Here is a 72,089-nt window from a genome sequence, read left to right on the forward strand (position 1 = left end):
TAGAATGACTCACAGAACTCAGGAAAGTGTTATACTTAGGATTACAGTTTTATTATAAAGGATATTAATCAGGAACAGCTGAATGAAGAGTCACACTGAATGAGGTCTGGGAGAGTTCTGAACACAGAGCTTCCATGCCCTCTCCTTGTGGAATCAGGGTAAGTGGACCTCCTGGCACATTAATGTGTTCGCTAACCAGGGAGCTCCACCAAGCTTTGGTGTCCAAAATTTTAATATGGGTTATATTACCTATTTCTTGACCACATCAAATAGGGAACGTCTTACTTATGATGTGTAACCATAAGTAAGCTAAATAAGCTTGTGCATAAGCTAAATGCAACGTTGCCTTTACTGTGGACTTTCCTTCTATGCATACATTTATTTAAGATTCTTTCCCTTAATGCATCTATTGTATTAGGTACTGTGGTGTGCTGCCCAGGTCCCCATTTCAGGGCTGAGCAACACACTTCTCCAGATGCTAGGACTGTTGGCTGCTGATGACAAGAACTACTTCTCTTTCAGAGAATTGTTGTCTGCTCAAGGTTCCTGCCTCACTTAAGATAAAAAATCTCCCTGTGGGCAGCGCTCATCCAATGACTGGTGATGTTTGAACACAAAGGTCTAGACTTTTTGTTCAACTGAAAACAATTTTATTCTTCAATTTCATTTATTTTTATTTATATTTTGTATTAAGATATAATTGATATATAATGTGCAAGTTTAAGATGTAGAACATGTTGATTTGATACATTTATATATTGCAATATGATTACCACCATAGCATTAGCTAACACCTCTGTCACGTCACATAATTATTATTTCTTTTTTGTGGTGTGAACATTTAAGATTTAGTCTCTTAGCAACTTTGAATTATATAAGACAGTATTTTTTACTGTAATCACTATGATTACTTAGATCTCCAGAACCTATCCATCTTGTAACTGCAAATTTGTACCTTTTGACCAACATCTCCCCAATTTCTCCATCCCCCAGCCCTGGTAACCACCATTCTGCTCTCTCTGTCTGTGAGTGCAGCTTTTTTAGATTCCACATATAAATGACATCATACAGTATTTGCCTTTCTCTATCTGACCTCTCACTTAGCATAATGCCCTCAAGTTCCATTCATGTTGTCACAAATGGCAGGATGTCCTTATTTCTCTTGGCTGAATAATATTCCATTGTATATATATATATATATATATACATATATATATATATATATATATATACACCACATCTTATCTATTCATTCATCTATTGACATATATATATATGACATATATATATATATATACCACATCTTATCTATTCATTCATCTATTGACAGACACTTAGGTTGTTTCCATATCTTGACTATCGTGAATAATGCTACAATAAACATGGGCGTGAGGATATCTTTTTGACACCCTGTTTTCATTTCCTTTGGATATATACCCAGAAGTAGAATGCTGGATCATATGATAGATAATTTTAAAGGAACATTCCAGCTCTAGAGGGATCAGCTGAGCCCTCTGTTGAAACTACATTACAGTTTAACTTTTCTGTGTGTGCTCAATTTTTCTTCCTTACAGGTGTTATTCTTGAATTCATTCCCCAATAATCCTCTTGCACAAAAATTACCTCAAAGTCTATTTCCAAATACCAAATATCTAAGATATTTCTTGCCAGCATACCTCTTTGCTTGTGATAGGTACAACATTGATAGCCCATGGTGTGGCTGAAGTAAAGCAATTATTAAAATATTTCTGGAAGCGACCAAGATGGCCTTCTGAAGTGAATGGATAAATAAACTGTGGTACACTCAGACAATGGATTATTATTCAGTGCTAAAAAGAAGTGAGATATCAAACCATAAAAACACATGGAGGAAACTCAAATGCACATTACGAAGTGAAAGAAGCCTATCTGAAAAGGCTACATACTGTATGATTCTTGCTATATGACATTCTGGAAAAGGCAAAACTGTAGAGACAGTAAATATATCAGTGGTTCCCAGGGGTTAGGGAGTAGTTATGGATGAATAGGTGGAGCACAGAGGATTTTTAGGACAATGAAACTACTCTGTATGATAATATAATGATGGATACGTGTCATTATATCGTTACACATTTGTCCAAACCCATGCATTGTACAACACAAAGAGTGAATCGTAATGTAGACTGTGATAATAATTGTGAATGATAATAATTGTCAGTGTACGTTTATCAATTGTAACAAATGCACCACTCTGGTGGGGGATGGTGATGATGTAGTATCTATCATGTATGTATGTGTAGAGACAGGAGGTATATGGGAAATCTCTGTACCTTCCTCTCAATTTTGTTGTGTTTCTAAACCTGCTTTAAAAAATAAAGCCTATTTTTTAAAAAATGTTTGTGGTAATGAACTAGGATGTGGTATCAGTTGAGTGTGCACTGGCTGGTATAATATCTCAGCAATTTGAGAACTACAGGATAAGTAGTAAGCATAAGGACTATGAATGGGGATGGATATTGGTAGGTGCTATTGATGCCTCAGAGAAAGACAATGAAGGCTAAGGGTTATTAATAAATGTAAAGCAAAATGTTAAATTTAGAGGGCTATTTGACATCTTAAAAAACACTATTATCTGCAGATAAAGCTGAACATCAGGTCAAAACTTAATTATAGAAGTAGTGAAGCATCAGATCAATCTGGGATGTTTACTCTGAAGACTATCTTACTCCAAAAGTGGGATCCTTAATACGAAAAGAGTGGAATATTAAGACTTGTTTTTTTTTTTTAAGTGTTTGCATACTGCATTTTTTTTTTTAAGGAAGATTGGCCCTGAGCTAACATCTACTGCCAATCTTCCTCCTTTTTTCCTTTTTTCTCCCACAAAGCCCCAGTAGATAGTTGCATGTCATAGTTGTACATCCTTCTAGTTGCTCTATGTGGCATGCCACCTCAGCATGGCTTGATGAGGGGTGTGTAGGTCCACGCCCAGGATCCAAACTGGTGAACCCCAGGTTCGGAGCACACAAACTTAACTGCTACTCAGCCACTGGGCAACCCCACGACTTGGATTCTAAGACTAGGGACTGAGTTATCTGGGTCGACTCATTTCAGATCCTTGAAATTCTAGAACACCCAGAACTCTTTGAGTCTTCCACTAACAGTGTGCCATTATTCCCAATTAACAACTAGTGCTTCCTTCCTGTGACTTAAAGATTCTACAAATGTTAATGCCTTGCAAAGAAACAAAGTGCTGTTCTCAGGATTTACTCACAACTCCCCTCCTGGTTACCGAAAACACATGCTTAGAGTTAAATCTCAGCAAAAATCACTGAGAGGAATTTGTGGTTCTGCTAAGGGTGGAACGAACCTGAACATCAAGGGAACTGCAGGGCCAAACCAACATATATTAATAAAAATAACACTGAGGGTGCTGAGTCAAGCAGGAAAGGCATAAAGGCGGATAAGGATGAGCTTCTTGGTATGAAAATCCCAGGACACAGGAATAAGAAACCCGCCAAGGACCCAGGATGACTGTGCTAATATGCTACTAGAATGACTCTTGAAAACATAATAAACCATGCTGAATGAAATAGAAAAGCTGGAATCTCCATGGTAGATGATGAAGGAAGGCTCATAACAGTGACAGTACTAGAATGGATATACTACATGAGGCCTAAAAACCCACTATGTTCCATGGGCAGGCTGGATGGCACCCCATTTACCAAGGCAATAAGGAGCGTGGTGAGGTAGCATTAGCATCACTGAGAACTCAGGGGTGGCTGTCCTCCATGCAGTACGGCTGAAGGTCAGTAACACTGTGAAAGAACAGAGCTCCTAGTAGCAGCGTGGATTCTAGGATCTCAAAATAATAGAAGTCAGGTTGCAGTGCTTAATCGCCAGCGGAAAAGGAGTCATAATTATTGAAAAGAAGTAGCAAGCAGCCAGAGAAGTCTGACCTCTAGACAACTGCAGGGGTGGCACCCAGAAGTACATTAGATGGGCAGCCAACTAGGGTACTACTTAATCTATACAATAAAAAAAAGATCCACAGTGGATGATCAGAACATATGGCCATTTATTTGGGCAACCATATACCGGAGAATGCAGACTACCTAAACATTTTGAGGACTCCTGTGCTGTAGATGTTTTTGAGAAAGGCCTCTGGGGTAGCAACTTCAGCACTGGGTGAGTTCTGAACCGGCAGAAATAAGGGCAAGCTGTTTGAGCTGGTCTTCCCAGGAGCCACCAGACAGGTCAACACAAATAACTACAATTCTTTGCAAATCGGGTCCATTCTGTTCCCTCAAGTCCTGATACTAGAAATGTGGGCTATTATTTTTAAGGCTAAAGCTGAGCCGGGGGGAGCTGCTTAGGAGGGGATGGGAGTCGGGTAAGTAATAACGCCAGAAAACTTCTTGTTCTGACTGAGATTCTGCTAGGTTTCTAGAGTAAGCACTCTCCTGATTTTTGCAAACTTTTCGTTAGTTTTGAGTTCTATAAAATTTGACTAACAGTTTTCTGAATGCTTTTATGAAGGGGTAGATTTTGGAGTTCCTTACTCCACCATTTTCACTAACGTCATTCTGATTAAAGCTTATTTATTACAGACCCTACAGTAAACACGAATCACCATGGCCATAAGAAAATGAATATTAGACTATTTCCTAAAAAGAAACACATAACTCGTTCACATTTTTAAACAATATAGATTTTTTTAAATTAGTAAAATTTAAAGGGGTAAAGAAAGAAAATGCTTTATAAAATGTGGTACACTTCAGATAGTTTAATGGGGGAGATGGACAGTATGTTGCATTAGATTTTCATCAAAAATATTTGCCTTTTCTCGCGTGGATGTCAGTAAAGGAGAGTGCAGAACAGACAGTTCCACAGGAGGTTTGTGTTAGGTGAATCATGGGTTTTAAAAATGATAGCTATTTAACTTTTAGCTTAACAGTAAATTGTTACTGATTCAGAAATGTAATCTTTCCATTTAAAAAATATGAATTCAAGACCATATTTTAAAGGAGAATGCTGTGAGAATAGCAGCTAATAGAAAACAGTAAATAAGATATTTAATCTCTATATTTAGTTCTTCCACGCCTCAGGAAGGTAGCTTTGGCTTGGGTGAAGCATCTCTAAAAGAAAGGTTATTTTAGCCACCGGCCAGAATATAGCAAAAAAGGTCCTGAATCACTGTAAAGAGTCTGGCTGGAAACCAAATTTTTGTTCTCCCCGTTTCATATATTTTATTCTTGTGAATGAAGCAATTTCAGTGGCATACTCAAAGGGATATTTCATTAAGAGGATAAAAGGCTGTGCCAGACATTTGCCCGTCTGCTTGCCTATATATCCCCAGACTCCATCCCTGGGAACAGTATTGCCCAAGCTCCCTTGCAAGTGGCCTATCTTTCACCTATTGAAAAATTATCTCCAAGTTTCCACAATTACTATTTCAGGTAACTTTTAGAATCACATTGTCAATTTCCAACAAAATTCCATTTGGGGCCTTGACTTGGTGAGTTGAATTTATTGACTATTTTTTGGGAAAATTGATGTCTTTACAATGTTAAGTCACCCTATTCACACATCCTGTTTATCTTTTCATTTTTTTCCATCATCTTTTATGTCTTTTAGCAAGTTTGATGGTTTTCTCCACCACTTTCTTACACGTATTTGTTTGATACTTTGTAGTTATTTTTCCTCTCTCCCTCCCTCCTTTCTTTCGGTCTTTCTTTCTTTCTTTTTTTCTTTGCTTTTGTGAATAGGATCTCTTTTTTCTTACATTTTCTAAATGTATAGACAGCAATTGATCGTTGTATATTTAATTGTATCTGGTAGCTTGTTGCTCTGTTAGTTTTAATACTTTTATTAAATACTTTTATTATACTTTAATACCTACATTTTCTAGGAAGATGATAATATCATCTACAAATAACAGTTTTACCCCATCTTTCTCATCTCTACAGTCACCACTTCCTCATTGTATTATTTGTATTCAACATTCAATACATAATTGAATGAAATAGTGATACTATGCTGAGCATTCTGGTCTCATTTCTGATTTTATAGAGAATGTATCTAAATTTCAAACTACAGTATAATGTTTGCTGGAGTTTTCTCATATATATATTTTTCTCAGACAAACATTTTTTCAGTGAAGATAAAGAATTCCACTCCTACTTTTGGGTTTTAAATTACCGTAAACATAAATTTGTGTCAGATTTTGAAAATGGTTTCCACTATCTAATTAAATAATTATATACTTCTTTTTACATTTAATCCTCACATTTACTGAAATATATTAATAGATATTCTATTGTTGAATAACTCCTATTCTCTTAAATGAATCTTAATTGGTTATGAAATTATATTCTTTTAATATATTTCTGCACTTAATCTGTTTTATTTTTTGTTTGTGAATCTTCACTCATAGGTGAGGTTGGTCTATAATTTCTTATTCTCTTGTGTCCTTGCCCAGTTTGAGTATCAGGGTTATATGAGCTCTAAAAAATAAGTTGAATTTGCTGGAGAGAAGATGAGGAGACATTTGCAGCAACATTCTCCCTTGGCACCTAGGCTGCAGTACCCCAATTAATTGCCCTGTTGGTTGCTCCTGAGTTCCTTCTTCCTCCTATTTACAGTTTCCTGGTATGAAGTAACTTTGTTTTTGCTCCCATATTTTGCAACAGTCTACACCATGTGCATTTTGGTGCAATTTCTACTACTTTATTTTTCAGGAAACCAACACATCTTTTGCTACTTCATGTTTTCCCATTTTTGTTTTCAGAAAGTTTTACAGCCATTCATTAAAGAATATGTTTTCCACCATTTATGGCAGTCACTTGTAAATGGATTCTCATCACATTGAACAAACAGAATCCTCCAAGTGGCCTTCGGGGCCATACGTCATCTGGTTCTGTCTATATTTCCAACCTCATTTCTTCTCCTTCCTTATTCAGCTACAACTACACTGTCTTCCTTTCTCTCTCTCAACATGCTGAATATGGTCCATTTTAGAGCATTTGCATTTGTGAATGCCTCCACTTGGAATGTTGTTTACCCAACCTCTTTTCGGTCTAGGTTTTAAGGTTACCTCCTCAGAGAGAACTACTCCCAAATAGTTGTCTAAAATAGCACCCTTATCACTCTCTATTTTCTGTTTTTCTTTATCGCACTTTTCATCAGCTGACATTCTGAAATATAAATATATTCATTTGCTTATTTTCTGTCTACTTAACTAAAAGGTGCAGATGAAGGCACAGAATAATCTGTCTTGTTCATTTACTGGTGTTTTTTCTACTCATTTCACCATGTCCATACACACGAACTTAACTACTTTACAAAACTATCAAAGCACTCAAAACAGACTACCTGAAGTCAGGAAAGATGTGGTGAAACAATAGAAGAAGATAAAGGAAATACAATGGATTAGTATATAGTGTATATACTATATAGCAGGGACTACATTTTTCTAAATTAATAAATAAATGGAGGAAAAGCTTTAGTTTATGCCTGGGATACATCTTACAGCAGAATGTTAAAATAGCCAGGTTGTAAAAGTTAACAATGAAATAACTCAAAGAGCAAGTTACATTTCAAAATGAGTGGGCACAGGAGGTAAAAGAATACATCAATATCAAATGGCTCTAGAAGTCCAATAGTTACCTTAGACACATAGCTTGGGGGAAAACTGAAATGTATCTGTCGTATAAAAGCATTAATATTATTTATTAAATTAAAATATTTAAACTTTCTGCTGATTCCAATAATATTTGGTGTAGATTTGACTTCCAGGCTGCTAGTCTGCAGCACTTATTGAGTTCTTTGGGGGACACCTCTACCATCCATGCTATTATTACCATTATCACTCCTATCGCTTGCCAATCCTGCTATTACTATTAATATTAGTGCTTTTGCATGTCTGCGATTATATAAAGGTTATGCAAGAAATAATTGCCTTCTATTACTTATTTTCTATCACTTATTTCTATTATGCTAACATTCATGACATAGTCATGGAAAAATTATAGTATAATATGAAAACAAATAAAGTTGGTGGAAAAACAACAAAAATATTTGCAACCAGACTTACTTATCTGATTATCTAGTGACAATTCTTTGTGACTTTTCAAGATTCTGTCAAAAGAATATTTTCTAAAAGTGTGATTTAGAATATATTGTATAGCTCCAAGATTGTAAAAGATACTGTTCTGATGGCATTTAACTTTTCAATCAGAAAAGGAAGGAAGAATGTTGAAAAGATATAAAAAATGCAATTTTGCAACAATGCAAAAGCTGGAAGCTGCTGTGCTGAGTGCAATCATCACTGGCCAGGGTGGGCCTCACAGAGGAGACACATACATAACAGCTCTCCATTTGTTATCCCGACAAATTGGCTTCAATTTAACAAGCATTTATTAAACACTTACTCTGTGCTCAGCACTTTGTTCCAATACCCAGTGATCCAAAGAGACATTGAAGAATTGTTCTTTAGTGCCTCAATATGCTCATTTTGGGGCCCAATCAATTATAAATTCTTGCCGAATATGTGCCATACACACTTCAGACCGTTTTGTCTTTAACCCACCATCATTGTCTCTGCTCTAATTTAGGTCCTTCTCATCTCTAGCCTGATGTGGATTCACAGCAACCGGTCCTGCTGCTTCTAGTCTGCTGCCTCCAGGACAAAGTCACCTCCTCACCAGATCTACGTCTTTTTGTTTACCTTAGAATTGGAAGATAACATGGAACCATTCTAGGTTCTCTCTCTATTTTTCCTAAACGCTATACGATTCTATTCAATGAATAATACTACTCAGCTAAGATGATGATTTTCTTATTTATTACAATATTAGTGAAACATTTGTCTAATGTAGTGTTTCTCAAACTTGAACATGCATCCAAATCTCTGAGAAGGGTTTGATAAACCACAGATTGTGGGGCCCTCCCACCACAGTGTCTGATTCAGTAGGTCTGGGTAGAGTAACCCTCCACTGTATTCCCCAAATGTTACAAAGAAAGTTGTACATAGTACAAGTAAAAGAGTTCTTGGCTAGGTTAATTATAAATTAGCTGTAATTACTTAATTATATGTTCGATACTTTTTCTTCTCTCTATTCCCAACTTCTATGCATCTGGCAGAAACTTCTATTTTCTGGCACTTTGAAATTACCTTCTTTAGTGCCTAATATTGATACAGTTTTCCTTTTTATGACTTTTGGTCATTTCAGATCACCTTGGTTGCTAGGGAGAAGAGTTTCTATGGTTAAATACTGATTTTTTAACAAAGGCTTATAATATATCCATCTTGGTATAGTTTTTCACTGTGTTTATTTTATTATATTAAGTGATTATTTTCAATTAAAAACAGTATTGTTCAAAAGTTAGATATAATAGTTTACAAAGATTCTAGTGTGGTTAATGCTGCCATTTTCAGTATGTACAACCAGTCTGCATCAAAATACAGTGTGCATAGATTCCAAGGTTAATTATCACCAGCTGTTTTCCTTTACCTTTCAAAGGAAGAAATCTCTTATCAATGAGTATATAATATCTTTAAATGTGCTGTCTGTTAATTTACTTACGCTTTTAAAGTAACGTAGTAAAAAAATGAGCATGGGGCGTTGATACAAAGTTTAACGCAAAATGTGTAAAAATGCTGAAGCAAAATGGCATCTAGTTATATGAGTTGTACTAAATGCCCTGCTGCTTATCGTCAGCTGGTATTGTTTATTTAGGAATTGTGATATGCAATACATTTTAAGAAGCTCTTAAAGCTTACTTTGGCTTATAAATATGGGATTTGTATAAATTTGATTATTGTAAATAGCTATTGAATGTCATTCTCTACTGCAGTGACAGTATTTCTAGACTGAATTAATTTGAAGGATATTGAACAAAATTGAATTTTGATGAATTACTCATGAAATAACTTGAAAAATTTCATAAGAGAGATGACTGACCTCGGTCAAGGTGGGAAATATTTCTCAGTGTTCAGTTCATAAGGTTCATAAAGTTAAGAGGGCAAAGTTAGAAAAACTAAATGACAAGCCACTGCATAAAATGTTGAATATTTGAAAAAATTTAAAATATAAAATGTTTTAAATAATTGAGCAAATTATTCTTTGGCTTTTCCTTTTGATAAGTAAATTATTGTTTTTACTTTTGTATTAACTAATAGATAATGAGATGATGGAATCAATAAATCTACCTTCAAATATTAAAAATTAGTTCTCACAAAAGCAACAAAAGCAAAAATGAACAAGTAGGACTATATTAAAATAAAAAGCTTCTGTACAGCAAAGGAAACCATTAACAAAGTGAAAAGGGAACCTACCAAATGGGAGAAAATATTTGCAAATCATGTATCTGATAAAGGAATAATATACAAAATATGTAAAGAACCCATACAAATCAATAGCATAAAAACAAGCATCCAATTAATAAATGGGCAAAAGATTTGAATAGACATTTTTCCAGAGAAGACATACAGATAGCCAACAGGTAATTGAAAAGGTTCTCAACATCACTAATCATCAGAGAAATGCAAATCAAAACCACAATGAGATACCACCTCATACCTGTTAGAATGGCTATTATCAAAAAAACAAGAAACCACAAGTGTTGGCAAGGATATGGAGAAAAGGGAACACTCGTGCACTATTCGTGTAAATGTAAATCAGTGCAGCCACTGTGGAAAACAGTATGGAGGTTCCCCCCAAAATTAAAAATGGAACTACCATGTGATCCAGCAATTCTACTTCTGGGTATGTATCTAAATTAAACAAAAACACTAACTCAAAAAGACATATGCACCCCATATTCATTCCAGCATTATTTACAATAGCCAAGATGAAGGAACCTAAGGGTCCATCAATGGATAAATGGACAAAGAAAATGTGGTATACATACAATGGAATATTATTCAGCCTTATAAAAGATGGAAATCTTGCCATTTGTCACACATAGATGAACCTTGAGGACATTTTGTTAAGTAAAATAAGTCAAACAGAGAAAGATAGATATAGTATGATTTCACCTACATGTGTAATTAAAGAAAAAAAAAAAAAACTCATAGATGCAGAGAACAGATAGGTGGTTACCAGAGGTGGGAGATGGGGGTGAGTGAAATAGGTGATGAGGGTCAAAAAGTACAAACTTCCACTTGTAAAATAAGTAAGTTATGGGGATGTAATGTAAAGCATGGTGACTGTAGTTAGTAATACTGTATTGTATATATGAAAGTTGCTAAAAGAGTAGTTCTTAAAAGTGCTCATCAGAAGAAAAAAAAATTGTAACCATATATGGCGATGGATGTTAACTAGACTTATTGTGGTGATCATTTTGCAACATATACAAATACCAAATCATTATGTTGTACACCTGAAACTAATATAATGTCATGTCAATTATACCTCAATGAAATTTTTTTTTAATTTTTAAAAGAAATTAAACAACTCCGTCAAATATTGGTTCACCATAATTTTAGCAAGTATTTCCATATCATTTCAAAAAAAGATTATAGCAGTTTTTTTTTTTCCTGGCAACAATATATGAGAGTATGCCTTATCCCATATTCTCATAAACAGTTCTTTTTTTAATCTATTCAAACATAACTAGTGAGTATTTTCTGTAGTCCAAACAGTATGCTAAGCCCTGAGAAATAGCTAGTGGAGAGACAAACATTAATTATAGTATTCTTTATAAAGTTGCTACTTCAATAATAGTGCAATGTGAATATTCAAGATTCCACTAGGGTACAAATTAGGAGAACTAGACCCAGTCAGATAGGATAGTTAAGGTGTCCCTGAAATGGTATACTGTGCATATTTTTTAATTGCTAATCGGATGAGCAAAACAATATTTCATTTAATTTTTAATTCTCATTTTCTTGGTTACCAATAAGATTAATATCCTTTCATAAATTTATAAGCCACTTCTATTTCCTACTGTGAATTGTCTGTTAATATGTTTGACTCATTCTAATCCGCCATGTAAGATTTTAATATATTTTTAATTTTTGTAATTATAGGCTATATTTTATATTAATTATTTTTGTAAGTTGCAAGCTAATCCTGGTTAGCTTTGGATTGTATAACTTTATTTATGGTAATTGTTAAAAAGGTTAAGATTTTATAAAGTAAATTATGTCCCTCTAAGTCATCTTACATACTAAAAATATTTGCTTTACCTTCTTCTAATATATTTTATTTTTAAGCTTTATTTTTTGTGGTATAAAATAGAGAGCTAAATATATTTTGAATAATACATAAAATTGATCCAAAAGTTGACTGAATAACTTATTATTTTACTCCAGAATTAATTTCTTGCCTTTTTTAAAATAGAAAATTAAACTCTTAAACTTAAAATTTTAACATCTGAGCTCCAACTATATTCCCCACAGGAAAAAATATCTTCAGCCACTTCTCCTTGGAGTTTCTAGAAGTGAATTTTGTAGTAAGCAGAATTTCTAGGAGTGGCCCCAAGGCTCCACACCCTCTGGTCCCTGGAACCTGTGAGTGCCCTGAGACACCACCCCTGTGACCGGGTTGTCTGATATTCCGGAGTTGACCTGAAAACACAGGAACCTAATTTAACCACGAAATTCTTTAAAATCAGAGAACTATCTCTGACTAGCAGCAGAAAAGGAAAATGAAAAGGAAGGCACGAAAGAAAAACAGAAGAGGAAGACAGAAGAGGAAGTTAGAGAAATTCTTAAAGCAGGATGGACTTGAAGCGCCATTGCTGGTTTGCAGATGGGAATGGTCCTGTGAGAAGGAACACAAGGGGCCTCTAGGAGCGCAGAGCACCCCCTGACCAACAGCCAGCACGGAAATCAGGCTTCAGTTCTACAATGACACAAAGTGGATTCTTCCACCAAGCTTCCAGTCTTGTGAAATCCTGAGCACAGAACACAGAGGAGGCGGTCGAACTTCTGACATACAGAACAGGAAGAGAATAGATAGACGTGGTTTTATGCCTCTAATTTGTGGCAAATTATGAGATAAATTGTTATGCAGATATAGAAAATTAATATGAAGTTTCTATTTCTAATTGATGCATTTTTATTAATATCTACTCACTTATGTATTTTAGCTATTTTTGGTTAACATTCTACTATCATGATGATAAGATTTAATATATTTAGACCACTCTCAACATATAGTCTTCATCTTACCAATTTAGTTAAATATTATTCTCCTTATCCCTACTGGTCAACACTTGTTAACAGCATGTATAGAAACACTCATTCTTTGTACCATCAGTCATGGGGAAAATGTGATTCAAAGGGTTTATCTCTATTATTTCTTTCCAGCTTTCTTTTCTTCCTCATCTCTCTCCTCTCCAAAATTAGGATGTGGAAATTTACTTTCTATTTTGTAGCCTTTTGCCTTTTGGATGGTAAAATTTGAAAACCAATAAAGAACATTGTTTATTCCTCTGTAATATCTATTTAGTGTAGAGCCAAGAAGTGTATTTGCAGTATAATTCATTCTTTGAAGATCCATGCCATGATTTCTGGGAACTAAGAGGAGATTATTCCTACATTCAAATATGAATTTAAATTCCTCTTTTGCCATCCACCAGGTGCTTCAATATATGTATTTTTTCATACTTCAAGTTTCTCCCAAGGTCTATCCTGTATGTTCCATTAATTCCTCTTATTTATGAAAAATGTACTCCCTTCCACTCTGCCTGAATCAATCTGAACAGCCTGTTCTCTAAGTATAACTATTTCTGGTTACAGATGATCCCTTAGCTACAGAGATAAATGCACTCTTTCCTGGATATAATGTTTTCATTTTCTGTTAAAATCTTTCTTTTACTGGTATATGTATTAAAGATTTTTAGATAAATATTCTGATGCTTTATATGTTGATAAAGTCTTGGGGCCGGCCCTGTGGCTTAGCGGTTAAGTGTGTGCACTCCGCTACTGGCGGTGCGGGTTCGGATCCCGGGCACACACCAACGCACTGCTTCTCCGGCCATGCTGAGGCCGCGTCCCACATACAGCAACTAGAAGGATGTACAACTATGACATACAACTATCTACTGGGTCTTTGGGGGGGGGAAAAAGGAGGAGGATTGGCAATAGATGTTAGCTCAGAGCTGGTCTTCCTCAGCAAAAAGAGGAGGATTAGTATGGATGTTAGCTCAGGGCTGATCTTCCCCACAAAAAAAAAATAAGAAAAGAAAGAAAAAGTCTTTGTCTTGTCCAAAGACCAAACTGTTGGCTAAATATTGAACATTTTATTTTGAAAATTATTTTTCAAATATCATTTTCTGTCCATTTGATGAAGTAGAAAATTTGAAAAGCCTTTTAGTCACAAAGTAATTAAAATTGCATGATATATAAAGTTATATTACCAGGCTGGAAGGGAGGGGACTATCAAAGAGACTACAGCCATTGATCTGAAAACAGAGCTGAATAATTACAAGAGAAATTTCTCCAGTGGAAACCCAGTGACTGATTGTGAGACTCAGGGTATTTCTGGATATTGTAAGAGGCCGATAGGAACACTAGTTTATTGGTGCACCTGGTTCCAGGTATAAGCAAATTAAAATCCTCTCAGAATGATAATTCCCCAATTAAGGCTTGAGTTAGGAAAGTAATTTTAGAAATGAAAACAAATTATTGAAATTTAAAAATCAACCAATGGATTTCAGCTACTAGTCAGGATATAGAAGGCTGCAAAGGACATTCACTCACATGGAAACAATCAGAAAACTTAGAAGAAATAAAATATTACCTACTTTTGTATTCCATTTTATCTCTTTTTACAGATTTTTTTTTGACAAAAATAAATGTACTTTTCTGCAATATCATAACACTTTTCTCTTGTGGGAAGGAGCCAGAGCTGGTTGAGTGTGGGCTCCATCTTCATTAGGAGGGCAACTCTGCCTGTCTTGCAGACAGCAGAACAACAATAACATGGGACTGCTATCTCATATCCCAAGATGGCAACCTTCTGACTACACTCCAGCAGCAAAGAGAAGGAGGGAATGAAGGACTCTTCCTAGATTCTTCTATCCCATTGGCCATACCTAATGGCAAGAAATGTTGAGAAATATAGTTTTTATCCCACAAAGGCATCAAGGCAATTCAATAAGAGGAAGAATCTTTCTCACAAATGAGGCTTAAAGAATGTCATAAATAGCTTTAACTCCTTCCTTGTAGCATAGACAAAAATTAATTTGTGATGGATCACAAACTTAAATATAAAATCTAAACTATAAACATTCTGAAAGGCAACATAGGAGAATTTCTTCAAGACCTTTGATTGTTAAAGGTTTCATAGATGACACTAAGATGGTTCTCTTAGTGACATAAATCACTAAGCATAAAATAAAACAAAAAGATAAACTAGATTTCATTCAAATTAAAAAGCCCTGCTCATCAAAATATACCGTTAAGAAAATGAATAGGCAAGATGTAGATGGGAAGAAAATATTTGCAATACATGTTTCCACTGACAAAATAATAAATCATATCGAAACAAACAAAAAATGAAATACAGTGGACTAAATTGTTGAGCTCATGAATGGATCTACACGTAAGTGGAAAATAGGTATAAATAATTTGTATTTATGGGTCAGTCAACATGCTTGGAACATACAATAAATTATTCAGGGATAAATTGCGTCTATATAGTTAGACGCAGATCTTCTATTAGACATTTGATCTTCTATTCCTCCTGAAATAAAAGTTGCTGTTTGTCTTTACCCCACTCTTTTTATTGCTGGTGAGTTATTACTACTATTTCAGGTTAGAGAGAAGGTTAATGTGTAAACTCCACCTACAGTTTAAACTAAATGTTTTAGTTTATGATTTTTGTGGATTCATAAAATTCTGTGAAATTGACAGGTTAATTTTCAGCTAAGCTGTTTTTATAAACAGGTAGTAGTCAGGCTTTGTCTGTTATAAGTAATACTTCCATGAACATGCTTGTAGTGTTTATGCTATGTCTAATAGATATGTAGAAAAAATTCCTACAGACAAAATAGCAGAATCAAATGGATTTACCTTTAAATGTTGGACAAAAATTACCTTCTTTTCCAACAATATTGCCAAAATTTTGTATTATCAGTTTATGATGCTGACCAATCTATGACCTAATAATTGGATTCTAATTGAAATTTTTTTGAATTTTAAAAGTTAGAATTTACTTCTTTTTCTTTTATTTTGTGAACTGTGGTTACATGAGTTGTGCTGGGGATTTTCTCTCTGTCCCTCCAAATTAACTTTCCATCATTTTCCTCCACATTCTATTGCCTGACAGTTGAGTCTCATCCAAAGGAGACAATATTAGGAGATTAGAAGATAAATGGTTCAGGTGTTTATTGTCCCAGCTCCCACCATGAGGGAATGACTGGGGCTAGCTGAATCTCTGCCAAAGACTAAAGCTACTGTCAGAGTACTGTCTCCCTATGGTTTCTCTCTGGATTTCAGTTGCTGTACCTTCCTCTCGCCCATGCAGTCCTGGAGGTGTTAACAAATTCAAGCTGTTGCTAGCTGAATTGTTTTTGGTTCCCATAATGCTGCCACACCTTTGTAAATAGTCTGTTTAAAAAATTACAAATTGTGAGGATTTCTTTTCTTTCCTACCAAGTTGCTCATATATTTGAAGAACATAGAGTCAACCCCTTTGTTGGGAGGTCTCATTGGTTATACTGTGTCCATAAAAAGATATGCTGCAATCCTAACCCCTGGTATCTGTGAATATCACCTTATTAGGAAATAATGTCCTTGCAGATGTAATCAAGTTAAGATAAGGTCATTAGAGTGGGCCCTAATCCAATATGACTGTGACTGGGTCCTTATAAGATGAGGAAGTCACCACCTCAAGACACAGACACGCAGGGGAAATGCTGTGAGATGACAGAGGCAGAGACTAGAGCGATGCAGCTGCAAAGCCAACAAATGCCAAGGATTGATGGCCACCACCAGGAGCTGTGAGAGGCAAGGAAGGCTCCTCACCAGAATCCCAGAGGAAGCATGACAATGCTGACACCTTGGTTCTGGACTTACAGCCTTCAGAACTGTGAGAGAATAAACGTCTGTTGATTTAAGCCACCTAGTGGTGGTACTTTGCTACAACAGCCTTAAGAAACATACAGGGTGAGAAGGGCACAGGATGGCACTGTGGCGCCATGTGGTGACATCATGATTATATAAATTATTATAACATTGGCATAGGGCAAAGTGAATATGATGTGGAAGTCTTTGGGAAATCATGAAACTGTGGCACTTAGACAGTAATAGCCATAGTTTTTCTACAACAATGTGCAATCCTATAGAAGGAGAAGTAGATGGCTCTGACTGCTACACTTAGAACAAAAGTGGAAACTGCTTTTTGGAAGTTTTAAAGGAGTTACCCGTTTCCTGTACTCATAGGGAAAAATGCCCAGCAGCCCTGAACTTGATGACAAGGTTTGGAGAGTTGCAGTGTTAAGTGCCTGACTTTGCCAAGACTCTTCTAGGTAACAGAAGTGGTGGGGAAATAGTGGGGCTCTGAAATATGAGATGGGATATTCGACCTGGTGGATGAAGCTGAACCTCCCTGCAGGGAGAGTCATGTGCAGGGTCGGGACTTGAGTGATGCAAGTCAGGCACCTAGGATACAAAATTTAAGGAGGCACTTACTCTCAGGTGTCAACTCCACACTTGTGCGATACTGAAAGTGAGTGAGTGCTTCCCTAAATTTTAGTGTATTATAAAATTTGGAGGAAAAAATATAAATCTTGGCCAAATTTATGAACCGTAGCCAAATTTAACACATAATCATAAACAACATAGGTCTCTGTGATCAAAAGACTAATTGCCACTCTAACCCGGCTGCTTGTTGGGATATTTGTAACTGTATTTCTTATGGTTAAGTACAACCCTTGACTTCTACCACTCTGAGATCTCATTACTCTCATCAATGTCAGGGAAAGAGATTCTACTGCAGCATTGCCCATAGTAATCTTCAACTGAAAGAGAACAATTACCACAGGCAGCCTGAAGGTATTTTGTCTTATAAAATCCCACCAAAAGGCATCCCTGTGGGTAAGACACTCAATAATCAGGTAGACAAGTTCCATTGATCAAGCAGATCCACAGCAGATGCAACTCCTGTGGTTGCTAATTTGGTTTGCCACACGTCCATAGATCTGACCAGTAAGGAGACCACAAGCTCAAATGGAATTAGACAGTTTACTTCTTATGGCACAGCACATAGCATGAGCTTTACGTTTGCATTGGTTCTCCTTGACCTCCTCCAATTCTCACTGAGATGATGCAGAACCAGGCACAGATGGACGCTGTGCACACAGTGGATCTACGCCACAACTGAAGTACAACAACCTTAGAAAACCCTTCATCTTTTAATGGCACTTCTGGCAAATTTGCCCAGTCTTTGTCCTCAAAAGAAGACATTACCTTTATTATCTTGACCAGGAAACAAATTTTCCCTTGGACCCAGAGGGAGACACTATCTCTAGCTTCCAAGTATGTTTGCGTATAAACATACTTGAAAAGACAACCCTAGAAATGTAGACACATTATGGAGAATTGTCCCCCGGCAGACACTATCACCTACCCTGTGGATGTAAGTAGGAATTTTTTCCCTCAGCCATTGCAAATGCGTTCTTAATGAGAAAATGTCCAAGGTGGCAAGGGTGTTAGCTGTGTGTTGACTCTACAACTTGGATTTCCCCTTATAAAGGCTGATATGATTATGAAACCTACTTATTGCCCAACCTATGAAAGCAGAGACCAATGATGAGCATCCCATGGGAGAACATTTCCTGGGGAAATAAGCTGGTAGGTTGATGACGTTAACCCCCTTCCATTACGGAGATGGCAGTGATGTTTCCTCACAGGGACAGATGTATTCTAGGTATGAATATGTCTTCCCTGACTGAAGGGCTTTTGCAGCACCCCATCATGGATTTCCAGAATGCCTTACTTATCGCCATGGTAATCTATGCAACATTGCCTCCATGAGATGCAAGGTTAGACTCATCCACGTGGAATTCCACGTATCCCATTGCAAAGAAGCAGCTGGACTGATACAACTCAGTTATAGCTCTAGTTGGGAGGTAAAACCCTGCAATGTTGGAATCCTTTCTGGAAGAACAAAGTATATACCTTAAATCCACATCCAATATTCGGAGTCAACTCCCATATAGTCAGGATACATGGGTCCAATTACCAAATAAAAGGTGGTTATTACACTGAACAACCTAGTGAAAGAATTTTTAATTCTTATACAATCGACTATGGGAGCAATGGATTTGGAAGTTTTTAAGTGCCCAGCAGAAGAATGCTTCCACAAGGAAACATAGTTATTGTTATAACTGGAAGTTGAAAGTGCTCCTTAAGCATTTAGGGTTCTTCATGTTGTTCATTCAAAAGGCATGACAGAAAGATTACTCTATGCGTCAGGCTGATTAGCCTTGATTTCCAAAGGTAATCAGTGGGTTCAAGGACGATTCAGTGTGGAGCCCAGGGGATTTACTGCACGTCTCTAATATTCCCTTGCCCGGTAATCTTGATCAATAGTAAACTTCAGCAATCCAATAAATAAGATCCAGAAGATATTCAGATCCAGCAGGAACAAAATTTTGGTTAAGAATCCCAGCCAGCCAGAATGCTGCGAAAAGTAAGGGGATCATTGAATCCCCTTGAAAATGGGGCCACAATTACCAGCCTAGGCCTCATGACTAGCTAGAGAAGTGGAAACAACAGAAGCCACGCCCTATCGTTTCTCTTTTCCTCATTTTACCCCAAGTGTCTTATGTGACGAGCGTAAGGAGCAATATTTTAGGTTCCAAGTAGCGGTATGACAGGTAGATAATGTGGTAACCGATGGTCCGTACGTGTTCCCTGTCTGGAAGACACAAGTTTTTATTCTGGACAAAAGAAGTTAGTGGAAGTTGAGGGACAAATTGGGGAATATTGCTGAATTTCTTCACTTTTCCCCTCTATATTCATGTTCCACCACTGTCTACCTCATTGTGGTCAGGCTGGGAGACTGACTTTCATGGACAACTTTACAAATTCCCTTGCCCTTGATCTTCTAGGTGAGTTTGGCCAGTGGGAGACACTGGCAGTATATCAGAGGGCTGGAGAAGAGAGAGATGGAGATATTTTGATCATGACCGCATCCCTGTGAGGTTGTCTCAAGATTATTTTCGTCTCTCAGTGCAATTTGTTGACTGTTGATTCCCCATGACACCACCAGGAAAACCCTCTGGGTAAAGCTAAGATTATTAGACTTAGTAGAGGAAGGTCAAATGCCCCTCACAGAGGCGTAGAGTCCCAATGAGGAAATCAAGGAGTGTACTACAGGGTTTTAGGGCCTGGGCTGCGTGGCTTTGAGGGGGGTCTTACAAGGCTCCTTGGGCAGTGTGCTTCCTGTGCTGTAGCCAACATCAGCAGAACACAGACTACTGAGGGACAGCTCTAGCGTTTCTGATTCAGTCCATCTGGGGTGGGACTTGAAATCTGAATTTCTAACCAGTTCCACTGGTCAGGAGCTCAGATTTTGAGAACCATAGCCTAGTGCACTGTCAATGTTTGTATGTTTTACCAATTTCCTCAAGCCGGGAGGCAGGCTAGGGTGTTTTAGCGTCTCAGCATAGGTAGGGCTACCCCTGCAGGTCTGTAACTGCCAGGGCTCTACAATCTACATGGAGACATTTTCTTTTGTCTTAAGGAGAGCTGTATTTTGATTTTGGAGGCAAAGGGGAAACCATGGGCTTTGATTCTGATCCCTTGATTTAGTATCTATGTGAAACTCTGTAGATTGTTTAACCTCTGTACTGTTTGTTAAACAATGATAGTAAAATCTATTTTGTACGGCTTTTGTGAAGAGAAAATGAAATCATGCTTGTAAACAGCTTAGTTGATTGCTTGGTGCAGTAAATGCCCAGGAAATGCTTGCTATTTTTATTGTTGTTGATATATATTCTCTTTATATCACAGTTTTCTCATCTGTACAATGTCGGTACAAATAAAGAGGTATTTGTCAGGTTTGAATAACATAAGCGAATTTTGACGTAAGGTTCAAGGTGTGTTGTATTAAATGAGAATTAAATAAATACATTACCCATCCGTCTTCCATTAAGACCTCCAAAGAAATGATAAGCATCTTTCTCCAATCTAGAACTGCCTAAACATGATTGCTAAATTTCTTTCTTTCTTTTTCCTTATTCCTGTTTCTTCCTTATTTTTCTTTATTCCTTGCTTTTTTCATATTCCTGGAACATGTTCAACTTAGCCAAAATATAAATAAAGTGCTTCGGGGAGAGAAATGAGATTAGTTTAGAGGAGTTTAGAAATTGCAGCCCCAGTCACATCTTTCTCATAATTCTTTTCACAGGGTCAGGAATCATTAACTTTTTCTGGCCTGCTTTCTAAGTATGAGTTCTGAAATACTGATTGATTTCTACTGTTCTGCTACAATAAAGACGGCAACTTTGTGGTTCTACACCTTCTTCCAGAAGCCAATCTCTGAATATTTTGCAAGGACAACAAAAAGAAACCACTTTTCTTTTCCCATTATGAACATTTTCAACATCACTGAAATATATCAGATATGACTTTCAACTATGTCTGGTAGTTACCACCTCAGTTAGTAACAGGTTTCAATTACTACAGGAAAAAATATAGTGAAAGATTGTGGATTTTGTACACGAGAAAAATTCAGAATGTTGTGGTTTATCTTTTCTTTTCAGATACAAAAGTTGATGAGGATTTTGTGTAGCTAATTCTACCCATTAACCTTTCTCTTAGCCTTTGTTTTCTAACAATGTTCTAGTTTCTAGGAGGTAAGTCAAATGATTGGGACACTGAGAAAAATAAACATTATTCTAACATTAGATGAACAGATATGGTGAGGAAAATGAAAAGAAAAATAAGATTAATTACTGAGGTGTAAAAATAAAACTGACATGAAGTGGGGGAAATTGTCACTAATTTGTGAGTTAGCACCAGACTTAATCTTGACTTTGTTAATCAACAGTAATAGGATTTTGATTATTTGTTTCAGAAAGAGGAAAAGATGATGACTTAGGAGAAGAGTTAGAAATGGCTTCACATATGAGGCAAAATGTAACCCCCATTGAACAGAAAAGCAGGGAAGGCCTTTCAAGCAGAGAAAGCAGCAAGCCCTGGCCTACGGGGCTGGGAAGGGATATGAGGTGCTTGAAATGGCAGACTGTAGAAGGTGCTCAGTAAAAACCTATGTAATAAATTCTAGAGAATACAGAGAGAGTGTAAGAGGATAAGAACTGAATCTATAAAGGAAGGTATAGGTCTCATCATGAATCCCTCTTTTGCCAGGCTATATATTTTTAGCTTCATCTTGTGGAAAATAGGTGGGAATGACCAGAGAAGTAAACTTGATTGGATTTGGGTTTCAAAGTTTCAATTGGCAGTTATCTGCAGTCTGTTTTGGAGTGGAGTAATATCAGATCAGGTAGGAGAATATTGTAAACTTTTTCAAGCAAAAGTTAAAGAAAAAATTTTAGGATTAAGCGCCACTCCAATAGGAAAAATATACAAAATAATCATATTAATCAAGATAGACAATTATTTTTCTCTCGTGTTCAACAAGTCCCGGGGTTGTCAGTAGAGCGTCAGAACAGCCCTGTATACTGTCAGGGCCACAGGTTTTGTCACTTTCCTTGCTCCACCTTGCCAGACTGCCATTCCCAAGGTCACTCACGTGCCACAAGGTCAGCGGTAGCTTTTACTAGTTGGTCATAGTTTAACTAGCAAGAAGAAGAAAAACAAGGAAAATAGCACACTCCCCTTAAAGATTCTTTCCCAGATTGTCTTCCCCAGGAGACAGAATTTCATCATACGGCCACCAGAAGCCACAAAGAATTCAGGTATATAAAGATTTTCTTCTGAAAGCCATAGGTCAGGCTAATATTAAAGATTCTAGTACGATGGAGGGTAAAAAGTATTCACTGCTGTAAGGTTTGAACTAAGAAAAAATGGCAATGAGATTAGAGAGGAGGCAATATAGTTGACAATTATTTTGAAGAAATGCTTAATAAGACCTGGTAACTTGAATGTGAAGTGTGAGCATGAGGAATTAATGAGGAATTTGTTTATGGTGCCATGTTGCCTGATTGTGTGGTGAGAGGTACTACTACTTGAGCTGAGTTTAGAATGAAGAGTAGGATGAGAGGGGTCTGGTTTTATACTTTGTATGAATATATAGCAATGCATAGTTGCCATGAAGTCATCCTACAAAATAAGAAAGGAAAAGAATTTGAAATGGAGATTAGGAAGAAGATGAGCAAGTAGGCATGGTGTCCGTTTAAGGTGGAAGGCTCAGAGGGAAGTTTTTATCTCCTCCCACTCAGTACAATTGGAGCTGATTTATGCTTCTTGGCATTATTCCCCAACCTTTTCCCACCTACACAGATACAATGCACCCTAGTCATTCCGTGACACATTTGGAGCTTCACTCACTGTGGTCGCTGACAGAGACAGTGGCCATTTTTGGCATCTCGGCATTTTTCTGATATCATCTGTGAACAATTTTGTGTCTTATTTTAAAATGTAGGTTCGTCTTTCTCATGTTCTATATGTTACTTTTGTTTAGTGGAGGTCATTAATTTTTTAATAAAATCCCCTGCTTGTAATGGAGCATTTTTAGTGAAATTGATTTACAAATAAACTAATATGGTCCCCATCTTAGCCCTTTATATATTGCAAATACAACATTCTGTTTAATTCTTTGAGTGTGTGTGTGTGCGTGTGTGTGTTTCTCTTCATGGAATCAACTATAAAATATGCCCTGACTTTTTTAGAAGTCACCACATTAAAATAAATAGGGTTTAAGTGCACAAATTGGAAACACTATTATAATGGTCATTTACATTGGAACATTCACAATTATGCTTGTGATTTCATGTTTATCCACTTTTAAGGGATAAGTATAAGGACTCACAATTTGGTGCTTCAAGTGAGAAAACAATCAAGACAACATATGAGTTTTGGTATGTAGATCTATTGTTCTTTATTATACATCACCTTGACTTGTGGTGGCGGCATTTGTATGCTGTGTTCTCTTCTGGTAAAGTTACTAGTGTGACTTTACGTGGCACTCAATATTTTTCATTTTAGAAGTATAGGAGATAAGGGAAAAAAATAGATATTCTTGTTAATTCATCTAAGCTCCACAATACTTACCCACTGAATGTATTTTGATTCTGTGTGGTTGCAAAAATAAGAAAATTTAGACTGTGTAGGAGGAAAGTTTATAGCACAGGGAGATAGAAAGTAACTTAGAATATAAACCCTGATTAAAAGTCATGAAAAGATATTTCAGCAAACAGAAATTGGAAGGAAGATATGAAATCTCTCCTTGATGCATACAATCTAGTATGCTCAATTATCACAAACTTCCCAAGTTAGACCAGGGCAGCATTTGATAGGTCTGGAAAACAATTTGACGAATTGCCCTGAGCTGGTCTGTGTATGACTATGGCTCTCAGACTGTAGTGTGCATCAGGATCACCCCATTAAAGTCCTCGTTAATATTTGGATTGCTGTGGCCTACGCCCAGAGTGTCTAATTCCGTAAGTCTGGAGTGGGGCCTGAGAATCCGCATCTCTAACAAGTTCCCAGCTGATGCTGATACTGCTGGTCCAGGAACCACATTGAGCAGCACTGCTCTGTCATGAGCCAGATGTAAGAGCGGAAAAAATATATACAACTGCCCTAAAAGAGGGCTAGTTTGCTTTGCTTCTATGAATACCAATTGAAGGTAATATGCCATATTTGATGCTGCATTAATCTTCCTATTAAATTAGATAATGAAAAATCTTCTTTCAATAAATTGTTTAATTTTCTGAGCGGGAGCCTCTGGAGATATTTCTTTTGAACTTGGATGATATAATTTGTACAGTCTACTCTGTGATTAGGGTAAAATAAATTAATGGCATTATATTCCCTAAATACTATGTAGGATTTTAATAATCTTAAGCATTGTTTTAATTTTTTAAATAAATCAGTGCTGGATTTTTAGAGAAAGACAACTTACCTTATTGGATGAATTTATAAATTTTGTTTACAATTTTTTGGCATAAAACTGTAATGCTTAAATGCAAAGGTATCCTTTCTGCCTTATAATCAAGGTGCTCACTCTTTGCTATGAAAAAGGGTTGTTCATAATAGGAGACGCAAAATTGGAAAGGAATTGGAGAAGGTCTTGTGTTTCAGAGAAAGGAGCCTGGCCTATATAAGCCTGACACATCACAGGGCCTCCTGTTATGCACACTACATTAAATTCTGGAACGATGCTTTCTGAAGGATATGTAGACCTTCAAGAAAGATGGAGCTAAGTGAATACTCTAATTTTCTCTCAACCCTAACACCCAATACCATAAAAGTAAATGGAAGATAACGTAAACACCTATGCAGATACTGGGAAAAGCCTGCGTTTACATCCTTCAAAGTATACTAGCTTGCTATAATACAATTTAAACCGAATTAGAAGAGGACTCAAGATATTGATATTGAATTCTATGATAGGTTGCACATACCTTGTTCATATTCAATTATGAAATTATAAAAGTCTCCAGTTAGGGTAGTTTATGTAAACAGTCTTTTTTAAAACTAGGGTGAAAAAATAATGAGTTTAATATCAAGGCCTGGAGTTGTATTCATATAATATTAAGGAGAGGAAATTGACTTAGATTTCATCTTCTTACCTCAATCTGTTAAGCTTTGCAATGCTGAAGGAGAAAGTTTTCACTCATCCAAACAAAATGTGTAACGAATACCTACTGTAGTCTACCACCTGTCCAAGCTCTGGGGATAAAGCAGAGGGCAAAACCTTCAAGGCACAGTCCTCATAGAATTTGTGTTCTAACGAGTTTTGGGAGAGGTATTGAGGGAAGATACACACAAAACTAAAAACAAGAATAACACAAGACCTGCCTACAACAGACACTGGACAATGGGAGAGAAAGTGGTTTTCCAGGTAGGAATATGATTGATACGCCGCCTCTGAGAAGACTCGCACCGTGAGAAGAGGACAATGCAAAGCCATGAGGAAAGCATTCCCGACGCGGGGAAGAACAAATGCAGTCATCTTAAGCATTGAGGTGCTGACACTCACAGAGACATGTAGCAAGTCCGGACCACAATGAACAACATTGATAGTGTGGGAGGTGGGGTTGGGGTGAATTACAAGCAGCAAATCACATAGGGCACTGTGAGCCGTGAAAACGGTTTGGATTTCTTCGGAAATAAAATGAAAATCTATTAGATTTTTCTTTTGAACAGAAAAATGATATGATAAGACTCATGTTGTTAAAAAAGTCATTCTGACCACTGCAGGAGAGGACAAAAGAAGAATCACGCAGCCAGATGAGGAGGCTGATTTTATAATTTTTAAGGCATAATTATCACAATATAGTAGAAAAAAGAAGAAATACATAAAATGTTTAAAAATGAACAGACTTTCAAAGTAAAATAGTATTAGCTGATTTCAGTTATCCAAAATTCAATTTAGGTAATATTTTTTAGTAATTATCATTTTCACAATTGATAAGGACATCTTTCATGGTAGGTACCATGAAATTTGACCAGTAGCAACATTTTTTCTAATATGTGGAGTTAATTATATAAGAATTTACTACCTGATTTAATGATCAATAAGCCAATCTCAGCTTAAAGCAATCTATAACTTTTAGTGACCCTTAACCATATTTCACTGAAACTCTAAAATGAAATAAAGACCTCTATTATGAAGTTGATTTAGGCTTTGTCTATTATAAACTCTCCAATGAAAAATGATGGTGATACACAGTGTTATTCCAGTGTATCTTAGAACCAGGAATAAAAGTGCTTCCTAAACAAGAATGAGTTATGGGACTTAATTCCAGCTCTGGCAATGATTCATTGGATAACCTTTGGAAAGTTACTTCAACACTCTCTTGTGGTTTCCCAGTTGTAAACGGGGATATTAACCATTTGCCACTGAACTCCTAAGCCTGACTTATGGGATAGTAGTTGCTTACTAAGAATTTTAAAATACAATTGCAAACTTTGTGATAAGCTAGATATTCCGTTATAAATACAAGTAAACAAAGTAAAAGATATAGGATAACTGAAAACGTTTTAACAAGATTTTAAGTTCCAGGTACTAGATTAGGTACAGGACAGCAAGATGATCTCAAGGACATCGCTTTCAAGCCAAAGAGAGAGGCTCACATGAAAAGTAAATTTATAAACATTGTCTGTGCTATTGAGAATGGCTGACCACTAGAATCTAAGAGTCATGAGGGAGGAGAACTCATCTGTCTTGTTCAATGTTTTCTGCCTGCCACTTGGAACAGTGCATGGCACTTTGGTCATTCAAAATTCATTTATTAAGTAAATATTTATTGAATTTCTACCATGTACCAGGCACAGTTCCGGAGCTGGGGATATTAGCATGGACAAGATAACAGCTCTGAGCTCAAACACTTTATATTGTAGTGGGAGAGAGAAGCAATAACAAGTTAACAAGATATATGATATCGTATCAAGTAGTGATTAGTGCTCTAAAGAAATATAGTGCACAGGATGAGATAGAGAGTATCGAGGGCTCCATTTTAGCTACTTTGACCAGGGAAGACTCCTCTGAAGAGGCCACAGTTGAATAGTGGCCTGAAAAATATGAGTGACTGAAACATGAGAATGTATGGGGGAATGTGCTCTAGCAAGTGCAAAGATCCTGAGGTGGGAAAGACCTTGGGATATATGAAGAATGGCAAATTCTTTTAGTTTATGGTAAGAGCTGAATTTTGTCAGAGTGCAATGGGAAAATGTCAGAGGCTTTTGAGCAAGGGAGTGACATGATCTGACTTAGGTATTTGAAAAATCACTCTGACATCTGTGTAGAGAACAGACTCTAGGTGAGTAAAAATGGAGCTAGGAGACCTGTCAAGACACTGCTAGAGTGATTCAGACAAGGGGCCCTGGCAGCTCATGTGGGAGCCACTGAGGCAGTGCAAAGTGTTCGGGTTTGTCACTTATATTTGACACTTCCTTAAAGTTAGAGCTCGTAGGATTTGCTGTGGATTGGATGTGAGGTACCCCAGAGATTGAGTCAGATAGATGCCTAGCTTTATGTGCTGAGCAACTAGACGGATGGGTTACCATTTGGGGAGAATCAGATCAGGGTGGAGGCATAAACAAAAGATCAATCATGGAAACACTACGATTCAGAAGCCTTTGAACAATCCAAGTGGAGATTTAGAGTATAGGAGTCTGAGGTACCGTGGTGAGATCGGGGCTAGAGATGTAAAAGTCATGCTCATGGTCATAGGGCTGGTATTTAAATGCACAGGACAGCATGATGTCCCTATAGAGGATTTTAGAGAGAAAAGGAAACATAAAGAGCAGGGAAATTCAAGAAGGGAGACTGCGTGGTCAACATGGCGGGAGGAAGTCAGCAGGGAGCTGTTTCCTGGAAGCCCTGTGTTAACAACGACCTGGAAAGAGTGCAGGCTGGAATTAGACATGGGAAAGAGACGGCCTTGTTTCTTTTTTCAGAAACTCTTCCTTAATGGGAATAAAGACATCAAAAAAAGACATAACGTGGACAAAACAATGACAGAGGAAACAAAGGCAACACAATTTTAGGAGCTGAAAAGCAGAGAGATGAGAGGCAACTTAGCATACCAGAAAGAGAGGCCTGACATACCAGAAAAATCTGAACTCACACGCGCAGTGACGAAGACCACAAGCAGGCTGTTTGCACCACAGAATTCAAAACAATCCACCGCTTACCAGTTGGTGTATTAGCTGGGTTTGATCAAGGGCGTAGAACCACTTGAGTGATGTGAAACAAAGGGCACATTACATATAAGGATCATATCGTAGACAATTGTGGGAGCTGGGAAAGAAATACATGGAGCGCTTTGCTTCTGTGTCTGCTCGGGGGCCTGACGTTCCTGTGTCAACAGGATTGGCAGTTAGGAAGAAAAGCTGGACGTGAAGCAGGGGAGAGTAAGGGAGAAACCGGAACCGACGCTCTGTCTCATTGCCTCCAATCTTGATATAAGTAACCTTCAAAAGATGCTGGCACCCGTCACCTCACAGCGGCACATGCACCTGGCTCGAGACTCTGAGCAGCTGGAGGCGGAGATCAGGTGGGAGCTGGAGGAGCTGCAGGCCTGGCTGCTACTCCACATGAACTAGGTGAGCCACAAGACGAGTGACAAGGTGTGAGCGGCAGTGGCACTCGACGCCCTACACTGAGATGCGGCGTGCAACGGCTACTGCTTCACCATCACGCCCGAATCGTGCACGATTTCTTTTGTGGCCAAACCTAACCTAGAATATGAGGGACAGAAATTCTGATATATATTGTTTCAGTTTAGGTAAATTGTACCAATTAGAAACCACCACAAAGAACATACTGAAGGCACTGTCAGACATTCCAGGCCTTAAAAAATCATTTTCCATGCATCCTATTTCTGGAAACTTCTGGAGAATATACTCTACGCTCTGTTCAAATAAGAGTGTAAATGAGTGTAAAATTCAGGACACAGAAGATCAATACATCAGAGAGATGATGGGAACCCATGGGAAGATGGTGGAGGAATGCTCAAGGTCATCACAGCCTAGAGCATCTAGTCCAGATTGGAGCAAAGAGGATTCTAGGACGGAAGCGTCCAGGAAAAAAGATATTAGAAGTTGCAAATTTTCCCAATATGTTTTGATCTTGTTGAGAGGAGACTCATTAACCTGGCAGAAATTTTAGAAATGAATTAATAATAGGTATGTAGAAAACTGATCAAACAAGCAAAAAAAAAAGAGCAAGAGAGAATATGAAAGACTCCAGAGAAAACACAAAGTTGTATAAGAAAAGAAAGGCAAAGCGGCTCAAGTTCAATGAATATTTTAAATTCCAGGCTAGTGGTAGTGAATGTTAATCAAGCAAACATCATTATTAAATTGCGCAGATAGTGAAGGGGGAATTGTGCTCACGCGTGCGTAACGTGGATAATCACAAAACAGCAAAGGAGCGTGTTATTTGAAAACTTAGTGGCAAATAATTGAAGAAACAGCTAAAAGAGTTAAAAGTGGTCATCAGGGTGGGGCAATTGGTTGCTGCTTTTTGTCAAAAAGCTTGTTGAAAATATTGAGCTTTAAAATTGTATGCATAACATTTTGATTAAAATTGTAAAAAAAAAGTTTCAAAGTTGGTGACTGTGAACGAAGTAGTTTCTGTGGAAATATATGAGCAGAAGGCAGACTTGTCCGGCTGCAAGAGCCACAACAAGAATGTGGGGACAATGTAGGCATTCCTTTTGGCAATTTTTATATAAAGAATGGCAGAGAAGTAGGAGCACTTTCTAGTGTGGAATATTTTATTTTATTTTTACTTTTAAAATTATTTGGCTTAGAAGGGAATATTACAATTTGTCTGTATACTGAAGGAAATAATCCTGAAAAGAGGAAAAGAGCGGTAATGGCCAGAGCAAATTGCTTGGATTGACGAAGCAAGTCAGGATTGTGTTCATTGTGGGGCAGAGGTATTGGCTCCTCTCCTACCTGTATCTGATCCATTAAAATCTCTCACTCAAAGTGCTACAATAATCTCACAATGCATCACCCTACTTCTTCTCTTACTTACCACAGTCTTATCCCAACACAGCAGCCAGAGTGATCATTGTAAAATGTAATTCAGATCTTGTCAGTTGTCTGTCTTAAACTCCACAATACTTTCTCTTCTCACTTAAATTAAATCCAAAACTCTTACAATTACTTACAGGTCTTTTTGAGGTCTAGCTCCCAATTACCTTGTGGATTATTTCTCCTCTCCTTCCTGAACAATTATCCTGTCACTCACTCAGCTCTAGCGTCAATAGTCTTCTTGTGGAACCTTGAACTTGCCAGACGCATCCCTGACTCTCAGCCCTGCTCTAGCTCTTTCCTTGTTCTTTCCTTTCCTGCCGGATGTCCAAATGAGTCCCTCCCCTATCTCCTTCAAGGATCTGCTCAGACGCTACCTTCTTAGTGAAGTCTGTAGAATTATCTTATTTAACTCTGCACTGCTGTTACCCCCTCCATCCCCAATCCCTGTCCCATAGACACTTAGTACCCTTCGAAAGTTGAACCTGACTCTACAGGTTCATTTAAAGTTGGAGGTCATAAATTTTAGGTGAGATTGGCCAGCAAGTTTCTGTGTTTTTCTCCAGCTGCATTCAGGAATGGAGAAATGGATTTAACCAGGAACGAGGTTTGCCAGAAAATAAATAGGGATAAGGGAATGGCAAAGGAGTAAGGCTGAAAACAATGAAGTATTGTAATAGTGGATCATCTAACCCAAACTATGTTAGGAGTGTAAGTATTAGATACTAAAACTGTGGTAGGGTCACTGGAAGTCCTGGTGGGTGGAGGAGTTGTTGGTCCTGGACAGTGAGTAAAATGAAAGAAATGTGGTGGGAGACTGACACGTTTTAAACTGGAGGTCTATATTAATTGATAATGGCAAGCTCCAGGATTTAACGCCATAGCTGAAGTTGGAGTAGAGGACTAGGGAATTATAAGTATGGAGGTCTGAGACAGAGAGGTCAGGGAGTTGGCTGAATTATATGTGTGATATTAAAATAACCAAAAAGATGACAGAAAGTAGTTGTGGCTGGCGAGAGAGTAACCAGGTAAGAAATAGGACGTAGAAAGACAACAGCCACATAGTAAGTGGACTGCAGGGGAAACAGTGTCTTCAGGGACACATGCAGGTTTCTGAGAGAACAAAAAAGTCAAAAGTTGAGAGAAGAGTTTGAGGATAGCGGGAAGGTTTGCTAAAAAACAGACTCATTTCCAGCAAGCACTCGAGAATGGACCGAGCTGAGTCAGGGCGCAGCCACATGGGCGAGTGATCTATGGCGATGAAGGCTGACCTGGGAGGCTGGGCCTCCTTACAGAGCCTGGGGGCTCCAGCAATGTGAGACATGATGGGATTTGTCCTGAGAGCTTCTTAGTGGGAGGCAGATGCTCAGTTCTATTGTAGCCTCTTCTTGGTCCTGACTCTTAGGAAGCTATAAATGATAAGAAAGAGCCTGTTGGGAGAGGCTGAGTTGTAAACTGGCTGGGAGCATGAGTGACTCTTGTAGATCCAACTTTCAATTCTAGCAATACGGAGGATAGTTTTTTGCTCAATCATGTTCCTTTGGGAGAATAAAATCTCCTAACTTCTTATGTGGAGGGAAGGGAAAAGAGAAAATGAAGAGTAAAAAAGAAGAGAAAATAAAATACATTTAAAAATTACAAAATATCTAGTGATAGTGGTTTGCAAATATTCACAATATTCACTACACTGGTAAGATGCAATGGCCATTATTAAAATCCAGGTCTTCTGACTCCCATTTTGTTCGATTATCAGTACCCTTCTGGCTAATCAGATTCTTGAAGTATTCCAAATGATCCAATTAAACTGATATGAGAAAGAGTTAAACATCAGTTGGCAAATGTAAAATATTTCAAGGCTCCTGCAGAAGAGACATGTATAAACACTGAAATTATCTTGAAATGACTTACTTACAGGTATTATTTTCAAAAAGCATGATTATTTATATAGCAACGTTCTGGCAGAGAACCACACACCACCTGTTTTCCTCTCCCGACAAACGGGCAAAATACTGACGTTGGTTTGCAATTAACCACTTGATCTACTTCTGGAAATGCATTCTTCATCCTCTTTGCATTATAATGCAAGTAGCACCTCTGAATTGAAGGCATTTAACTGCAGAAAATAGCATAAACACTCCCACACAGAGGGACCAAGAGCAAGTGAGAGCAAATCAGCAGCCAACAGTGAGAGGCTGCCTCAGGGCCCTGAAACACACCCTGGCTTCAACCAGCTCAACCTAATTTCTCTTACACCACAGTTTAACCCGTACTTGCTTTGGTCTTAATTTCTAACTAATATTAAGTGATTCTCCTCATCACTAGCTGATGCCCCTGATGAATAAAACACGGACACGTTGATGAGTAAACATAATTAATAACCATATGCAATATCTTTGTGAACTAAGAGGAAAATAACATTTAGAAAGGAACAGAATCAGAAATTAGCATACTATTAAGGCAAGAGTAGAGACAAAAGTGAAGTTGGGGTAAAAACCTCTCGTGTTGACTAAAATCAGGTATACTTGGATAAAGTAAGCGAGGCCAGGAAACAAGGTACTTATTATTTCTGTAATAAAGTTCTAAAATGAATTTCAACAATAATCAGATACTATAAGAAAATGGCATCTGAAATCTTGCCTTTCCACTTCACTTTGCTATTATGAATAACAAGAATTATTTGTGCATAATATTTTTTAAATTACGACCACTGAAAAAAAATAGATATATAATATACACAACTCGGTGTGTTTGTGTGTGTGTGTAGAGTATATATAGTATAAGTTGCTAAAGGTGCCATACACACACACACACACACACACACACGCACACACACTCCTAGGGAGAGAGAGGGAGAAAGAGAACCTTATTATGATAGGCAAACAACAAGTAAGAGCAAATCCATGACATAAGACATATTTGTTGGTTTGCAACCTCAGGAGCTTCCCTGAGTGTAATCTGAAACTGGTCCCCTGACACGGAGGGTAACGAAAGTCTGAAGAAAGGGGCAGGCCACTCCAGATTGGTAGGTGGCAGGTTTAATAATACTTGCCTTGGGCAGCCACAAGATGAGTGGATCTCCACATCTGCCCTCCAGAATCTTAATGTTTATATAGCACTGGTTTAGTCACATATACAGTCCAGATGTAGTAACAACACCTTACTCTCTCCAGGCTATGTTCTTGAAAACTGCTCCCACTGTGGGAACGGTGGGCAGTAGGTATATTCCAAGGACAGAGGAGGGGATGAGGAGCCTCTGATTGCCCAGGTCCGGTAAACGTATCAGTTTTGACCACAGTGGAACATCGTTGGAGGAGGTCATAGAGAGGATGTAACTGCTGGTTGATCCAGCAGTTTTGAGGGGCCAGCCCCTCAAAATATGTATCTTTAAACAGACTTTAATATTAATTGCATAGCTAATGACATTTTATCACAAATGTTATTTGGGGAACATACGTAGAGACATTAGTACCTATTAGCATTGGACATAAACAATAGAATGGAAATCATCTGGTGTCATACCCACATGGTAGGTGAGGTCAGAGCATAGTCAGGTTAAATGAATTGTCCATGCTCAGAGAACTTGTAGGAAGAAGATCTAAAGCTAATATCCTGTTCATTACTCTTCTCACTAAATTTTATTATGAAATAGATTTTTAAATAAAATTTGTGAGTGTATAGTCTAGTATGAATATCTAGTCTAATATGAATTGATTCATTGCTGAATTTTTCCCCCTTTTTCAATTTGATTTGCTGCTTTTTGTATAATCTAAAAATATTAAAATCTTCAGAACGATGTAGAAATAATCAAATGAGTGTATTTATATCCCAATGTCATGGAAACGTCCCTGATCCTTTGTATTCTAATTACATTTACATAAGACCTTGTATAATGTGGATGTAACCAGAAGGAGGGATGAGTTTGAATGGTCATACTATAGAGGCAGGCAGTTTATCTCTATGTAAAAATTAAAACTATCTAAAATTATAACTATACATCTAACCCTGATCTAAATACACAATGTGAATTTAATTTTTACCCCACAAAAATACAATAATTATAGGTTAATGATATTAATAATGAGTAAATAATTTAGTAAATAATTTAAATTAAATATTTAGTAAGTTAAAAAATCCTTGAAATCCTCTCACAAAAGGGAGCATTCCTCAACTGGTACATGCCAACAAAGAATTTGTGATTAAATTATGGAGGCAGGTACGTGAGAAGGTTTTTTTTTATTGTGGAATAATGTTATTGATGTAATAGAGAAGCGATGTGACATACAAACACAGGACAGAGAATTGCCGACTGGGGAGATCAAAGGAGATCAGCACAAGAGGTGTCCTTGAAGTAAACCAAGAAGGCTTACATGGCTGGTGATGTATTAGTAAGTGTGTACAAAGTAGGAAGTAGTGTTTGCATGGTATACGGCTTTTTAAAAATTAATAAACTTTTACTTAACTTTACATTTAATTTTTATTTTTAGCAAATAAAGCATAAGTATAATGCAATAGGCGAATACTACTGCATGTTTATAACCCCTAAAATTAGTCCACTCCTCGATTTCCCATCACCTCTGTGTTCCAGTTAGAGGTAACTGTTGAAGCTCTTTTAACTGCTAAATCTGTGCTTATTACCATATTCCTAAATAACATACTTTTTCAATTTACTGATTGTAATTTTGGGTAATATTTATTGATTTCTGTTACGGAAAATGAGGACAAATTCTTATACTATTATTTCTATAACAGAGACAAAAATCATACATACTAGTACATATACATCCCCCACTGTCCCATTCTCTAATATGTTAACCATATTACAAGGTGGGGGTAAGTCAATAATCAAGACTTGCATGTATTATTTACAAATCTACCAAAATCGGACTGAATCAATAGCTAAGTCCAGACTCTAATAAAACATTCTATGCTTGGTACTGAACAAACTGACAAGCTTTGCCTTCAAGCTGTGCCTCTATAGAATTTTCTGTTTTAGGGGATTTTATTTTTCAGGTGATCATGGACAATCTAATTAGATAACTTTACAGTTTCAAAAAAGTTTACAGGCTTAATCATATTTATCACAATAGTCTTGAAGACAAGAGGGACAGGTAGGAAAACTAAAGAGAAGAGAAGGGAAATGTGGATGCGTTCCCAGAGCCAGCTGCTGGCAGAGACAGAGACCACCTGAAGTGAATCCGTGCTATTGGGAAGATGAGCCAATTTAAAGTAATGCTTCACCAGTCCTATCGTTGTCCACGACACACACTGCCCCCACTCACGTGCTCTCCTTTTTAAAACAGTGAACTCTGGCTTGGAGGATTCAGGTAGATTTCTCTGGTCTTCTTGGTTCTGTCTCCTCTATCAGTTTGCAGTCGAGAACTTGCCCATTGATGATAACTCAGGTTTATGTTGTGTTTTTCATAGATTTCAGATCTTTGAGTAGAGCATTTACAGGCTAAGTTTGTATGAACTATTAATGTTTTGTCTTTTGGTTCATTTTCTACCTTGATTAATTTGGGAAATAGCTGTGTGTGAGTTTCGCAGAGACACGTGGAAGACTGCATATCCAGGGAGATCGGGGCTCAGGTAAAACACATTTCAACAGAATTTGTCTCTGCTGAAATGCTTTTCCTTTTCTTTCTCAGGCCTACATCTCAGTTGCCCAGTGTCTTCCTTTTATTTCCCTTGCTATGTGGATCCTACTTTAATATTTCTTTCCCTTTATCTCTTCAAAACTTAATTGATGGATGTGTTATTAAGAAAATGATATATTTCTTTAATTAAAAACAGAGTTAATCTTCTTTCATATATTTAATTACTATTTGCATTTTTTCTTTATGAGTGCATATTCATATATTTCACCTATCTTTTCAAGTAATATATTTCTATCAATACATCAAAGTAAGTAATAAAACTTTAATTTCCAACTTTACGTCACTCTCTAGCCCACACACTTGCAAATATAATCTCTACAATTCTCTAGAGCAAAAATAAGCACTTGTGGGGCCGGCCCGGTGGCGCAAGCGGTTAAGTGCGCGCGCTCCGCTGCGGCGGCCCGGGGTTCGCTGGTTCGGATCCCGGGCGCGCACCGACGCACTGCTTGGTAAGCCATGCTGTGGCGGCGTCCCATATAAAGTGGAGGAAGATAGGCACAGATGTTAGCCCAGGGCCGTCTTCCTCAGCAAAAAAAGAGGAGAATTGGCGGATGTTAGCTCAGGGCTGATCTCCTCACAAAAAAAAAAAAAAAAAATAAGCACTTGTAGGAGTCTGGTGTTTGTCTACAGTGACTTTTCTGTGCAATTATGCCTGTGTACATATACATTTAACATATTTTTATTTTTCTCACATAAATGGAATTGCACACTTCTGTGCATTGCACTTTCCACCTCACAATATGCTTTGGAGCATGGTATCTTTATAATATCGGCACTTCTTATTTCAAAATATGGTTTGTCTCTTGATTTCTTTATGTTTTACTTTATGTCCTTTAGCAAAGTTGTAAAGTTTTCTACTAGTGCATTTCTTGTTCCAATGTTCACTAGCTACTAGAGTTTCGATTGCTCTTTTAGATAGAACTATTTTTATTATATTCTCTTATCGCATATTGTTATTACTTTTCCCTTTTATTCTAATTGATTTTCAAGTGTTCTTTGTACATTAAGATAATAAACTCTTTCAGGAATATTGCAACTAGTTTGCTAAATTGACATAATTAATTTTAACCTTGAACATTATTTATATTTTATATTAGAATTTTTAATTCATTGAATGTTCCAATTTTTCTTTTATGTTTCCTTTATATTTTTCATTAGTATTGAAGTATAACATGCATGCAGCAAAGTGAACAAACTGTGAGGATGCAGCTTTATGAATTTTCACGGTGAACCAACCCCCCCTCCCCCCACCGTGTAACAGCACACAGAACAAGAAACAGAACATTACCAGAATTAGAGAAGATCCTCTAACGTACCCTCCCAGGCACTACTTCCTCTCAAAAACAAATGCTATTCGGAGTTCTAAACCCATAAACCAGTTACATTTGTGTCTGAACATTATTTAAGTGAATTTATGTTACATATACTCTGTTGTGTCATTTATTTATGTTTTTGTTTGTTTTGGTTTTCTGCTCAAATTTTTAACTGTGAGATTCATCCCTGATTATACACATACAAAAGTTTGTTCACTTTTACTACTGTATAATAATCCATTTTAGGAACATAAAAAAATACTTAATATTTTCTATTGACATATGTTGAGTTGCTTCCAGTTAGTTATTATTAAATTTGTACTGCTATGACCATTCTTGCACAGGTACACCTATGGATGCATTTCTCTTGGTAAATACCTAGTGGGGCATTGCTCACTCCTTTGTCAACATTTGCATTGCCTGTCTTTTGCATTTTATCCCATCTATCAGGTGTGTAGTGTTATTTTACTACAATGTTAACTTGCATTTCTTAATGCCTAAGGAGGCTGAACGTCTTTTGGTAGGCTTTTGAAGTACATGTTTAAAGTCTTTTTTTCCTGATTGATTGTTAGGAGGTGTCTTTATAATATGTAGAAAAGTTCTTTGTTTTATATAAGTTTTACAAATAACTTTAATATGTCCTGCCTTTTGACTTCCTTAAGTGTTTTTTTGTTAAATAAAAGGTCTTAATTTTTTTTTCTTTTTTTTTTTTGGTGAGGGAGATTGGCCTTGAGCTAATATCTGTTGCCAATCCTCCTCTTTTTGCTGAGGAAGATTGGCCCTAGGTAACATCTGTGCTTATCTTCCTCTATTTTGTGTGTGGGATGCCACCGTAGCATGGCTTTAGGAGCGGTGCAACGGTCAGGTCCGCACCTGGAACTGGAACCCATGAACCCCATACCACCGAAGAGAAGCACGCGAACTTAACCACTATGCCGCCGGGCTGGCCTCAAAAAGGTCTTAATTTTAGTAAAGTCCTATTTATCAATATTATTTTATTCCTTTACGATTAGCACATTTTCTGTCTTATTTAAGAAAATTTTATCAACCCCAAGTTCATGAAGATATTTTCTTGGGTTTTTTAATTAGTTTTTAAGATATTTTCTTGGGTTTTTTAATGTTTTGATAATTATTTTGCTTTTCACATATAGATTTGCTATCCATATGGAATTGATTTTGATGTGTGTCATGAGATAAAGTGAAGATATTTTCCATATGGATATCCAATTGACCCAACACATTATTGAGAAGATCGACCCCTCTCCACAACAATTCAGTGTCACCATGAATCATGTGACCATCTATATGTTGGCATCTTCCTGAACTCTCAGTTTTATACCATGGACTATTTGTCTATACATACATTAATACCACCCTATCTGAATTACTCTAACTTTATAATAAGCCTTGGCTTCTAGTAATGTAAGTCCACCATTTTGTTCTTCTTCAGAAAGCATTGGCTACTCTTGGCCTTTTATATTTCCATATACATTTTAGATTAAGTGTGTCAGTTTCATTTTTTAAAAGACTGATGGACAATTGACTGGGATTATATTAATTCTGTAAATGTGTTTTGGGATAAGTGACATTTTTACACGTTTGAGTCTTCAGATCATTAATATGTTGTATCTCCCTATTTATTTAGACATTTCTTTAATTTTATCAAAATCTTTAGTAGTTTTCAGTATAAATGCCTTGCAGGTCTTTCATTAGATTTATTCTTTGATAATTTATTATTTGATGCTATCAAACATAGTTTCTTTAAGTTATGTTTTCTATTCATTTGTTGCTGAGACAAAAGCAACAATGGATTTCTTATTATAGTGATGCTCAGGAACATTGCTAAATTCATTTATTAATTCCATATTTTAACTAGATTTTTAAAATATTTTCAAGGAAAACAATTGCATCATCAGCAAATAATGATGGTTTTATTTATTTACCTTTCAATCTTTATACTTATTTGTCTTTCTTTTATTAATAGTTTTTAATTTTATTTTTGGTTTCCCTAGAGATTGTAGTAGACTTCCTTGACTTATTAAAATTTAATAGAAATTATTATTTTTCCCATTTCCTGACAATGCAATGACCTTAGGATTCATTAACTCCATTTACTCCTTTACCATCGCTGTCATATATTTTAATTCTATGTGTACTTTAATCTCATAAAATTACAATTGTTGTTGTTGTTATTATTTTATATAGTTGATATTTGTTTATATTTCTCCAACATTTATCATATATTTTGGTCTTCATTCTACTTTGGATTTTCATGTTTCCTTAGGGATTTTTTTTTTTTTTTTTGGCCTGTATAATTTTCTTTAGCATGTTTCTTTAGGTGCAGATATCCTGTTGATGAATTCTCTCAGTTCTTATTTACTCAAAATGTCTTTACTCATATTTTAGAAAGATATTTCTCCAGTGGGATTTTTTTTTAATTTTAGCACATTAAACACATTATTCAATTCTATTTTTGCTTCCTATTTTTCTGTTGAAAGCCAAACATCAATTGTATTCTATTTTCTATTTCTCTTTGGTTTGTGATAGTTTATATAATGATGCACCTAGGTGTGATTTTTTTCCCATAATCATCTTGCTTGGGGTTCATAGAGCTTCTTGAATATGTGTCTTGCTGCTTTTCATCAATTATAGAAAATACTTCCTATTAACTCTTCAAATATTGCTTCTATCCCATTCCATCCTCTTCTCTTTGGGGGAGCTGTTTATTGTATCCTATATGTGTATTACACTCTTTTCTTCTTTTCTAGATTTTCTATTCTTATGCCTTTCTGTGACTTAGTATGAAAGTTTGTATTGATTTATCTTTCAGTTTTTAAATTATCTTTTGGGTTGTGTATAATCTGTTAATAACCCACCTTTTAAGTTCTTAATTTTAGTTATTGTGATTTGTAGTGTTAGAAGTCCTCTTTTTATCTTTTTTATAGTTTCCTATTTTTCATTAACATTTTACATCTTATTGTTCTATATTTCCTTGAATATATTATTTAAACAGATTTAAAATCCCTGTCAGGGGCCAGCCCCGTGGCATAGTGGTTAAGTGCTCATGCTCTGTTTCTGGCGGCCCGGGTTTGGATCCCGGGCACGTACCAACACACCTCTTGTCAGGCCATGCTGTGGCGGTGTCCCACATAAAGTGGAGGAAGATCGGCATGGATGTTAGCCCAGGGCCAGTATTCCTCAGCAAAAAGGGGAAGATTGGCATGGATGTTAGCTCAGGGCTGATCTTCCTCACAAAAAAACAAAGAACAAAAAAAAAATTCCTTGTCAGATAACTCCAAAATGTTCATCACCTGTGGTTCTGTTTCTATCATCTATTTTCATCATGATCAAACTGTTATTTGGCAACTTTAGTGTCTTTTTAAAAAAAATGTTGAACATTGTGTACTAAAATTGTGGATTTACTAGATTATGTTATCTTCTTCCAAAGAGAGCTTACCTCTCCTTTGATAGACAGATAGAATAGAGGTTAATCATTTTAACCTAGTCAGAGATGAAGATGCTATACGGCTAAGTTTCAGGAAAGTTTGTCTAAGCTCCACTTACCTGTTGTTTTTTCTTTGGCTTCTGGGCCATGGTCCTGAGGTTTTCCAACTGACAGCCTAAGATGATCCCCAGGCCGCTTCCTCCTGGCAGTTTGCAGACTTGAATCTTTGTCTCTGTATCACTATAAGACTCCTCAAACTATATTTGATGCATTTTACAGTTGTGCTATTGAAACATGGGATTTTTAAAAATATATATGAGTAAATTATCTATACTATAAATAGATAAGTAGAATTCTCATTAACAAATCCAAATAGTAATTATAGTAAGATTTTAGTATATAAAATGTAATATTTCAAATAAGATGAAGGACACTATTGTCTCAACGGTGCTAGAATCGTTGGGTACCACCATGTCCCTTTCACAACCCAATTTAGAATGGCATGACATTTAGGAGTTTATGTTGTTCTGATGCATAGTACAGATACCTTTTCTAGTATCCAAGATACCCACAGCTATTTAAAACTACTTCAGTATTTAAATAGATTGAATGTTTCAATATCCTTGGTATTTAGTTTAAAAACTGCTATAGAAGATATTCAAAGGTTAAATGAGTTTAATATAATGTAATAGAAAGAACAAGGACATTTTTCTATTGGTATCAAAAATATAGTTTTTAGTCTGTTATGAAGAGCACATAGGTTCACATAAGTGCCAATCACATTTTGTTAGAAGCCATGTAAACAAGGAGAGTATTTCACGTTATAGGCATTCGTATGTGAAATATTTTAAGTTCAGTGCTAAAATTTCTATGGTCAGCAAAGTAAGGAAGAAGCAGTTACAGAGTATTTGCATTCTGTATCAGTCAATGTCCAGCTGGGAAAATAGAAATCAACTCAGTATATTAACTTAGCACTTAACATGAGGTATTGTTTATACTTGTACGAAGGATTTGAAAGGAAAGAAAAGAAAAGAAATAAAACTTCTGAAATAACAGAGAGGTAGAACTGTAGAAAGCTGCTACCATTAGAGGGCTGTGAAAGAGGTTAGGGTTATTAAAACCCAGAAGTTTGGAAGAGGAAACCCAGAAGATGAGACCTATTTGACTGAGGAGAGATGTGGCTCAGATGATGCTGGCACCTCAGGAGGTCATGGGAGGATCCCTATAGGGCTAAAACACACACCTCTAAAACACACACCCTCTAAGGAGGGTGCACTGTCTGACTGTGCCTCAGACTGTGGAGGAGGGCACCTCACTGAGTGGATATCGGGACCTCTGAGGAAGGGGGCGCTGGTATTTGTACTGATATTTCTAACAGGTTCTGAAACCGTGAAAAAAATCTAGAAACTAGAAGCAACTGAAGCCATAGTTGATGTTTACGACTTTCATCTTCTAACACCAATTGACATTTCCTTTGCCCTCAAGAGGTTCTTTCTTTGGCATAGACTCCAAATGTTTTCTCCTAAAGTTTCTAAATTCTCAATGATTCTGACTTTGACCACTGCTATAGTTTTTAATTAAATTTTCCATAGAACATAGAAATGCTAAGAGATTCACCACAGAATTCCCTGAGTTCCAGATGCATAACTCCCTGTCCTCATTGTGCAGCAGTAACTCACTTCCCTCGGTTATCAGAATATGTTACTTAAGCCAATATGGGAATCTTCTTTGTTATTTCAGTAACCTAAGGAGCCCAAATTTGCCAGGGGCCAGTTTCATCTTCTAATTCAATAAAACCATTGTTTCATCTTCTGAAAGAAGTATTCCTCTCTTGGAGAGAGACCAGCCTTAAGATTACAGTAAATTAGGAACTCATTGAGAATCTGCATAGTTGGACAAAAATGGCTACAAAGGGGAAACTATGCATGCTCTATCCTTGATTGGAATGGTTATAGGATACCATCTAAATAACATTGGAGTTTTAGATAGGTTCTCCTGTGTAAATGGATCCACTAAGAAATTCAGGAGGATTTTTAGGAATTAAAAACAAGTGAGCCTTCTGATCTGGACAAGATTGTATACACCTATTTTTATTTCTCCCTACTAGATACAACTACAAACCCTGGACATAATATAAGAGACAATCAAAGAGGCAATGAAAAGAAGCTCTGAAAAGTGGTAAGATGATGAAGTGGTTTGGGACCCCCAGACTAGAGGAACACACAGCACAAACCATCTTAGGTCATGCTACTCAATAACAGAAGTGACCCAGACCCAGTATTTTCCTACTCTCAACCTTGCCAAACAAGGCAGCTTTTTTTTTCAACTGTTTTTAGAATGACAGCCCACACAAGGACAGATTCTTCTTGCTAAACCTAAATACGGTGACTGCCAGATAAAACAAAAATAGACAAAGAGTCTCCTAACAAAATGGAAAAAATGTCCAGAATACAACAGAAAATCACCTGCCATGCCAAGAACCAAGAAAATCACAACATGAATGAGAAATGACAATCAACTGACAACCTTGAGAGGAGTCTAATGTTGGGATTATCTAACAAAGATTTGTTTTTCCCTACATGTCCTGCTTTTAAATTATTTAATTAATTGATTGATTAATTTATTGTAGTAAAAAACACATAACATAAAATTTACCATCTTAATCATTTTAAAGTGTACAGTTCAGTGATGTTAAGTATATTCACATTGATGTGCAACAGATCTCAAGAACTTTTCATCTTACAAAACTGAAACTCTATATCCATTAAACAATTTCCTTTTTTCCCCTCCCCCTAGCCCCTGGTAACCACCATTTTACTTTCTGTTCCTACGAATTTGACTACTTAGATATCTCATAACTGGAATCATGCAGTGTTTGTCTTTCTGTGATTGGCTTATTTCACTTAGCATAATGTCCTCAAGGTTTGTTCATGTTGTAGCATTTGACAGGTTTTCCTACCTTTTTAAGGCTGAATGATATTCCATTGTACGAATATAACACATTTTGATAGTTCATTCATCCTTTGATGGACCTTTCAATTGCTTCCACCTCTTGGCTATTGTGAATAATGCTGCTGTCAACCAGGTTGTGCAAATATCTCTTCCACACCTTGCTTTCAATCATTTTGGATATATACCCAGAAGTGGGATTGTTGGGTCATATGGTAGGGCTATTTTTAATTTTTTGAGGAACTGCCATACTGCTTTCCACTATCATTGCACCACGTTACAATTCCACCAACAGTGCACAAAGATCCCAATTTCTCCACATTCTCACCAACACTTGTTATTTTCTGGATTTTTTTATTATGATAGCAGCCATCCTAATGGGTGTCGGGTGATATCTCACTGTGGTTTTGATTTTCAATTCTCTGGTGGTTAGGATGTTGAGCATCTTTTCGTGTGCTTGCTGGCCATTTGTGTGTCTTTGGGGAAACGTCTCTTCAAGTCCTTTGTTCATTTTTTATCAGGTTATTTGATTTTTTCTTGTTAAATTGTTTTGTTTTTATTGTTGAGTTTTGAGAGTTCTTTCTATATAATCTACACATTAGACCATTGTCACATATGTGATTTACAAATATTTTCTCCCAGTCTCTTATTTGTCTTTTCATCCTTTAAGAGGATCTTTTGCAGAGCAAAGGTGTTTAATTTTGTAGAAATCCAATTTCAATTTTTTTTTTCCTTTCCTGGACCTTGCTTTTCGTGTCAAGTCTCAGAACCCTTTGCCTAGAATGAAATCTCAAAAATTTTCTTGGATTTTTTCTAAAAGTTTTATAATTTACATTTTATGTGTGTCTATATTAATTTTGAGTTTATTTTTGTATAAAGTATGGGAATCTTGTCAAGTTTCAATTTTTTACCTACCAATTTTCAGTGAATTCAGTACACTTTTTTAAAAGGCAATCCTTTATTGAATTGTTCTGACTCCTTTTTCAAAATCAGATGAACATGTTTCTGCAGGTCTTTTCTGCATCCTGTATTTTGTTCCATTGGTCTACGTGTCTCTCTCTCTGCAAATACCACACTGCTTGTTCCCGTAGCTATACAGTGAGCCTTAGTATTAAGTGGAGTGATTCCTTCCACTTTATTCTTCTCTTTCAAGATTGTTTAATGTATTCAAGGGACTGTGCTTTTCCATATGAACTTTAAAATCTCAATCATTGCACCATGTCATTTATATAACATTTTGAAATGACAAAATTGTAGAAATGAAGACAGAATAGTGGTTGCCCTGGGTTGGGAATGGATTTATAAATGTGTAACACCAGGGATCCTTGTGGTGATGGAATTGTGCGGTATCTTGACTGCAGTGGTGAGTAAACAAACCTACACAGGTGATAAAATTGTATAGAGCTAAATACACTCACACAATGAATAATGGAAACACACACACACAATGACTAATGGAAAACTGAACAAGATTGGTTAATTACATCAATGTCAGTATCCTGTTTGTGATGTTGCCCTATACTTTTGCAAAATGTTACAGTTGGGCAACTGGGTAAGAGGCACACCAAGATTTCTGTGCAGTAGTTCTTATATCTGTGTATGAGTCTACAATTATCTCAATAAAATTTTCAATTAAAAAAATCAAATGCAAGTTCTTCTATTTTTACCTCCTGAACAATTCAGTCCTAACTCTATCAGGTGGGAGAGATCGAGATAGGAGTCTGTAGTTGAGAATGGGTGAGTACAGTGGCCCAGAGCAAAACACCAGAGCTTGATCAGGGTAAGAATTTGCCCTTGGCAGGCAGCCTGGAATGAGATGTCAGAGATTGAGCAGGATGAGGACGGCTTCCACACATGGGAGCAGATGGAGTGTTGTGTCAAAACCCCAGGAAGTAAGGAGAGTGTTCACATGAAGGGCTGGCCTGGTGTGCGGCGGCAGACCACAAAGAGGTTGGTACATATATATTAATGATAATTTCCCGATATCAGTGTTTTATTTTGGTTATGTAGGAGGAAGTTCTTGTTCGTGAAAAAAATACACAAAAATTGGAGATGATGGAGCATCAGGTCAAAAACACATGCTCAAATAGTTCAGAAAAAAGAGTTCTTTGTGCTAGAATTTAAATTTTCAAGCAAGTTTCTATTATTTCAAAAAATTCTGAGGTAATATACAAAAATTAATATGCAAACTAACAAAGTCCACAAATGAGATCATGTAATTGTGGTCTTGGGTTAGATGGTACAGAATCGTTCAATCCTCCGTAACATAGTTAGTCAGTGTAAATGTAAATAAGTCACAAAGTTTATGCACCCACCATGCCTTACTTACTCTGCCTGAGAGGTTGTTGCTTGGAAGTCCCAAGTCTGGATGAAAGTGAAGATCCACTTAGCTGTGTGCTTCTGTGAGCTAGTATGAGTTACTGGCAATCAAGATAGCCTGCTGCCGTGAATAAATATTAGACATTATAATATCATCTTGCTTTTGTGGGTTGATCCACTTTTCTTTGTAAATTTTTCCTGTATATTATTTTACACGCATGCATGCGCCAAAATTTTGTATATATATATAGATGAAAAAATAAATATTTGCAATTGTATATCAATATACCCATAACCATTTCTGGTATTCTGGTAACTTACACTTTCATTTGAACACATAAAATTTATGTTTATACTTTCTCAATATATGAAGGCAGTCAGGATTCATATCATCTACCCAAACAGAAAACAAACAAAAAACTTTACCATATTTTAACTTCCCTCTTCCTGCACATTACTCATCAGGAAATTAATATCTTTTCTTATTCTCAAGAAGATATTAATCATTGCTTTTATAAAACATCTGTGTGTTCCACTAAATCTGTTTCTTTGGATGTTATTATGATTAATGATGTATTTTAACTTATTTCTAACATTGTAATTTTGCTGTGTTTTTGCCCCACTCTTTCATGATAAAATAATTATGTTTTCTTTCTACTTTGTCAAAAATTATTTAGCCAACTAAAATCAATGCTGTTGTTTTTTCTCACTACTGATTTTGTGTCCCAAATATTTATATTTCTGAACATTTTTCATTTAGCAAGCATTTTTTTGACTAAACGTAGCCAAGAGGGTTTCTAGATGTAAAAATAGTATATAAATGTCCAAAAACATCTTTACTTTGGTCTCTAATTTGAACGCTAGCTTAATTGTGTAAAATGCTAGATGATTTATCTATCATCATCAAAATGCAGTATGATTTATCTGTACAAGTTTACTAAAGATTTTTGTTTTAGAACTTTGTTTCTTCCACTATCTTCTAGAATTTCTCCTAGTTTTCTAAATATTGCTAAGAAGTTTAATGCCAAAGTGATTTCAGTTTCTCTATAAATTGTATGTTTTTCTATTTTAAAGATTTTAGAATTTTCTCTTTACCTTTGGAATTCTAAACTATCACTAAACTTTTTCTAGTATTAAATCATTTTCATTCATCTGGCTCAGGAATCAGACTCTTCAATACAAAACACTTTCAGCTCTATTAACGTCCTCTTCAGTTGAGTCTATTATAATGTTTATCAAATATGATGGCTTTAAAATATATAACAATACATTTTAACTTATAAGGCAATATGTACTGTTTTCTTCTTTCATATCAGCATGGTCTTCTTTTATGGCTATGATTTCCTTTATTTTTCCCATGGGTATATTAGTCATCTCTCTTTTAAGTCCCTCTTGTTGCTTCTACTAATTCTAGTTCCTTGGTGTTATTAAGATTATGACATATTCTATCATCTTGTTTTCTTTTAACTTTTTATTTTCAAATAAATTTACATTTACAGAAAAGATGCAAAAATGTTCAAAAGAGTTCCCGTTATCCTCACCCACTAATGTTAATGTCTGATATGGCTACCACACCATTATCAACACTAGAAAATTATTACAATATTGATACAGTGCTATTGATTAATCTCAGACCTTATTCAAATTTTGCTAATTCTCCTACTCTTCCCCTTTTCTGTTCGGAATCCAGTCTGGAATAGCACATTGCACTTGCTGTCATGTTTCCTTAACGTCCTTCAATCTGTAGCAGCTCCTCAGTCTCTCTTTGTCTTTCAGAACCTCAATAGTTTTGAAGAGTTATTTTGTAGACAGTCATTCAGTTTTTGTTTGTCTAAAGTTTTCTCGTATTTACATTAAAGTTATTCATTTTGTCAATATTATAACAGAAGTGATGATTTTCCCTTCTCAGTGCAACATACCGGGGGTCATGAGATCCACATGTCGTTACTGTTGGTGTAAACGTTGATCAGTTGATTAAGGTGGTGGCCTCTGTAAAGTTACAATTTTTTTTCCTTTATGGTTAATAAGTGTCTTGTGGAGAGATTCTTGGAGACTACGTAAATATCCTGTTTCCCGTCATATTTTTGCCCACTAATTTTAGTATCTATTTGTGAATTTTGTCTGAAATAATTGTTACTGTGGCATTTGTCTAATTGTTATTTTGTATTTCCCTCATTCCTTCTACATCTATTTTCTAGAATTCCATTGCAAGGAAGAGCGGGCTGTCTCTTCTCCCCTGTTTGTTCATTCATTCACTTATTTACTTACTTACTTACTATCCCATATCACTGAATTGGTTTTATATTGCGTGAAACAAATTACCTCATATTCAGTGGCTTAAACAACTCACATTATTGTCTCAGTTTCCAAGATCAGGAGAGTTGTCACTGCTCGCCTGGCTCCTCTGCTCAGGTTTTCACAAGGCTACAATGAAGGAATTTTCCAGGCGACGTTTTCATCTGGAGGCTTGACTGCAGAAGAACCCACTTACAATTCCATTCCAGTTGTCAGAAGAGTTAATTTACTTGTATACATGACTAAGGCCCTCAGCTTCTCTCTTGTTGTTGGCTAAAAGCCATCCTTAAGTCCTAAAAACGACTGGATATCACTGCATAATAGTTCAGAGATCTCTCTCATTTTTTTTAAAAGCTTCATAATACTCCAATGTTTAAACTAACCATGTTTTATTAAACCACTATCCTGTGTAGGGACATTTAGGATACTTCCATTGTCCTGCAATTACAAACAGTGTTGCAATGAATAACTGTGCATATATATTTCTTATTATTGGACGTCTAGCTCCAGAGACAATTCTTAGAAGTGGATTGAAAGGTCAAAAGGAAGGAGCATATGCACTTTTGTTACATATTTCCAAATTCCCTTCCAGAAGACATAGAAGTTCAGGAGCCCACCAGGATTTAACGAATGTGTTTTTTTCCTCACAGGTTTGGCGGCAGAATACGACGACATACGTTTAAAACTCTTTGTCAATTGCTAGATGAGACATGGTATCAGAGTTTAATTTGCACTTCTCTAACTGTGACGGAGAGAATTTTTTTTTATATGCTTAAGAATCTTTTTTATACTTTTGTGGGGAATTTCCTGATCATGTTTTTGTCTCCCTTTTTCTGTTGGATATTTGGACCTCTATTTCTCAATTTTAAGAGCATTTTTAATATATTAAGAATATTAGTCCTTTACAGAATATTTTATCTCATTTTGTTAATTGTCTTTTACTTTGTTCATGGCATTTTTTGCCATATATTTTTAAATTTTGTGTATTCTAAAATTATCAGTCTTTTAAAAAATTGCCTCTGAATTTTGCGTCGTCATAGAAAGCTTTTCCCAAACCAAGTTTAAAAAATAGTTAACCCACATTTACTTCTAGTACCTGTGTGAGTGGATGTTTTACATTTAGATCTTTGATTTAGTGAAGTTTATTCTTGTCAATGGCACGAGGTATGGAACTAATGTTATCTTTTTTTCCCAAATTGATACACACTCAATTCAACACTTTTTTATTTAAAAAGTCCATGTATGATCCAGTGATTTAAGAGGCCACTTTATTCATATACTAAATTTAATACATACATGGCTTTATTTCTGGCTTTTCTATTCTATTCCAATAATATATTTTCCATTCCACTGGTGTGAGCCAATATCACATATTTTTAATTATAGAGGCTCTAGAGTAAATTTTAATATCTTGTAGAATTAGTGTATACTCATTTATTTTTCAGAGTTTTCCTCGATTTACTCACATGTTTGTTTTTCCACATGAACTATAGCATCAACTTGTCCAATTCTATAATAAATGTTTTTGGTATTTTTAATAAGATTGTTTTAAATTCATAAATTATCTTAGGGAGAAGTTATAGCTTTATGTTATTCAATTAGTCTCCCCAAGAACAGGAGGTGCCTTTTCATTTATTCAAGTCTACTTTTATATCTTTTAGGATTTTTTTCAAAATTTTTATCATATAGGTTTTACACATTTTTCTTAGGTTTATTGCTAAGTATTTAATGTTCTTTGTTGCTTTTGTAAATAGTGTTCTTCTCTGACAGGTTATTTTTTGTGTATATGAAGGTCATTGATTTTTTTTTAACAGGTACATTGAGATATAATTCACATAATGAAGCTTTCACCAATTTAAAGTGCATGATTCAATGGTTTTTAGTGTATTCACAGATATGTGCAAACACCACCACAATTTTAAAACATTTTCATCATTGTGAGAAGAAACTCCATATCCTATAATCATCACATCCTAACCCCCATAACCTTCTACCCAGCCATAAGCAACCATTAGTCTACTTTCTGTTTCTATGAATTTCCCTATTCTGGATTTTCAAATGAATAGAGTCATATAATATGTGGTCTTTTATGACTGTATTCTTTTACTTAGCATAATGTTTTCAGATTCATTCATGTTGTAAGATGTATCAGTATTTCATTGCTTTTTGTTGCCAAATAAAATTCCATTGTATGGATATATAACATTTGTTTATCCATTTTTCCCAGGATAGAAATTGAGATTGTTTCCATGTTTCAGCTGTTGTGGGTAATGCTGCTACAAACATTGTGTACAAGTTTTTGGGTAGACATATATTTTCAGTTCTCTTGGGTATATACATAGGAGTGGAATTGCTGAGTCACATTGTCTTGACATTTGTACAGCCATGTTTGGCTGCTCCATTGACCTACAGCCACCAGCACAAAAAGAAATATAAAAGCTGCTTTCTGCGTACTGGGTACTGGCCCTTCTCCCGTGGAGATAGTAGCAATGTGTAAAAATTTCAAGGCCCTTTGGGCGCCGCAGCCTGGGGCAGACTGGCCATCTGAGCCGGGCTGGGACAATAAGCAGGGTAAACAATGCACGTACACAACTACTGGACTGGGACGATAGCCAGGGGGCTCAGTGCACGGTAAGCCACTGATAACCATTTGTGCATGGGAACACTAGATGCTTGCTCTGAAAAAAGCTCTGTAACTGCTTACTCTGGGAATTATTGATGCTATAAAAAACTGCTGGAGACTGAGACCTGGTGAGATTTACACCTGTGGAAGGGACGCCTTGCCCAGGACGTGTGATCCTTGCCCAGCCGTGTTGATTGACAGGACTCTCCCGGCGGTAGGGCGTGGATGTTGTGGGTAGTTGATTTATTGTGGAGTAATTGATTTATCGTGGAGTAATTGATTTATTGTGAAGTAATTGATCTGATGTGTTCTCTTTTCGGTCAACCTGGTGTTTCTCTTTCCAGTTGATTTGTGTCATTTCCCTTCAGTCGATCTGGTGTTTCCCTTTCCAATCGATCTGATGTTTTTCCCTCTTATTATATGACCTATTCAAATCTGCTGCTATCTCAGCCGATGTGGATGTTTTCCCTTTCCAGTCGAGCTGGTGTTTTTTCCCTCTTATTATTTGACCTATTCGGATCTGTTTGCGGACTATCGCCTTTACTATCCTCTATATAATAAAATATACCTTCAGTGCATTTGTTTGGAGTGGAAAGTTTCTTTTATGTCTCAGATCGAATGCCCCAAACCTCTCATAACACACGTATAACTGTGTGTAATCATTAGAGAAACTGCCAGACTGTTTTACACAGTTGATGGACCATTTTACATTCCCACCATTATGTATAAAGATTTCAATTTCTCCACATCCTCTCTAGCACTTGTTGCTATCTGACTTTTTGATTCTAGCCATCCTGGTGGATGTGAAGTGATATTTCATTGTGGTTTTTATTTGCCACAATGACTAATCATTTCCTATGCCTATTGGCCATTTGTATATTTTCTTTGGAAAAATTCTAAGGTCCTTTGCCAGTTTTTTAATTATTTGTCTTTTTATTGTTGAGTTATAAGAGTTCATGTATTCTAGAAACAAATCCTTTATCAGATATATAATTTGTGACTATCTTCTCTTATTTTATTGGTTATCTTTTCGCTTTATTGATGTTCTTTTCAAAACATAAATTTTTAAAATTTTGATGAAGTCCAATTTATCTATTTTTTCTTTTGTTGTTTGGGCATTTTGTGTCATATCTGAGAATTTCTTGACAAATCCAAGGTCATGAAGTTTTACCCCTATGCTTTCTTCTAAGAATTTTGTAGTTTTAGCTTTCATATTTAGGTATTTAACCTATTTTGAGTTAATTTTTCTACACTTTATGAGATGAGGGTCCAACTTTATTCTTTAGCATTTTGGCATAGTTGTACCAGTACTATTTTCTGAAATGATGATTCTTTCCCCATTGAATGGTCTTGGAACATTGTCAAAAACCAGTTGATCACAAATGTATGAGTATATTTCTGGACTCTCACTTCTATTCCATTGATATATGTGTCTGTCTTTGTACCATTAACATACTGTCTTCATTATTGTTGTTTTGTGATCAGAAGTGTAAATCATCCTACTTTATTCTTTTTCAGGATTTTTTTTTTCTTTTTTGAGTCCCTTACAATTCCATATGAATTTTAGAAACAACTTTCTACAAAAAGATTAGTTAGGATTCACATAAGGATTGCATTGAATCTGTAGATATTTGGGGGAGTACTGTCATCTCAATAATGTTAAATTTTCTGATCCATGGATGTGGAATGTTTTCCAAGTTATTTACATCTTCTTTAATTTCTTTCAACAATGATTTGTAGTTTTCAAAGTATATTTTTAAAACTTATTTTGTTACATTTATTCCCAAGTATTCTATTCTTTTTGATGATATCTATCATGAACAAAATTTTCTTATTTTCACTTTTGAATTGATAATTCCAAGTACATAGAAATACAATTGATTTTTTGTTTATTGATCTTGTATCCTGCAAACTTTTTGAACTCACTTGTTAATTCTAATAGTGTTTTAGTGGATTCCTTAGGATTTCCTACATACAGGATTATGTCATTTATGAACAGAGATCGTTTTACTTTTTCCTTTCCAATCTGGATGCCTTTTATTTCTTTTTCTTGTCTAACTGTGCTGGCTAAGATTTTCAGTAAAATGTTGAATTGAAGTAGTAAGAGCAGACATCTTTGTCCTGTCCCTGGTCTTAGGAGGAAAGTAGCTAGTATTTCACCATTATGTATAATGTTACCTGTGGGGGGTTTTAAATAGATGCCCTTTATCAGATTGAAGAAATTCCCTTCTGCGATTGTTAACTTTATGTTTCCACCTGGCTGGATCATGGTACCCAGATATTTGGTCAAACGCTAGTCTAGATGTTGCTATAAAGGTATTTTTTAGATGAAATTAACATTTAAATCAGTGGACTTTGAGTAAAACAGATTATCCTTCATAAGGTAGGTGGGCCTCATCCAATCAGCTGAATGTCTTAAGAGAAAGACAGACTGACCTCCTGAAGAACAGGGAATTCTGCCAGCAGAGTGCCTTCAGACTGGCGCTGCAACATCACCTCTTTCCTACGTCTCCAGCCTGTTGGTGTACTCTGCAGAATCTGGATTTGTCAACCTCCACAATCCTGTGCGCCAATTCCTTAAAACCTCTCTCTCTAAATATGTGTGTGTGTATGTGTATGTGTATGTGTGTTTATGTGTGTGTGTGAGTTCTCTTTCTGTAGAGACCTCCAACTAAAACATATTCTATACCTAGTTTATTGAATGTTTTTATCATAAAAGGATGTTGGATGTTATCAAACATTTTTTCTGCATCTATTGAGATGATCATGTGATTTTTTTGTTTATTTTATCGATATGGTGTATCGCATTAATTGATTTTCAGATGTTAAACTGACCTTGCATTCCTGGGATAAATCCTACTTGGTCACGGTGTATAATTCTTGTTATATGTTGCTGGATGTGGCCTACTAGTGTTTTTTTTTTTTATGACTTTTGCATCCATATTTATAAGAGATAAGTTATCTAATTTGTTGACATACAGTTGTTCATAGTATTCCTTTATAATGCTTTTTATTTCTGTAAGGTCAGAGATAATGTCCCATCTTTCATTTCTGATTATAGTAATTTGAGTCTTCTTTTTTTCTTTCTCAAATAGCTAACGGTTCATCATCTTTGTCGATCTTTAAAAAAAAAAAAACAGCTTTTGGGTTTTTCTCTGTTGTTTTTCTATTCTCCATTTCATTGTTATCCACTCTAATCATTATTATTTCCTTTATTCTGTTTGCTTCAGTTTTCATTTTCTGTTCATTTTCCAGTACCTAAGGTGGACAGTTAGCTTACTGATTTGAGACCTTTTCTCTTTCTTAACCCAAGCATTAACAGTTACAATTTCCCCTCAGCATTGCTTTAGCTGCATCCCATAAGTTTTGGTATTTTGACTTTTATTCCTCTTAAAGTATTTTCTGATTTCCTTTTTCTTTTATTCTTTGACCCATTGGTTAATTATGAGTATTTAGTTTAATTTCCACATATTTGTGAATTTCCAAAATTTTTCTTGTTGTTGATTTCTAACTTCATGCCATTGCAGTCACAGAACTTGTTTTGCATTGTTTCTATCCTTTTAAATTTCTTGGACTTTGTTTAATTTCCTAGTACATACTCTATTGTGGAGAATGTTCTATCTATGCCTGAAAAAAATGTATATTCTGTTGTTTATCTAGAATGTAGTGTTCCTTTGATGTCTGTTAGGTTTAGCTGTTTTATAATGTTTAAATCTTCTATTTTGTTGCTGATCTCTTGTCTAGTTGTTCTATCATTATTAAAAGTGGGGTATTGAAGTATCAAACTATCATTGCTGAATTATATATTTCTCTCTTTATTTAGTCCTGTTCCTCCTGGAAAGACAGCCTTCTGCCTGAAAGCTGGGATTAGTGGGAGCCCTTTGTTCTTTGTTTTGTGTATTTTGATGTTCTGTTATTGTGTGTATATATGTTTATAATTGTTATATCTTCCTTATGGATTGAATTTTTATCATTATAAAATATCTTTTTATTCCTAGTAACCTTTTTTGATTAAAGTTTATTTTGTCTGATATTAGTATAGCCACTCCTGATTCCCTGAGATTGATGTTTACCTAGCTATATCTTTTCTCATACTATTGCTTTCAAGGTATTTGTGTCTTTGAATCTAAGTTTTGTTTCCTATAGACAACCTATACTTGTATTCTGGGTGGTTTTTTTTGTTGTTGTTGTTTTTTGGTGAGGAAGATCGGCCCTCAGCTAACATCTGCCAATCCTCCTCTTTTTGCTGAGGAAGACAGGCCCTGGGCTAACATCCATGCCCATCTTCCTCCACTTTATATGGGATGCCACCACAGCATGGCTTAACACGCTGTGCGTAGGTGTGCGCCCGGGATCCAAACCGGCGAACCCAGGGCCACCGCAGTGGAGCAAGCGCACTTAACTGCTTGCGCCACCGGGCCGGCCCTGGATTCTGGGTTTATTTCCCCCAGTCTGACAATCTCTGCTTTTTGATTGGCTTGTTTAATCTATTCGTATTCATTATTGTTATTGATGTAGTTGGATTTACATCTATCTTACATTTCGTTTCTCATGTTTATGTCTGTTTTGTTCCTCTAGTCTTCTTTTGCTGCTTTCTTTTGCATTGAGTGTTTTCTAACATAGTATTTTAATTTCATTAATGATCTTTCACTGCATTTTTTAGTTTTTTTTTTTTGAGTGGTTGCTCCAGAGTTTACCATATACATCTTAACTTATCATAATCAGGTTTAGGTTTATGCTATCTTAATTTCAGTAATATACAAGAACATTACTCCCATGTAACTCCATTCCCTTTCCTCCCTTTTTGTGATATGATTGTTATGCATATTATATCTATTAATGTTACAAACCAAAAAACACATTGTTATAATTATTACTTTATAAAATCTGTGTTCATTTCCTTAACCCATTATAGTTTTCCTCCTATTCACTTTCTTTGTGCTATTGCTGGCAAATACATCACACCTATATTACATTTCTATTTGTTATAGGCCCCAAAATGAATATATACATGTCATTTTCTTCAATTGATTTTTGTATAAGTTAATAAAAGAAAAGATAAAATCTGTATTAATAGTGACTATTATAGCTGACATAATTACCTTTATAAGTGTTTTTTGGTTTTTTGTGTAGATTCATATGACCATCTGTGGCCACTTGCTTTTAGCCTGAAGAACTTCTTTTACTATTTCTTGTGAAGCAGGTTGTCTGCTAGCAAACAAATTCTCCCAGTACTATTTATCTGAGAACATTATTATTTCACCTTTATTTATTAACAACAGCTTTTCTGGAAATAGGATTCTTGATTGATACCTTTTTTTCACTTGTGCACTTTGAATATGATATCCCATTCCGTTCTAGCGTCCATTGTTTCTGTTGAGAAATCAGTCGTCAATCTTATTGGGGCTCCCTTGAAAGTGATGCATAATTTTTTTTTTTTTTGCTATTTTCAAGATTGACTTTCAGCATTTTTACCATGATGTGTCAGTTTTTCTTGTTGTGTTTATCTGACTTGGAGTCTGTTGAGTTACCTGGACTTGTAGGTGATTGTTTTTCAATAAATTTTAAAGTTTTCAGCCATTGTTTCCTTAAATGTTTCTTCTTTCTCTTTCTCCACTCCTCTGGTACTCCCATATGTGTATGCTGGTGTGTTTAATGGTGTCCATTTTTACCATATTTCTCTGAGGATCTGTTCATTTTCTTCATTTTTTTTCCTTCTGTTCTTCAGCTTGCATAATCTCTATCAATCTATCCTCAAGTTTGCTAATTCTTTCTTCTGCTAGTTCAGATCTACTGTTGAGCCTTTCTAGTAATTTTTTTAAATTTCAGTTATTGTACTTTTCAACTCTAGAATTTCCATTTTTTAAATAAATTTCTATCCCTTTATTGATAGTCTCTATTTTATATGGCATTGTCACTATACCTTTCTTTACTTCTTTAATCAAGTTCTCCTTTGCTTCCATGGACATCTATAGTTGCTTCATTGAAATCTTTTTCTATTAAATCCAACATCTGGTTGCTCTCACAGATTCTTTCTGTTGTCTGCTTTTTTACTGGTATATGGGTCATTCTTTCCTATTTCTTTGAACACCTCAAAATTTTTTGTTGGAAATTGGACATTTTAGATAATATTTAGTAGCAACTATGGATACTAGTACCTCCTCCCAGAGCTTGTTACTATCATTTTCTTTTCAATTTTTTAGTGATTGCCTGGGTTATCTTAGTGAAAATATTTCCCCACAGTGTTAAGTCTCTGATGTTGTCCTGAAGGAGATGTAGCTTTGAGTATGGCCAGTTATCCAGCAATAACAGTGGTACTGGTAGGTCTCTCTTCCAGTCTTTCCCTGACCATATCCAGCTGCTAATCTTCATGAATTGTAGGCCAATTTTTCTATTGTTAACAACATTGCCAAGGAGCATAAATTTCTCTGCAAACTAATCTATTCAAATTGTGGCACTTTCCAAGGAATAGTTTCTGAATTTAGTGTTTGATACTTATTCTGACCTCAGAAAAGCTCTTTCCAGCTGTCTTACTCTGTGATTCCTGCAAACTAGCTGGCCTACAATATAGGCTATTTCTCAATCAGATCCATTAAACTCTTCCCATTTTCCTTCACCACAATCTCCAATCTTTTGAGAGGTTTTCTAGATTTAAACTTTTCCACACTCTGTTGCAAATGAAGTCTGTTTCCTTCAGAAAGAGATTAGGAGCTATCTGTTTTACAGTCTGCTTCTCCTCCCACTCCAGGCAACTTTGAACCAGGGCTCTAGAATGGGGACTGGGGATGGAAACAATGACAAGCTTCTTTCTGAGTGACACCTCATTCCAGGAGCTGTGTATTTAGAGGTGTGTTAGAGGACAGAAGCCTTAGGTCCTCTTGGCTTGCTTCCCTTGGCGTGGAAACACTGCCTCATGAGCCATGGGAAGGCCTTTGTGGCCCTGGTATTCTCAGTGTGCCAAGACCAAGGTACAGCCTCTGTTCCATAGTAGGGGTTGGACAGAAGAAGGGAATCCCTCCTTTTGAGCACACTCACCCAGGATTTAGCCTTAGAAACAGGCAGCTAGGAACAGGATAAGAAATGCTGAAGTCCTGTTCCTCCTGGAAAGACAGCCTTCTGCCTGAAAGCTGGGATTAGTGGGAGCCCTTTGTTCTGGGCTGCCATAGTCTGGAATTGTCTTGGCCTTACTGACAGGGAAGGGGGAGAGAGGAGTGGCCTAGGTTCAAATAACCAGAGAGTCTCACCTTTCTTACTAAATTTCCATAGATTTTCTTGAATAGATGTTTCTCCATTTGTTGTTCACCTTTAAGATTATTTCCAAAGGCTTTGAATTTCTTTTTTTTTTTAATAATTTTCACCAGTTTTACTGAGGAGTGTCAAGAGAGCTGATCACACTGGCATGCAGGAAGTTGATCTCTGGCCATTGATTTTTCATGGTATTTTTATATCCTGCCATTTTATATAATTCTTTTTCTTTTAATCATTTGAGTCTATTTTATCATTGCTTCTGTAATGTTTCCCAGGGATACTATTATATTCTTGAAAGAGAGATAGCTTTACTCATTCTTTACCATTCTTATGTCTCTAATTAATTTATCTTGCCTAATTGCATTGGCTAATACCAGTGGTACAATATTGAAGAACAGCAAAGATAGTAGGCTTCCTTGTATTGTTCCCAATGATAGTGGAAATGACTCTAGTGTTTCTCTGTTAAGTAATATACTGAGTTTATGATATATATATAGTTTATCAGCTGTAAAGTATAACGTTTCCCAATGAATTTCCCAAATATTAAAGGTAATGGTGATGATGACTGATTGCTTTCTCATTTAATTCTATTGTGGTCTGATAATATATTCTGTATGATTTGAATGCATTTTCATTTATTGAGGTGTATTTTATGGACTTTCTTATCATACTGCTTGGTAAATGTTCAGTGTGCACTTGAAAAGAATGTGTTTTCTGCTATTGTTAGGTAGAGTGTTTTATCAATATCAGTTTGTGGGGTTGGTTGATAATGTTTTTCAAATTTTCTATATTCTCTCATTTTCTGCTAATTGTCTATGAAGTAACGAGAAAGTTAGAGGTGTTTACGTTTCAGATTACAACAGTGAATTTTTCTGTTTTTCCTTTCCATTTTATCAGTGTTTGCCTCACATTAGCTTTGTTATTAGATTCGTAAAGATTTAGGATTATTGTGTCCACTATTGAATTGACTTCATTATTTTAAAAAATGGCACTCTTCTTTTTCTAATAGTGTTCTTGCTCTGCAATTTACCTTGTCTGATATTAATATAACCATTTCACCTTTCTTTTGATTTGTGTTAGCATAGTACATGTGTCTTTTACATCCATTTACTTTTAATCTGTTTGTTTTTCTGTATTTCACATAACAAATAGTAGTGTGTTGCTTTTTTATACAATCTGACAATGTCTGACTTTTACAAGAGATGTTTAGATCTTAACGTTTGATGTGGTTATTGATATAGTTGGGATTAAATCCACCACCTTGCCATTTATTTTCTGTTTTTCTGTTCTTTGATCCCTTTTCCCTCTTTTTTCTGGCAAATTCTATCATCGCTACCTTCAGAATACATCTATTGTATGAACACATATCCATTGCCACTGTCACCACCCTAGATACAACAAGTGCCATCTTTCACCTATAATTTTTATTAGCCTACTAATATGTATCTTTGCTTCCAATCTTGCATATCAAAACTTTTGCCCTATGCACAGCAATAAATCTTATCACATCATTCACTCATCCAAATCATTGCATACCCTTCCGTTACAACCAAATTGGAAGTCCTGCTCTAGCAAGGCAATACATGTTCTTGACCATTGCTAGCTCTACAACGTAATTTTTCTGCAAATATTCTTATTCATTCTGCTTCAATCACACTGTCTTTCATCAAGCACTACAGAAATATAAATGCTTCAGTTGCAAGTATTTATCGTTATTCCTTCTGCCTCCTCCACGTTTTCCTTGTTTGCTCCCTTATTTTGTTTATGTATTTGCTCAGACGTCCCTTCTTCATGAGGCTTTCCCTGATCATGCTATCCAAGCCTCCTTCCTCCAATTTACATTCCATCCCTCACCTTTATTTTAGTTTAGAAAAACAACGTTTATCTCAAGCTGACCTCACGTTATGTATTTATTGTCTATCTCCCCCACTAGCAAGTTAGCTTCTCAGGAGCATGGACTTCATCTGTTTTATCTATTGTGGTGTCTCCTAGAACTAGAAGAGTGCCTGGTACAGAATCAACACTTAAAAATTTATTCATCAAATGAATAAATAAATAAATGCAGGCTTTCTCCATAACCGGTAAGATGGCTGCCTGCAGGTCTGTAGTCAAATAATTCTAAATCGGCAACCCTAATGTAAAAGTGATATCTGTTTCTTAACATCCCAAGGCTCTGATTGGCCATTTTTGCATCAGGTATCTATTCCCTGAGCTTGTTACTTTGAGCTATGATTCACACATCACGCATCAATTCTCCATTTCCTAACCAAAAGAATTGAGCACGTGTATCACACTGAGTGAGTGAGTGGAGAACCTTACACTGTAGGCCTATTGCCACCACTCCCTCCAGTCACATATAAATGTTCTACTATCTTTATATGTCATATTTCTTCAGTGATTCCATTTTTCTTCTCATGCTTTTTATTGAGTAGAGATTTATATCAAGGATATTTTGCCCCAAATTCAATAAATATATATTCTTTTTATTTTCTCACTCTCAAGATAAAATCTATCAGAATATTTTTCTCAGATTTTAAGCTACAGGAGAGTTTGCTAGAAATTTCAATCATTCATTCAGTGATCCAGCAGGCTCGTATCTGAGCAGCCTCAGCAGTTGAACTATGTATCAGCATAGTTACCTATTTTACTCAGGGAAGCCTCTACATGAAGTACAAGATTTTGTATCTAATTTTCTGTTTACTCTGGTTACTGGCCACCACTCAGTGTGAAGCCTGGGTATATTACAAAGACTTTCTACAACCACCCGAATTTCTGTATGATATACCTCTAATTAATGTTGAGCCTCCAAGGGCAACTGATTCTATAATAAGTTGATACACAGAGAAGAAAAAATTTTCAATTTAAATGAAATGTTCCACATCTGTGGGACCTCATGTTCCTTCCAAACAAGACAGTCATAGTGTAGTATTAAGACATGGACTTGGGATCCTTTTTGTCCAGATTCATATTCAGTTTTATTGTTTATCTCTGTGATCATGGTCAAGCTAGTTAACCTCTCTGTGTCTTAATTTCCTCATCTGCAAGAGGGAATTATAAAATAATAATACCTACCTCATATGATGGAGAAAGTCGTGGAAGAACCACAAACAATCCTTCTTTTTATTCAAAAATTTTGACAGCTTGCCTTATACCAGTTACTGTCCTAAATGCTTTACAAATAAAATAACCTAATCTTCTCATTAATCCTATGAGGTAGTTATTAACAAGCACTTAGAACATTTAGCCTTCTCTATACATTAGAGAATATTGCAAAAAGCAATCCCCAAATTTCGGTACATTCATACAGTAAAGGTTTGTGTCTCACATGTATCATCTGATGCAGGGGCAGAAGGGCTCTGTCCTATGTAGTCATGTAAGCAGCAGGATGCCCCCTACGTAGAGCAAGGTTTCTCGGCCTTGGCACTATTGACATTTTGGGTTAGATAATTCTTTGTTGTGGGCAGCTGTCCAGTGCAATGCAAGATGTTTATGAAAATCCCTCATCTCTATCCACTAGAGTCCAGTAGTAACATCCCAGTTTTGATTAAAATTTCTCCATAAATTGACAGATGTTCCCAGAGGGTCAGGAAGTAGTAAAATGACCCCATTGGAAATCACTGACCTAGAGGCTGCTCTATTCCCCATAGTCTCAAAGGCCTCCACTGAATATTTTTGTCTGGCTGGTAGATCATGAGAGAAGTAAATTATGGAGGATCATACGAGAAATGTTAAGGGCCAAGTTCAGAATTGGTGTGCATCAATAATATCTTCATCCCATTGGCTGGAATTCAGTCAAATACCTACATTTATCCTCCAGGAAATCTAGGAATTATAGTTTTCCCATGTGCTAAAGAGGAAAATAAAACAGAGTTTGACAAATAGCTTTTTTTTTTTTTTAATCTACAATAAGATTTTCTGGTCACCAAATACCGGTTTCACTTTCCACCCCCAGCACACACATTGAACATACTCTCTGTACAAAGGAGGTAATCAAAAGCTTCATTACTAACTGCATCCAGCCCAGGTCCTGGTTTTCCAAGTGATACGCATTGTTTTAATTACATATGGAAGTGTCTTCATTGTCCAGTGGTCTTTGAATTAAAAAAGACATTTCTTGCTCTATGTACCCTGTCCAGCCAATATGCAGTAGTGGAACAGAGCTTGGCTATAATAAATCTTCCATTTGGAAAGGAGAAGAATGGGAAACACAGATCAGTGATTGTTCCACAGAACAAGAACCAAGAGGGAGAAATTCTTTGATTAGACCTAGGTTCTTTCTCTCTTGTCCATTATTCTTCAAGATTCCAGGCTCCAGCTTCCGGGAAACACTTTGCCTATCTTCTTCCACAGTCACGTCTAGAGTGCCGTTGCTCTGTATGCCTTCCTTTGACACTGCCCAGTCTTCCTACCTTGCTTTTTTCCTGATGCTCATCAGTCAGAAGCTTGTTAGACAAGGTTCTTGGTTTCTTTGGCATTGAAATTCCCTCAAAATACTCAGTAAGCTTCTTACCTATTTACTCCCCATTAATCTTACCCACAATTTTTTCAAGAAAAATCCTCAAATTTGCTAAGATCTCTGATATATATTCATAATTGTCAAAAATTATAAACCATGTCAATGTTCTTTAGTGGGTTAATGGATATACAAACATGGTACAGCCATACAGTGGAATACTATTTAGCAACAAATAGGAATGAAATATTGATATACTCAACTAGGATGAATCTCAACTGCATTTTGCTGAGTAAAAAAATCCAGTCCCAAAAGGTTACATATTATGATTCTATTTGTATGACATTTTCAAACAGACAAAATGTAGTGACAGAAAACAGACCAGTGTCTTGCCAGAGGTTGGGGTTTACAGAAGTTGTGACTTCAAAGGGTTCTCACAAGAAAAATTCTTTTGAGTGATGGAAAAGTTCTATCATAATTGTGGCGGTAGTTACACACATCTATGAATGGGCTAAAACTCATAGAATTGTAACTACTTTCACAAAAAAAGAGCATATGTTACCTTAAAAAATAAAATTTTAAAAATGATCTTCAATAATCAAGGCCTGTGTGGTACATCAAAGTCTAACTGGGGTAACTAGAATTCCTGACAAAAGATGGGTAGTATCTGCTACCTTAGAACCACTGCATAACTGAAATATATGAGTCACAGCGTCTTCTGACATTATTAGAGATATTTCAATACAGTCATGTGTCACTTAACAATGGGGACATGTTCTGAGAAATGCATCATTGGGTGATTTTGTCATTGTGCAAACATCATAGAGTGTACATACACAAACCTAGAGGGTACAGCCTCCTAGGCTACAAGCCTATACAGCATGTTACTGTACTGAATACTATAGGAAATTGTAACACAATGGTAAGTATTTGTGTATCTAAACATATCTAAATATAGAAAAGGTACAGCAAAATTACAGTATAAAAGATTAAAAAATGGTACACCTCTATAGGGCACTGGCAGGACTGGAAGTTGCTCTGGGTGAGTCAGGAAGTGAGTGGTGAGTGAATGTGAAGGCCCAGGACATCACTGTACACTCCTGTAGACTTTATAACACTGGACACTTAGGCTACACTCAATTTATTAGGAAACATTTTTCTTTCTTCAATAATAAATTAACTTTAGCTTACTGTAACTTTTTTACTTTATAAAATTTTTCTTTTTCTAACTTTTTGACTCTTTTGTAATAACACTTATCTTAAAATTCAAACACATCGTACAGCTATACAAAAATATTTTCTTTCTTTGTATCCTTATTCTATAAGCTTTTTTCTATTTTAAAATTATTATTATTTTTTTTTACTTTGTAAACTGTTTTGTTAAAAACTAAGACAAAAACACACACATTAGCCTAGGCCTACACAGGGTCAGGATCATCAATATCGCTGTCTTCCACCTCCACAACCTGTCCCACTGGAAGGTCTTCAGGGGCAATAACACACATGGAGCTGTCATCTCCTAAGATAGCCATGACTTCTTCTGTAATACCTCCTGAAGGACTTGCCTGAAGCTCCTCTTGGGGAAGTATGAGTCTTTTCATAAATATGTCTGTGGTAGTTTGCTTGGTTTGTTTCTTTTTTTCACTATATATTTGCTTATAAGCAGATAATGTACCATGAACAATTCTCTCTATTAATGAAAACCTTTCAGTGTTGAGGTCTGTGTTTTCAAACTTTTTAAGGAACTTCTTGGGGTCTGCAAAAGCTTCTGCTAAATCCTTCACTGTGAATTTTCTTGAGAGTTCTTCTTCTATTTCTTCTCCTGTACTTTCCTTTTCTTTTGTCTCTTCTTCAGCTATGCATTCCTGTTCCATTTCCAACAACTCCTCATAAGTTAATTCCTCAGGACTTTAGGAACTCCTCAATGTCATTATTATCCACACCCACTTTAAAGTTGTTTGCTATCTCAAGCCTTGTTGATTTTTGCAAAAATCTTCATCCTTGGAAAAGCCTTTGAAGTCATGGACAAACCTCTTGAGTGTCTTCTTCCAGATGCAATTCATACACTTATTGGTGACATCACCCCAAGCCCAAGCAAGGTTCCTGGTGCAGTCATATATGTTGTAATCCTTCCAGAATTGCATCAGTGTCTTCTCAGTGTCTTCCTCAGTTGCAGCCATAGCCTGGGCAAAGGTCCTCCTCAGGTAATAGGCCTTAAAATCGGCTATAACTCCTTGATCCATTTGTTGGACCAAAGAGGTGGTGTTTGGAGGGAGAAACACGGCTTTGATATTGAGATGAAGATCACCAATAAAAGGAGTATGTCTAGGAGCATTATCAACAGCAAGCAAAATCTTGAAAGGTGTGTTATTCCTCAAACAGTACTTCTCCATATCACGGGCACAGCAATTCAAGAGGGCATCTTGGAAGAGGAGTTGGGTCATCCATGACATCTTATTTCTCCTGTAGTACACTGGCAGTGGTGCTTATTGATATTCATGAGGGCCCTGGTGTTCTCACTGTGCCAGATCACGAAGAGTTTCGATTCCCAGCCTGCAGCACTGCCCCCAAGCAAGACTGCTATCCTGTCCTCAAAAGCCTTGAAACCTGGCATTGACTTGACCTCCTGGTGGATGAAAGTCCTTTCAGGCATTCGTTTCCAGAATAGGGAGGTTTCATCCATATCGAATATTTGCTCTGGCAAGTAATTTTCCTCCAAAATCGGCTTATATAGAGTTTCTAAAAATTCTTCTGCTGCCTTCACATCAGCACTCGCAGACTCACCATTCACTTTCACATTATGTAATGAATAACTATTCTTGAATTGTTTGAACCACCCAGAGCTAGCAGTAAGTCAACATCATAGTCAGGTCAGCCTTTTCTTTCAACATTGTAAACATACTCTTTGCTTTGGTCGTGATTGTCATGTTGCTAGGAGGGACATGCTTCTATGTCTTATCTTCAATCCAGATCATTAGAAGTTTCTTCATGTCTGATATAAGCCTTTCTCAAATTTTTGTGAGCTTGATTACCTTCAGTGAAGTAGATCCTTTAACAGCCTCCATCACTTTGTTCTTGTTCTTCAAGATGGTAGCTATGGTGGAATGGGACATGCCTGACTGTTGAGCAATAACCGTCACTGATTTTCCACCTTTGTAGTCCTTAATCACTTTTAATTTATTTCCCAATCAATCATTTGATGTGCCCTCTTACTGGCAACATTAGCAAAGAATTTTGTATGCTTAGAGGCCATGATGAACAAAACAACATGAGATCAAGCACAAGAGAAAATGATGCAATCAAGAGATGCAATAAACACAAGATGTATGAGATTGCTACCAGCATAACATGGCATACTGTTATACAGTAAACTATTTTTTAAATAATGTTATACAGTAAACTATTTTTTAAATAAGTATAAAGAATGCACTCTAAAATAATGATTAAAGCATAGTATAGTAAATACATAAACCAGTAACATAGTTGTTTATTATCAATATGAATTATTGTGTACTGTACATAATTGTATGTGCTATATTTTTATATGACTGGCAAAGCAGTAGGTTTGTTTACACCAGCCTCATCACAAACACATGAGTAATGCGTTGTGCTACAATGTTACAAGGGCTACGTCACTAAGAGATAGGAATTTTTCAGCTACATTATAATCTTATGGGACCATCATTGTATACGCATTCCATTGTTAACCAAAACATTGTTACGTGGTGCATGACTGTACAGAAAGCCCCTGTGGAAGTCTCGAAGGACTGACAGCATACACATTCTCTTAAGCTTTTAGAGTCTTTCAGAAACAGAGGAGATCTTTGGGCAAATATCTGCTATTTAAGGCCAAAAGATGGGGCAGTTGTGAGCTTGGTGGTGCCTCTGCAGTAATATACAGACCCTAAATTTTTGTGTTAGATAATGCTGATGAGCTTCATCGAGATAATTTGTAATTCAATCCACATCATTGATTTATACTTTGCCTGAAGTCATTTCTTCTGGGAAAAAATTGCTTAAAGTCTTCTGAGGGACTCTAATGTTGAGGATTTAGGGTTTAGATTGGGAAATAGAATCTTGTTCAAGCTGGCCTTTTGGCTTTCTCAAGCCACATTACCTATTTCTCTTACATAACAAATACTGACCTTTCTGACATTGTACAATTGAGCTCATCTAGAAGCATCTTATTAAAAAGGATCAGAATATAATACAGCAGGATTTCACTTCCAAATTACATACTGCATGATTGCTAATTGGTCCAAATGTTAGTCAGCAATTTTTTGAAATAGAAAAGTCTATTCCAGTTTAAAAAATAAAATGCAGTCAACATTTTATTTGTTTATTTTTTAGGAAAATTGGCCCTGCGCTAACATCTGTTGCCAAACTTTCTCTTTTTCTTTTTTCTCCCCAAAGCCCCAGTACATAGTTGTGTATCTTAGTTTTAGAGTTGTAGCTCTTCTACGTGGGATGCCGCCTCAACATGGCTTGATGAGTGATGAGTAGGTCAGCGCCCAGGGTCTGAACCAGCGAACCCCAGGGTGCCGAAGCAGAATGTGAGAACTTAACCACTATGCCACTAGGCCGGCCCCACAGTCAACATTTTTTAAGTCCTTATTTTAGAAGATTTAATTTAAAAAGTTCTAACTACATATCATTTCAAAGGAAAAATTCCCATTGTTTTTAAGAAACACTAACTCATTACTGTTGTAAAATTAACACGTGTTTATTATAAAATAATTCCTACACTATAGAAAACTTCAAAGGAAAATAATAACCTCATCCAAGCTACCAGAATACTACAAATCTGTACCAGACCTCTATCTACCTATCTACCTACCTATGTATGTATCTAATTTCCAGAAAGTATATTGAAAGAACTACCCAGAATAGTCCTCACAGAAGACTAAAACCCACCTTAATCTAAGACTTGATTCAGGTGATCTGACCACACACTAATTGCCTGCTTACATCAGATAGGGATTCTTATAAAATCTAGAAACATTGACGAAGATAAAAAGAAAGAAGACACAGCTCACTAATACGAGGAATATCAGGAATATCAAAATGAATCCTGCAACAATTAAAAAGATAATAAAAGAATACTACATACAAAATGAATTTTTTAAATTCAACAAGTTAGAAGTATTAAATTCCTTGAAAAAAATAAAGTCCAAAAATCAGCCAAGAAGATATAGTGCTAGTCTCATAACTATTAAAGATATTGAATTTGTAATTAAAAAGCTTCAGAAAAGGAAATCTCCATGCCCAGATGGTTTTAATGGATAATTTTACCAAATACTTAAAAAAGAAATTAACAGCAGTTATATGCAATATTTTCTAGAAAATAGACGAGAGAACACTTCCCCAAACTCATTTTATGAGGCTACTATTACCCTAATTCCAAAACCAGACGAAGTCAACATAAAAAACAAACAAGCAATATCTCTCATGAATTTAGACACAAAAAACTTCAACAAAATTTTAGCAAATTAAATTCAACAATGTATAAAAACAATAAATATACCATAACCATATTGAATGATTTATTCCACGTATGTAAGTTTGGTTTTATATTCAAAAATCAGTTATGCAATCCACCATTACAACACGTCAATGTAGAAAATTCATATGATCATATCAATTGAAACAGAGAACACATTTCACAAAGTTCATTGTCCATTTATGATTAAAAATTGTCCTTATACTAGAAAACAGAGAACTTATTCAACTTCTCAAAGATCACCCACAAGAAAACCTACAGCTGACCTCATACCTAACAGTGAAAGACTGAGTACATTCCTCTAAGAGCAAGAACAAGGCAACGCTCTCAGCACTCTTTTTTTTTTTTTTGTGAGGAAAATCAGCCCTGAACTAACATCCTCACCAATCCTCGTCTTTTTGCTGAGGAAGACTAGCCCTGAGCTAACATCTATTGCCAATCCTCGTCCTTTTTTTTTTCCGTTTTTCTCCCCAAAGCCCCAGTAGATAGTTGTATGTCATAGTTACACATCCCTCTAGTTGCTGTATGTGGGACGCGGCCTCAGCATGGCAGGACAAGCGGTGCATCGGTGCGCGCCGGAGATCCGAACCTGGCCCACCAGTAGCAGAGCACGTGCACTTAACTGCTAAGCCACGGGCCCAGTCCCCTCTCACCACTCTTATTTGACATAGTACTGGATTTTCTAGAAACTATAATAAGACAAAAAATGAATTCAGTTTTGAAAGAAGAAATAAAATGGTCTCTGCAGACAACGTGATTGTCAATGTCTGTAGAAAACTCCAAGGAAGTTGCAAAAAGGAAAACCACCCAGACCTAAGAAGTGAGTACAATAAGGTCACAGGATGCATGATCAACACACAAAAGCCAGTTATATCTTTAGATACCGGCAATGAACAAGCAGAAACAGAAATCAAAATTACAGTACCATTTACAGTTTTTCCAAAGAAAATGATATATTAGAAATAAGTCTAGCAAAACATACCCAGGTTCTGTATGATGAAAATTATAAAATGCTGATGAAAGAAATCAAAGATCTAAATTTTTCCAGAGGCATGTTATGTTCGTGGATTGGAAGACAACAAAATAAAGATGTCAATTCTAAATTAACCTAGGAGCTTAGCACAATTTCTTACAAAATCTCAGCCTGTAGACAGAGACAAAATCTTTTACTATAGACATAGATAAGCTTATTCTAAAATTTATATAAAAGGGCAAAAGCTCAAAAATAGTCAAAACAATTTTAGTTTTGATAAATGGTTCTGGAGCAAATGTATATCCCTCAGCAAAAATATGATCCACTGCTTAAACCAATTAAGATGAAAAGACAAGCAGCACAGGGAGGAAATATTTTCAAACCACATGTTTGATAAAGATGTTGTATGTAGACTACATTAAGAACTCTTAAAACTTAACAGTAAAACAAACAAATAAAACAATCCAATTGGAACATGAGCAGAAGACATACACAGACGCTGAACTGAAAAGAATATATAAATGGCAAATAAACACGTGAAAAGTATTCAACCTCCTTAGCAATTAAGGAATTGCAAATTAAAACTGCAATGAGATATCACTACAAACCTAGCAAAACGGCAAAAATGAAAAATAGTGATAACACCAAATGCTGGTGAGGATTTGGAGAAAATGAATCAGTCACACATTGCTATTGTGAATGTGAAATTGTACAGTCACTCCGGAAAACAACCTGGTAGTCCCTTTCAAACCCAAAAATGGACTTTACCATACAACCGAGCAATTGCACTGTTGGGCTTTTGTTGCAGAGAAATGAAGACTAAGCTTCACCCAAGGACTTGTACACAAATGTTCATAGCAGCTTTATTCATCAAAGCCATAAATTGGCACAGTACCCAAATGTCCTTCAGTGGATGAATGATTAAACTGTGGTACATCCATACATACCATGGAATACTACTCAGTAATAATATGTGGCATAATGAGTGAGTAGTGGTAGAATATTGTAGGAAAGTGTTGATCATGGGAGTGATCTATAGTTTTAAAAATCATGTTGGCTACTCTTCTGGAAAAATATGAAAAGAGAGACTAATTAAGAAGTTATTTCTGTGATCCAGGTGAGAGATAACAATGGCTTAGAAGTGTTAAGAAGTTAGGAGAAAGTAGAGCGGTAATTTTCTTTTGATGTGACCTTAAAAATAATTTTTGATAGGTGTGGTTGGTTTCAGAAATCCACTTGGATTCTCATATATGCTGAATACTTGTCTTAAATTCAGGGATTAAAATATTTTTTTGTATTTGACAATTTTCATGGACATTTTCATAGGATTTGATAGTTTTCTGTTAGATCTCTCTTGATCTTTCACTTACTCTATCATTTCCTTTATTTCCTTTTCCGCTCTCTCTCTCTGTCTCTCTCCCTCTCCCTCTCTCCCTCTCTCTCTCTCTCTCTCTCTCTATCAATATATATAAATTATTTTCCCTCATTTTTTAGTATCACATTATATTCGGTATATGTCAAGTAGCCAAAGTTTTTGTGTCTCAACCAAATGTAGGCTCTCCTTTGCAAATTACCACTGAGCAATTAGTCCTATTAAAATAATAATTACACCTGCATTTGGCTAATTTGAGGAGTAATTGCCCAATTTCAGCCATAATTAGTTGCTTGGCTCTATTTTTCAGGCACAATTTCATTGTCATGAGAAACAAACAAACAAAAAATCTGTGGTAGTTGCTCCTTTTTACAATTTGCCTACTAATAAGCCTGCCTTCTGAACATACTTTCTTCACTTGAATACATCAACAAAGTACTTAGAGTACCCTAGGGAATTTTTTGGACTGGTGAAAAGGAAATAATTTCCCTATGTTTGAAGATTTTTAAATGTTTTTCTAAATAGCTATAGTCCATTTAAAAATACCTTCTTGAGACTGAAAAGAAAAGTTAATGAAACTTTTGATTCTGAAAATGGCAGAATTATTTGTTTATAATTAACGTCAAGTTTAGGACAAATGACTACAGAATTCAACAGTCGACACTGAAATGTGTCTTTGATCCACCTGACACCACAAACTAACTGACAATGCTGTGCTTTGTCCCATTTCTGGGCTCCATTCTCCCGGAAAACAGGAAGAAGTAAGAAAGGCCCCCACATGTGTATGCTTTTAAAACTGCTTATAACTCTGCTCTCACATAGTCCAAGATGAGACCTGTTTCCATCCTTCTTTATGATTTCCGTAAGACTGATGAACTACTTCCTTATATGCCTGCCTTTGTAAATCCTCAGGCCCCCTCCTTTTCTTCAAGATATTCTTCATTAATGAACATTCACCCTTTGCAATAGCCTGCATAAAATCATCTCCTTAATTATCTGGTGCATTTATTTTTCACATAATAAATTGAAATCTATTTCTAAACCTAGTGAACTAAGTAGGAAACAAAAATACATCTTACCATTAAAACAGAAACACTGGTGCTTACAGATTTATATGGATTGTTAAAATTGTGAAAAGACCTATTTAATGGTGACATTTAAAGAAATAGCCATACGTATTCTATGTAGAAACATTATTAGGGGTATTTTACATAGCTACCAAAGTCAGATTATGGTAATAGTATTTTTATTCTTATAATGAAAAGCTTGTTTCTATAGGTTGAAAGTTCAGGCAGAATTATGTGTTTCAGTTTTAAAATTCTTAAT

The sequence above is a fragment of the Diceros bicornis genome, chromosome 6 (assembly GCF_020826845.1).
Source record: "Diceros bicornis minor isolate mBicDic1 chromosome 6, mDicBic1.mat.cur, whole genome shotgun sequence".
NCBI lineage: Eukaryota > Metazoa > Chordata > Mammalia > Perissodactyla > Rhinocerotidae > Diceros > Diceros bicornis.